The following is a 72,089-nucleotide window of genomic DNA, read 5'->3' as shown; positions in this document are numbered from 1 at the left end:
TACTTATTAATTATCTAAAATAATTAATTAATTGAATCAAATATTCGAATATTTAATCGGATTAAAATTCGGATGTCAGATTTTCTAATCATATTAGAATTCAGATATTGCCTAATCTGGTTCAAATTTGATCCGTTTACACCCCTAGCCACAAATGAACTATTGTGTAGCAGGCCCTTCTTAGCATACTTTCCAGCATAACATAATTAAGCTATTGGGTTCACACATTGAAAGAGTACAATACAAATAATAATAATAATAATAATAATAATAATAATAATAATAATAATAACATAACTACCCAAGAATATGCTTTGACAAGTGGATTAGCCATGAAGCATAGAGGCAATTGTGGCATTGTTATGTCCCTACCTCGTTGAGATGGAGCTCCACCCCTTCTAGATGTTGCTCTCCCACCCCCCAAAGTGGTGTTCCACCTATTTAGGAGGATTCTCATTGCTCCTTTTAGGTTGTGTTCTATGCCTAACCTGTCTAGATTGTGATGATTGACCACCCCTAATTGAGTCATCGGTCCGAGCTCGACCCCTACATCCCCTCTTGTTGTATCCTGTCTACCTACATAGTGTATAGCTCATGAACCGACCCCTTCTAGACATTTAGTGCCCATCTATCATCTCATCTAGGCCCCTCTTTCTTAATTTCTTCTGTCTTCTATGTTGTGGCTTTATGGGAGGTGGAACAATGGGGGTTTATTGCTCAACACATGTCCACTGAATGCATCTGGCAAAGGCACAATAATGAATTAATGTTTTTATACGCTTGTAAGCACCTCTCTTTTGTGTAGATTGGGTCAACATAGTAATATATAGACCCTTGTTGCATTTGTATACAAGAAATGACATGGCAACATGGAATGCCAATAAGACCCCATTGTCTGCAGCTACATGTCTTTGCCCTCAAATTCACCACTACCCTTTTTGTGAAAGAAATCAACTTCGAAGTTTGAATCTCCAGCATAAATAGCGAAACAATCCTGGGCAAGTTCTCATAATCACTATGTTCTCTTCCTTACATTTAGACAAATAGGACCTTTGTCCTTTGAGATCTTCTCATATGGCATCTGAATCATCTTCATTAATTGTCTTCTGATCATTTCCACCATGGTAATAATGGGCTTGTCCTTAGCATTCATTATCCACTTATTGAATGATTTTGAGAAATTATTACATATGTCATCACTTCGTGCCCTCGGTCCAAATGATCCTCGGTCCAAATGTTGATTTGGACCATAGGTTTGATAGAAGCTTCTTCACCCACTCATATGCATTATTATTCAATTCCTTTAATACCCCTATATGCCATTCAAATTCAACGTTGTATATGCTCGAGTTGCTCCTCGTAAAGAATCTCTTAAATCGTGTCTTTGAAACTAACCTTGAAATTCGAATACATGTGTTGAACACAGAATCTATGTTCGGCACGTAGAATTAGACGTTGAAATGTCACAATAAGACCCTAAAAAGCAATACACTTAATTAGTATAATTGGCTGAATAACAAACATATTTTGACATTATAATATTAAAGTAGTCAGGTGCATACCTTTTGTCTATCTGATATAAAGGTCCAACCATGCTCCATGGGGTCTCCAATTGCATAAAAAAGCAAAGATAAAAGCCATGTTCATGAGCATTTGTTCTAATTCAACCACCACAAATGCAATTGGGAATATGCAATTATTCCCATTTAGAGCAATTGTATGAAGTAAATGGCGAAAGATTGGGGGTTTCAGATGGCATCTATCAAGCCCTATAAAGGGGCGACAACCCTCCTTGAAGGCCATCTTCATTGCATTGAAACAAACAAACAACCTCTCAAACTTTCCAGGGGCACCCTCTTTGCACCCTATTTTCACAAGGCTCCTTGGGTTAGTCCTCAATATGGCATGATAATGATCAAGCAATATTTTACATTGTTCATATTGGACTCCCTCAATATCAATGAGTGCTTTTCCTTTGGCTCTATAAGCTCTTGATTCACTAACTTCAACTCTAAACTGCCTGAGAGTCTCATTCTGTAATGTAGTAGCCCTCCAATTTGGGCCATCCCTAGAATTGTCTTTATATTTCTTGGTCAACCATAAAAATGTTACTCTATCATTTTTGAATGTCCTCTCACATATGCACTTATCATTAAAACTTTTTATCTGAAATCCTTCAGGCCTTGCATCCATGCATCCACACTTCTTACAAACTGCAATTACTCTCTCCTTGTTGTTCTTCGCATAATCAAACCGAATGCCAATTAGGATGGCATAATTAACTAATACTTCCCTAAAGTGGATGGATTAGAAAATGTCAGCCCCACTCCCAACTTGGGCATCTCCATCTCTCTATTTGCAACAAATTCATAAAATCATATAAGTTGTTCATCATCATACCTATGTATGATATGCAACTCATCCAGGCTCTCATAATCTGATAATAATTCTAGTTTCGTGATTCCCTCATCTCTATTGCCACCTTCACATTCATTGGGTGGGGATATTGTAGGTGTATGCTCATCACCATCTGTTTCATTCTCAAGAAATGTGATCCCTTCTTTCTCGTTCACCCCACCACTCATTTCATATTCCATATTTTCAATGCCATCAAAGTCCAATCCCTCATCATTGCCAATGTCGTTAACTTGAACATTCTCTACCATATGCTAAGATGAACCCCATGCACATTGAGACCTGCCTTCTCCCCCCTAATATGTATATGTCAATACAATTTGTTCCTTCGTGAACTTTTCACATGTATAAGATGTTTGAATCTAACGAGGGGCATTTTGGTCACCCCACACAACTATTGACACATGGATGCTATTAGCGACACAGTGTCCAACTCAGCAAGACAGCTCGACAAACCAACATGTGGCAATCGACATCAGGTGTGCGGCTGAGCTGGGGCGAGATCGGCCCGCCGACAATACCAGCTTGTCCTGAAACCGTTCCACTCATCGCACCCGCACAAACACCGTTACTGTGACTATAGGAACAACTCGCCGAATCGTACGCCACAAGACCTATGGGCGACCTGTAACCGTTGCATGAATCTAGCAACTAATAGTCTAGCACACCCCAAACTGCGAAAGCAGCTCCGCAGAAGACTCAGAGACATTGCCTGATGGCACCTGAACCTCATATAGCTATAAAAAGAACCCATGATCACTCTGAAAGGTATGTGCATAGAAGCTCTTGAATTCTCTCACGTATTCTCACTAAAATCTCCTTACTAACTTAAGCATTAGAGTGTCTTCCTGGGTAAAACCTACCCAAGAACTCTAATTCTTCTTTCTTTACAACCCTTCTCAGCTCAGACTTACAGTTTACAGCTTGGCATTGCCAAATCAAAACTTTGTTCTGGCCTAGTCACTGACACGAGGGAGTGAGCAGATAGTGCATCATCAATCGGTGCCATCTATGGGAAAAACAACGAAAAGATAGTGTTCCCTTTCTTTCACTTCATCCTTTCTTTCATTTCTTCTTTGAAAAAACCACACTTGATGGCAACCTCAAGCAATCCTTCTGCCAACAATCACGTCAATGGCCAAGTCCCAACTATCATGATAAGTCAAATCGATGTTCCTTTGCCGCCAACGAACATGCCTCTACCACCTCCAACCATGGACCTTATGGCACCCCCGACGACAGTGGATGTGCAGTAGCAGTTCAACGACTTAGTGCAGTGTGTGAACACCATGATTGAGCAGATGCGGTCATGGGAGAATAGGTTCATCTTCGTTGTTGGACAGTGGCAACATCAATTCCAACCGCAGCAACAACAACAATTTTGGCAGCAGCAGTAGTAATTCCAACCACAACAGCAATAATATCAATAGCAACAACACCCTGTCGCATCGAATTAGCCAATGCCATGCAATGGTCGGCAAATACCACGTAACAGCCGACCTCACAACAGTCAACAACAACCCCTTAACAACCAACAAATCCCATTCAATGGTCAGTAGGTCCCAAACAATAACCAGAAGGTTCCGAGGAGCAGCCAATGGCTCCCTCCTCAAAACAATAACTTAAAACATGAAGACCCACCTCGCCCATGGGTGTGCAATCAGATACAAGTCCCGGACAGAGTAAACATAGTAGATCGGAATGAGCAGGCCCCCATAGAGAGCCGAGTTGAGGCTCCTACCTAGACTAACGTTGTCAGCTCCACTGAATGCACCAGGAAGAAGAGCAAGAAGCGTACACATCGTGTAGGGAGAAAAATCCAACTCACCTGTGCTAGCGGCGAAGCACAACACGGGGATAACAATGCGGGAACCAGTTTGGGGGTTTCCCTCTCAGAACTACCTAGCATGACACGTGAAACCCCGTTAGCACCTAAGATTCTTAAAGCACCACGTTCGAAGAACTTCTGAGCACCAACTTTGGAATCCTACAAAGGAAAAATAACCTATTGGAGCACGCGAATAACTTCCAAGCCCTAATGCTCCTCCAAGGAACAAACGATGCCAGCATGTGCATAGCATTTCTCACCACCTTGAAAGAGGAAGCCTGGCTCTGGTATTCCAGGCTGACTCCCGGATCAATAAAAAATTGGGATCAGTTAGCCAAACTCTTTATCAACCAATTTGTCACTAGTAGAAGACACTCCAAATCAGCGACCTGCTTGTTCAACATTATCCGGAAGTCGAATGATACCCTTAGGGAATATATTCAAAGATTCAACATGGAGCGTCTACAAGTCCCTAATTTGGATCCCTCTGTACAGCTTATAGCATCAAAGAAGGGTGTCAAATTGTTAGATAATGTATGCCCTTAGCTCCAATCAGATTGATGTACTTATTGTCATTTATTGTAAATGAATAAAATGCATAATTGATTCATGTTATTTTTGTATGTTTCTGTGTAATACCCTTAAATTAGACACTTATGAGACTCGTGTTAGTTTAGAATCTTCATAGCCGTTGGATAAATTTTGGGAGATTTATCCTACCAAGGTTGACACTGAATGTCGCCAAGTAGGTTGGGGTGGCTTATCTTAGTTACTAGGGTGAAACCTGAGGTACATGCATTGTGGGTTTTCTTGAAACCTTGAATCGGACCAAATTCTAGTATTGCCCTGGACCTTTGAGACAGATGGGCAAAACTGGAATGTTACACCTGACTCTTAGACTCGATTATGGTACTGCACTATGTGTCGGATTGGGTTGTCTTTGATATGCCAATCAATGAGATCCTTAGAGGGGGTCAAAACTTGAGTATGTTGGGACAGTCTGAGAATTCACCTGAGTGGATGATCATAGTGACAGGATCAGCCCCTTTGTCAGACAAAATGAATGATCGGGGAATGCACTCTCTCTAATGAAAACCTAAACTACTAGTAGTTGATTTCAAACTTGTTTAAATTTGTTTTGTAAAATATATTTATATAGAGATATACTTATATATTATAGTTTCACATAATATTTGCAAAAGGTTTTAATTCCTAGGATCCATGTGATTAGAGAGTGCAACACTGTACCTTGCAGCCAAGGGAGAGGTCCTCTCTTGTCAGGCATTGTTTGATCATTATGGGCTGAGAGGTCAAGTGTAAGACCATTGAGGGTAATACTTAATGGACTAATCTTGCATCTACCCATAGTCCTTGGGCCTTCATAAGGTGGTTGGACCCAAAGACCATTTAGTGTAAATGTTGGGCCCATTAAGAGCCCATACTGATGGACTCAAAGGTTCATTGTGTTCTGCAATGAATTCGGCCAAGCCTTGTAACAATTGTTGGGCTGAACCCGTGTGGCCGATGTGTAGATTAATGGTACGGTCCCACACCATACAAAGAGTGTCAAACTAGCCAACATATAAAAGGGAAAGTGAGTTACATGACTTAATGAGCCTAAAGCCCATTTCGAACTGGGCTTAAGTGTTCTAATTAAATGGGACAAATATGACTTATAACCTAATCAGGATTAGCTAAAAGATAAGATAAGACTTATCCATTTAAGAGTCCAGATCTAAATATTAGATTTGGATCAAGAAACTCTCTCTTAATTGGATAAGGAGACAGATTCAAAGAAGCCCATTTCGAACCTGGCTTAAGTGTTCTAATTAAATGGGGCAAATATGACTTATAACCTAGCAAGATTAGCTAAAGGATAAGATAAGACTTATCCATTTAAGAGACTGGATCTAAATATTAGATTTGGATCAAGAAACTCTATCTTAATTAGATAAGGAGGCTGATTCAAAGAAGGCTATAAATAGGGGGCGAATTTATCAGTTTTACACACTCAGAAATCTACAGAATTCTTCCCCAGTTCTTGCCGCCCCTACCCAGTTTGATCTCCATTATTGGATCTGATCAAGAATTGTTCTTGATATTGTTTCTTGCTATAAGAAACAATTTAAAGTCGTGTTCATCAGCCCTTTGCCTGATTCTTGCTGAAGAACCATCTTACTGATCTTGCTTGACCATAAGTTGTGTCATCTTCAGTGGAAGTGAATTTTGGTCAATCCTTTGGGCGTGAACACCTACGTTGTGAGTTACTATTATTCTGTATCATGTATTTCCCTACTTGCTTAATTTTGGTTTCAGATCTGGCCTGGTTTGTTTGAAAAACGAACATTGAAAATGCAACTTTGTAAATAGGGAATACAATTCCCAAATGGGAAAAAGAAATTTTTTTAAATTTCTCCCAACCACCTTGCATGGTTCAGCCATCCATATGATGGATCTCCCATCCCTTCAGTGGTATCAGAGCCGGGTTTAATTCTTGAACCAAATCAGACCTGATTTGAACCTGCGCAAATGGGCAGAATCGGTTCTACCCGATTTGCTCAAAAGAACTGCATTGTTAGCATTTATTTTCTATTATGGTTAAAATTTAGTAAATATCTAAAGAATAAAAATACACATCTAAAACACCAACACAAATATATATTACATGGCCCAACAAATGATGCTAATAGTAACTGATGGGGGGCATTTTGGTCAACCTAATTGATGGGGGACACGTGGATGTTATCAACAACTTAGCGTCCCACTCAGCAAGAAAGCTTGCCAGCTCAACACATGGCAACCAGCATCTAGTACACAGTCAAGCTAGGGTGAGCTCAATCCATAGCGTCCGACATAGCAAAGCGGCTCGCCAAAGTAACACATGGTAGTCAATATCTAGTACATGGCCAAGCTAGGACGAGCTCAATCCTTCGACAGCACCAGCTCACCCAAAACTGTCCCAAAGTAAACGTCCGCATAAGTGTTGTAACCGCAACACAATGAGCGGTCCACTGAGTTGACTACCTCAAGACTAGCAGGCGACCTGTAACCGCCACACGGATCTAGCAATCAACTGACCAGTACACCCAAAAATTTAGGAAACAAATCTATACAAGGCTCAGAGACATTACCCAACAACGCCTAAACTTCAAGTAACTATAAAAAGACCCCAGGACCACTCCAAGAGGTAGGCATACATAAGCTCTCACTCTCTCCCAATTTCTTTGATAGAACCACTCACTGACATAAGCATCAGAGTGTCCTCTTGGGTAAAATTTACCCAGGCACTCTAACCTTTCTTTCGTTTCTACAAATCTCAGCTTAGACCCTCAGCTTGGCTTCACAGCTCAGACAACAACTTGGCTCACCGCAGATTGAACCCGGTCCGAGCCACCTCATCAAACATAAGGGAGTGAACAGATTCTGTGCTTCATCTATTGGGGGGCATATTTTGTGCCTCATCAATTGGTGCTGTTTGTAGGAAGCATAGCAAAAAGCCTATGTTTCCTTTCATTCATCTCTTTATCCCTCCTCATTTTACTCAAAAAAAATCTTTCAATGGCATCCTCAAGAAATCCTTCCAGCAATAACATCAACAACCGGATCCCAACCATCACCATTGGCCAAATTGACATTCCTCTACCACAAGCGGAGAACGTGAATATGCCCCCCATCTATGGAACCAGCAGCACCTCCCATGACAATGGATGTGCGGCAGTTTAATGGCCTAGTACGGTGTGTCAATACTATGATTGAACAAATGTAGTCGTAGGATAACAAGTTTATGTTTATCGCTAGACAACAACAACAGTCGTCCCAACAATAGCCACACCAGGAACAACCACACCAACAGCAGTCTCAGCAGTAGCTTCATCAGCAGTCTCAACAACTTCACCAGCAATCTCAGCAGTAATGTTAACCACAGCAGCAATCTCAGCATCCAATGATATTTGGACAACCAGCACCAAAGGACAGTCAACCTCACAACAACCAACAACCCCCACATTCCAACAATTTGAATTAAGAAGGTTTACCACAATCGTGAGTGTGTAGCCAAATCCATGCACCAAATAGAGAAGATACTATGACCTTGGATGAGTAAGGACCAGAAGAGAGCCAGGTGGAGGCCCCTGCTGAATCTAATGCAGCTAGCTCCGCTGAAGGCACCAAAAAAAGAAAAGAACACTCCGCGCAGGAAGGAAGATACAACTCGCCCAAGTAGGGGGTGAGGTTCGTTTGGGAAAAGGTAGCATGGCAATAGGAAGAATAATTACTTTATCAGAACAACTCGACTTGACTAGGGAAACCCCTCTCGCATCGGAAATCCTCAGAGCTCTACGCCCTAGAAACTTATGGGCACCCACCTTGGAATCCTACCGAGGGAAATCAAACCCGATAGAACACACTAATAGTTTCCAAGCTCTAATGCTCCTTTGTGGAGCAAATGACACTAGTATGTGTATAGCATTCCCCACTACCTTAAAAGAAGAAGTCTGACTATGGTATTCGGGACTGGCCCTAGGATCCGTAAAAAACTGGGACCAGTTCGCTCGACTCTTCATTAACCAATTTATCACAAACACACCGCATTCGAAATCAGCTACATGCATGTTTAACATAGTCTAGAAGCCCAACGAACCACTTAGAGAATACATCCGACGCTTCAAGCATCGCAAGCTAAAATGGGAACTAGAACTCCACCCTCCAGCTACCATGGAAAGGTTCCTCACGGTTGCCCATGAATTCATTAGGGCGGAAGAAGCGGTAGGAGCAGAGACTGAAACAATAGGAAAAAGGAAGCAGACAGATGAAAAGGCAAGTACAAGTTGAACCAAAAAGAGCAAGTCACCTCGTAAAAGTAGATTCCCAAGGAGAAGGCATAGCAGCTCGCCACGCTGAAAAAGCAGGTCGCCAAACAGAAGAGCAAGGCGATGACCGGGAACACCTCCCGCATACAGTAGGGTATTTATGCCACTGAACACTCATAGAAAGGAGGTTTTCATGCATATTTAGTCTAATGATTATGTGAAATGGCCTCTCAATATGGGGGGGGACCCCAACACCAAAAACCCAAACAAATACTACAATTCCCACAGGAACTTCAAACATGATACTGAGAATTGTTGGAACTTGAAGAATGAAATCGTTGACCTCATTAAGCGAGGCTACTTGAAACATTTCATCAATGATGAATGAACTCAAGAAGTAGAAGCTAATAGGGAAGCACCGCAGAGCAGCAGGCAATAGGAACCACATGCTAAAAACCAACAAGCACAAGAGAGACAGGTTAAACTATCACTATGATCACAAGGGGCTCGATTATAGCAAGATGCACCTCATCTGCTGAGAGGAATGCAATATGCAAACTAGAACAAGAAGATAACCAGGCACACAAACACCCCCGAACAGAAGGTCATTTATTTCACTGAAGATGACATGCGAGGAATCCAATACTCTCATGATGACGCTTTGGTGGTAAAATTGCTCATCAATGATTTCAAGGTAAAAAGGATTTTGGTAGATTAAGGTAATTCGACTGACATCTTGTTCGTCGAAGCCTTCAAAAGAATGGAACTGAATAAGGCTGACCTGCAACCCACTGATATACCACTGGTAGGATTTAGCGAGGAAGTAGTTTGCCCGATTTCAAAGATTAGGCTACTAATTGAAACAGGCTCCCCCCCCCCCCCCCACACACACACACAATTTGCCTGGAACATGATTTTCTAGTAATACCAGCTTCATCACCTTACAATGCATTCTTGGGATGACCAATTCTACATGCATTGCGAGTTGTGACATCCACCTACCACCTAACATTGAAATTTCCAATGGACATAGGGGTGGGAGTGCTACGTGGTGATCAACTAGAGTCTTGGAAATGCTACGTGGCCTCACTGAAAGCCAAAGGTAAAATAATAGTCGACGTCAACCTGAATCCTCCACCAAAAAACACTGAAGAAAGAGCTCGCTCGATTGAGGATACAGTAGCAATGCAGCTCCAAAACTGACCTTGAGAAAATCCTACGAATAGGAGTCCACTATTAGACAGTGTATGCCCTAGTTCCAATCAGCTTGATGTACATTATGACATTTATTGTAAATGAATAAAAGTACATATTTGATTCATGTTATATGGTTGTTTCTGTGTAATTCCCTTAAACTAGACAATAATGAGACTTGTGTTAGTTTAAAATCTTCACAACCGTTGGATAGACCTGAGGAGGTTTATCCTGTTAAGGCTGACACTAATGTGCTGCCAAGTGGATTAGGCTGGCTTATTTTAGCTGCCAGGGTGAAACCTGAGGCACATGCAGTGTGGGTTTTCTTGAAACCCTGAACCAGACCAAATTCCAATGTTGCCCTGGACCTTGGAGATAGATCAGAAAAACTGGAATGTTACATCTGACTCCTATACTCGATTATGATACTGAACTAGGTGTTGGATATGACTATCTTTGATATGCCAATCAGTGAGATCCTTAGAGGGGGCCAAAACCTAGGTATGTTAGGACAGTCTGAGAAATCACCTGAGTGGGTGATCATAGTGACAGGATCAGCCCCTTTATCGGGCAAAGTGAATGATTGGGGAATGCACTCTCTCTGATGGAAACCTAAACTACCGACAGTTGATTTCAAACTTGTTGAAATTTGTTTTGCAAAATATATTTATATAGAGATATACTTAAATATTACGATTTCACAAATTGTTTGCAAAATGTTTTAATTCCTAGAATCTATGTGAGTATAGAGTGCAATACTGTACCTTGCAGCCGAGAGAGAAATCCTCTCTTGTCGAGTAGTGCTTGATCATTATGGGCTAAGAGGTTAAGTGTAAGACCATTTAGGGATAATAAACATGATGGGCTAATCTCACATCTGCCCACAGTCCTTTGGCCTTCATAAGATGGCTGGACCTAAGGACCATTTAGTATAAATGTTGGGTCCATTAAGAGCTCATACTGATGGACTCAGGGGTTCACTTTATTCAGTAGTGAATTCAGCTAAGTTTTGTAATAGAGGCTAGGCTGAACCCATGTGGCTTATATGGAAATCAATGATAGGGTCCCATGCCATACAAAGAGAGCCAAACTAGTCAGCATTAAAAGGAAGTGAGCCTAAAATCTTAATGGTTCTAAAGCCCATTTTGAATTGGGTCAATTGGATTAATTAAATAGGTGGCGAATCTGGATTAATTAAAAAGTCCAAATCCAAATAAAGATTTGAATTAAGAAACTTCTAATTGGATTAGGAGAAGTTGATTTTGATCTGTAGATAAGATAAGGGATAAGCCTTATCACTTAAAGAGTCCAGATCCAAATAAAGATTTGGATCAAGAAACTCCTAATCATATTAGGAAATTAACTCTTTAAGGTCTATATAAAGGAGGAGGGCGAACTGGAATGATACATACAGTTTGACTGACTTTTCTGCATTTAGTTCTCTCTCTCTCTGTTCTTGCCACCCTACCTTGTTTGATCTCCACCTCTTTGAGTGATCAAGATTGAATATTGATATTGTTTCTTAGTGGAATAAACAATCTTGAAACTGTGCTCACATCCCTACACAATTCTTGCTGAAGAATTGGGGTTCTTGCTGAAGAATCCACTTGTTGATCCTACTTCACCCTAAGCTGTGTCATCTTTAGTGTAGGAAGGATTTGGTACTCTCTTTGGGTGTGAACACCTATCAAGTATTCTTCTCCCTAATCTTGGTTTTAGATTTGGTCTGGTTTTGTTTCAAGAACGAACATTGAAAAATGCAATTTTTCTAAATCAGGGAATAGGATTCCCGAATGGGAGAAATAATTTTTTTGAAATTTCGCCCAACTACCCTTCATGGTTCGGCCATCCATATGATGGATCTCTCATCCCTTCACCCACTTAAAAGATCCTCTGTAATCTGAATTGGTAAGCTTTTTATTAAAAAGTCTAGATGTTTTCGCCTGGCCAGCTACTAAAATGCTTGGTATAGACCTCAATCTTATAACTCATAAACTTAATGTGGACCCTATAGTTAGACCAGTCCTGCAAAGGAAGAGAAACCTTGCCTTGGAAAGGTGGAACAAAGTAAATGAAAAAGTGGGGAAGCTTTTAGGTGTGAACTTCATAGACGAAGTCCAGTACCCGAGCTGGGTGGCGAACCCAGTTTTAGTGAAAAAAAGCAAATGACAAATGGTGGATGTGTATAGATTTCTTGAACTTAAACCGTGTTTGCCCAAAAGACAGCCTCCTCTTACCCAGCATAGATTGCTTGGTAGACGTGACCTCAGGATTTGAACTGCTCAACTTTGTGGACGACTATTCAGGTTACAACCAGATTTCGATGGACCCTGAAGATCGTGAGAAGGCTACACTTACCATCGAGACAGATCTGTATTGTTACAAGGTCATACAATTCGGTTTAAAAAATACTGGAGCGACCTACCAACGATTAGTGAATTTTGTTTTCTCGATGTTAATTTGCAATAAAGTTGATTGCTATGTTGATGACATGGTTGTAAAAACTATTTTCAAAAGAATTAATTTTTTATTTAAATCTTGTATTAGAAGTTTTGCGAAAACATAACCTAAAATTAAACCCAAACAAGTGTGCTTTCGGTGTGACCTCAGGAAAGTTCCTGGCTACATCGTCAGCCAGCGAGGTATAGAGGCTAACCTGGAAAAAATCCAAGCGATCTTAGACATTAGACCACCCAAGATGGTTAAGGAAACCCAAAGATTAACAGGACAAATAGCGGCCTTGAACCGGTTTATGTCCAAATCAGCTGGGAAGTGTCTTCCCTTCTTCAAGGCCATAAAAAAGAATGAAGCCTTTGAGTGGACCGAGGTATGCCAGCTCACCTTCGATGAACTAAAGTAATACCTCAACTCACCCTCTCTGGTAACTAGGTCGGAGGTGGGAGGTGAGCTCAAACTCTATTTCTCTGCAAGTGATGAAGTGGTAAGCTCAGTCCTTGTCAGAGAGGTAGACAAAACACAATTACCAGTATACTATGTTAGAAAAATACTTCATGCCGCTGAAATAAGGTATCCAAACATTGAGGAGCTTGCCTTCGCCTTGGCATTAGCCTCCTAGAAATTAAGACCCTACTTTTAGGCGCACTCCATAATGGTGATAATAGATCAGCCATTGAGGCAAATTCTCTTGAAACCAAAGATCTTGGGAAGACTCACCAAATGGGCAATCGAGCTCAGTGAATATGATATTCGGTTTGAGCCGTGCACAACAATTAAAGCGCAGGTCTTGGCAGATTTCATTGCCGAGTGTACCTTCAGTTTGTTGTCGCCCAGGCAGATGGTGCTAGCAATAGAAGTTTTATCCAGCACGACACCCCCAACTCACGAGATAGCAAGCTGGGACGAGCCCTGGATACTTCACGTAAACGGCTCGACTCACCGAGGTGGAAGCGGAGCTGGGTAATACTATACAGACCTTGCGAAACAAAGCTGGAATACGCGTTTCAATTTCTATTCTGAGCATCAAACAACGAAGCTGAATATGAGGCCCTATTAGCAGGATTGGCATTAGCAAAGGAAGTAGGAGCTGGACACTTTGTCATATGCAGCGATTCACAGCTCGTCGTAAACCAGGTAAATGGAAACTATGAGGCTCGGGACTCCTCCATGACGAGTCATGGTATTTCCAACAAATTCCGAGATCGGAAAACATGGAGGTTGATGCCCTCTCCAAATTAGAGAGCACGTTTGACTCGATAAAACAAACCATCTACATAGAAGAATTACCACGACCTTCGATAGAAAAAGCAAGAGAGGAGGTCGCCAACATCATTAGTTGAAACACATCACACTACCAAAAGAAAGAAATGCAGCTCGGAAAATAGAACGATAGGTATCCCACTACGTGATAGTGGGCGAGCTGCTCTATAGGAGATCCTTCACGATGCCCTACTTACGATGCCTAAGACAAGTTGAGGCAAACCAGGTTCTACGTGAGATCCATGAAAGCCTCTATGGAGGACACCTAGGGAGTAGAGCCCTCACCCAGAAAGCCTTGCGACAATGATACTACTAGCCCACCATGAAAGTAGATGTAGCCGAGCTAGTCCAGCGGTGCGATCAATGCCAATAACATGCAAACATCCTACATCAACCCGCTGCCGACCTAAGATACTTGACCAGCCCATGGCCATTTGCACAATGGGGCATAGATCTATTGGGGCTCTTCCCACCGGCCAAAGGACAAAAAAAGATTTTGGTGGTAGTTGTAGATTATTTCACTAAGTTGGTGGAAGCATAACCCTTAGTGATAATAACAACTCACAACGTTCAAAATTTTTTCTAGCGAAATGTAGTGTGCAGGTTTGGCCTACCAAGAGTATTAGTCTTTGACAACAAATAACAGTTCGAAGACATTAAGTTTCAAGATTGGTGCAATCAAATTGGAATAAGGTAGAGATTCACATCGATAGCATCCCCAAGCCAATGGGCAAGTCGGAATCACCAACAGAGTAATACTATGAGAACTCAAGGCTCAGTTATCTCGAGCCAAAGGATTATGGGTGAACGAGCTATCTAGTGTACTATGAGCCTATAGAACCATTACCAAATCAGCAACTGGTAAAAATTTATGAGCCTCATGTGGGTCAGGGCCCGGGCCGGGCCTGAACACAAAACGCAGGCACAAGCCCAAGCCTGAAATTTCTGGCCGGGCTGAAATGATTATCCCTATCTCAACTTATTGGTTGTTGCATTTAGGAAATCCAAAACCTTCCCCAATCCGACCCCAATGGCGTACCAATTAAACCTAATCCGTTGTAAGCATATATCTGGTTTGGCGTTGGAAGTTCGAACATTTACAAGCGAGTGGCCGCTAAGTCCAACCTCCAAAGTCCAAACGACTGTTTTTGGAGTACCTGCTTCCTACACTCCCTTCCGCTTTATTTCCGGTCTCCAATCCATCTTCTTCCTTCGCAGATGGATGCAAAGATCGAAACCGCGAATAAGAAGGTACTCCTTTCCTGCCTCCGTCTTGTTTCATCTCTCCCTTTTTCTTTCTGCTGATATATTTTTGTGTTGCTGAGTATTAATTGATTTTATTAATCAGCGTATATGGAGTGTGTCCAAAGAGAATTTATTGTTTCAGAGGTTGGAGGTTCAGAGTGCGTATTTCATGTGGATTTTCTGGAATCAGTCTGGCCAGAAATGACTTCCACCTGGGAGTTCACTTCAGTCTCATAAGTGTTAGGGCCAACAAAAATTAAAGTTTCCTTTTTTTTTCCCATTTTCCCTTTATCTTTGGATGCATAGAAACGGGGTTGAACATCAATATAGTTCCATGGGCATCAAACCATGTTTAAATGCTAGCCATTTGCTATGTTCTTACATGTAGATTTGAACTATGATTAGTCTGTTGCTAAATAACTGGCTCCCTAAGAAACATAAAACTGTTTGTTTCTTCTTATCAGCTGGATTTTTCTACTGGTGTGGCCTGGCGTTATTTTTCCAGATGTCTGTTTCCGTATCGTAAGCATATATTGTAAAATGGCACACTCTTTGGGTTTTCCATTATGTTCACACGTTAATTTGGTCAGGTACTTATTGGAATGGTGAACTTGACAAAAAGGCTAAAAATGAAGGGTGCTAAAGGAGACTGGTGCGAATTCTTGCGTTGTCATAATCATAATGATAAAAAACGTCGCTCTAGATGGAATCATCCTAAACATATGCCAGTTGATGTATTGGCAACCTTTCTAAAGACATTTACAGAAGAGGAAGATCTAAAGGTAAGCATCTTTTCTCCATTTAAGGTTTTATTCACTATCAAATATGTCACTATTGGCTTCCTTCTTTTTTTGCAGATTTTGGCCAGAACATATCGATGTCTTTCTAACCGTAAAATAATGGAAGATCTTCTTAGGATCTCTCCAAATCTTGAATCCCTTCAGCAGGTATGGATTAGATAGAACTTCATAATTAGTGGTTAATGGGGATCTATAACTGCAGCTTGCAGTATCTGGGTTAAAATCTTTTTCTTTTCTTTTTCCCAATATTTGGAGTTGGATACTTCAATTTTTAGTGCAAATTCTGTATCTGAAATATTGCCCAACTATGTCGTTGCCATATCTAGGTAACATAGCTCTCCATATGATAGATTGCATGATAGTCTTCCTATGCAACCTTCCCCAGGATTTAATCCAATAGATCTCCATTCAGTGTTGCATGGACTCTCCTAAATGGCTAAGTGTTTGTGTTGGGCATGCGTCAAACTATGACACTAGAGATTTTTGGAGGACACTTCTATGTGATTTTTTTTTTTAATTTTCTCTTTTCGTATTAAACATAATTGAACAGCTAATGTACACAATGAATGACATTTTTCCCATAAAACTTTATTGAGTAACAAATATCTTTTAGAACTTCATTAAGTAACAATGAAGGACACTTGCTTCTTATTTTAACTTTTTGAAGGATAACTACACCTTTATTAAAGAACGATGAAAAATAATCGGAATATATACAATGACACTGGGCATCACCTAAAAAGAGAAAGTTTCCCTACCCATATCCAGTCACATTCATTGTATTCGTTCTGTTAAAATAAGCTCCCCCAGCATACCCCAGTAAGAATGATTTCTACCAACCCCTTGTTTTGCCAGTATGTCAGCAAATCCATTTGTTGATCTGTAAATACATTGCACATCCAATGCCTTGTCCCTCATTAGTAGCTTAATTTCCTACGTTGTGTTTCTATATGGCCATGGAGTCAAATTTTGGTTCTTCAGCCATTGCATCACTACTTTAGAATCCCCTCCTAGAACTGTCAATGGGTTGGGTTTGGTTTGGGACAGGGTGTACCAGTCTCGGAACTGATTATTAATCAGTTCCATAAGTTGGACTCAGAACCAGAACCAATTGTTAATCGGGGATAATTGGATCAGGCCCAATTAAGCTTGACATCTATAATTAGTTATGATAATAACAACTTAAAACTTTATTTTTGATTATATAACATTAATAGTAATGACAATAAAATAGTACTGTTTATCAGTGTTTTAAAAGGCGTGGGAGGCTCGCCGAGAGGCGCCCCCAAAACGCCCTGAGGCGTATGCCTCACGCTTTTTTCATGAGGCATGCTAGAGGCATACACCTCATGCGCCTCATGCACACCTCATGTAAAAAAGACAGAAAAAAGAAAAAAGAAAGAAAAAGGAAAAAAGGAAAGGAAAGAAAAAGAAAGGGAAGGGAAAGACAAAGAAAGAAAGAGAATAAAAAAAAAAGAGAAAAAGAAAGAAAAGAAAAGGAAAGGGAAGGGAAGAAATGAGACTCTTCTGCCTCTTCTTCTTCCTCATCCCTCCCTCTTCTTAAGGAGGCTTATACCTCCTTGTGTTCGCGAGGCTAATGCCTCTTACGTTCTGAACTACGCATTGCATCACACCTCCGCGTTTTAAAACATTGCTGTTTATATATTGGTAAAACAATTGTTTTTAACTAAAATGTGTTATATACTCTATGAAATTTACCAGGAGACCTTTATATACTTCGTTCAGGTCTTAATCAGTTTGGAACAACAGGAACTGGACCCAACCCAATTATTTATTGAGACAAAACTACAGAACCAGAACCGACATAATTGGTTTAGTCAGTTTGGTTCTGTCAGGTAGACCCAAACCATTGACAGCCCTATCCCATTCCAATACCAGATTTTGATGGTTGCATGTTTTAACCACCCTAAGTCCTAGCACAATTGCTATAGTGTCTGCTTGTACGAAGTTTTCTTGATCAATAGGCCCTGAAAATAATGCCGAACTATTTCCACTGGAACCTCTAATTCTAAAAGGCATTTGTTTTTTATTTTTTCCTTTTGATGGAGGACAAAAAGGTCACATTAATGCTTCCTACATCTAGGAACCCAATTTGATAGCTCTTGACAATAAAGACGATTGAAAAATAAGAGAGAAGGAGAAGAGAAGGAGAAGAGAAGAAGAAAGAAGAGAAGAAGAAAGAAGAGAAGAGGTAAGATTGGCGACAATGGAACCGTGTTGGCAGTGCCAACATCTATTGGTATTTATAGGGTGTCTAAATTAAAAAGGGTGGAAGACCCTTATGCCCCTGCTATAAGTGAAGTACAATAACAAAAAATAAAAAATAATTTAAACCAACCAAACAGACCCTAACAAACAGAAAATAATAAATGAAACATAAAATAGACTATTTTAACACTCCCCCTCAACTTGGAGCATAGATGTCAATCATGCCCAACTTGTCACACAAAACATTATGCCTCACATGTTGAGACCCTTGGTGAAGATGTCTGCAAGTTGTTCCTCTGAGCTGACATATGAAGTGCATACTTCTCCACTCACAAGTTTTTCTCTAATAAAATGCTTATCCACTTCAATGTGTTTTGTCCTACCATGGAGGACAGTAGCAATATTGATGGCAGCTTTATTGTCACAATAGAGTGACATGGGGTTGTTGACTACAAAGCCAAGTTCACCTAATAGGTTTTTTATCCACATGATTTCAGTAACTCCATGAGACATAGCCTTGTATTCTGCTTCAGCATTGGATCTAGCCACTAGACTTTGCTTTTTACTCCTCCAAGTGACCAAGTTACCTCCTACAAAGGTACAATACCCATTGGTAAACTTTTAGTCATCAACTGCCCTACCCAATCAACATCAGTATATACTTCCACCTTTAAATGTCCATGTTTTTGGAACAACAAACCAGCTCTTGGGTATTTCTTGAGGTATCTAAGGATTCTCTCTGTGGCTTCAAAGCGAGTTGTCCTAGGGTTGTGCATGAACTGACTAAGGACACCCACTGCATAAGCAATATCAGGTCTGGTCATAGACAAATATAAGAGTCTCCCTACAAGTCTCTGAAACTTCTTCACATCTTTCAAGAACTCCCCCTAGCTGATGGTTAGGTTCAATTGGTGAGTCAATTGGTTTCACCCCTATCTTGCCTGTATCTTCTAGAAGATCTACTACATAATTCCGTTGGGAAATAAAGATGCCCTTTTGAGCGTGGGCAACTTCAATTCCAAGGAAATAATGTAAGGGGCCTAGATCTTTCACCTCAAATTGAGTGGCTAAGAATTTTTTCAGGTTTTGTATCTCAGTCTCCCAGTCTCATGTTATCACTATGTCATCCACATATTAAAGTTGGAATTTTCCCTTCACCTTTCTTCACAAACAAAGTGTGGTTTGACTGGCATTGTTGGAACCCCATCTGTTGAATTGCTAAGTGGAACTTACTAAACCATGCCCGAGGTGATTGTTTTAACCCATATAAAGATTTTTTTAACCTGCACACTTTCTGCTTATTGCCTTTGGCACAAAAACCTGGAGGTTGGGTCATGTACACTTCCTCTTCTAAGTCACCATTCAAGAAAGCATTCTTAATGTCCAATTGGTGAAATTCTTAGTCAAGATTTGTTGCTAATGAGAGAAGAATCCTGATAGAGTTCATCTTAGTTACTGGAGCAAATGTCTCTGCATAGTCCACTCCATATACCTGTGTAAAACCTTTCGCCACCAGTCTGGCCTTGTATCTTTCAACAGCTCCATTAGCCTTGTGTTTCACTGTGAATACCCACTTGCATCCCACTGGTTCCTTTCCTTCGGGAAGATCCGCCAACTCCCAAGTGCCATTTTTGTGTAGTGCATCAATTTCTTCCTTCATTGCATCTGTCTATTTAAGTTTTAGTAACACTTCTACTACATTCTTAGGAATAGGGATACTGTCAACAGATAAGAGAAATGCACAATATGAAGGTGAAATATGGTCATAGGACACAAAGTGAGAGATAGGGTGATTAGTGGTACATGATCTAACACCCTTTCTCTTAGCAATGGGGACATCAAGATCATAAATGATAGGGGAATCAACATTGAAAGGTTCAGGCATATCAATAAGAACAAGTGTACCTGGTGGATGAGAAGGATCTATCTCCGGAGAATCCGATGGTGTTAGTTGCATAGTGTCAGGTTCCACAGTTCTTGAATTTTGCTGGCTTTTGTGGCAACGAAGAAAGACAATGGAGGATCAGGAAGAGGAGGAAGTTGAGTTTGAGCCTGTGTGTGTTTCAACTCAACCCTACTCTCCCTCTGAGGAGAAACAGAGAAGAAAGGTTGATTCTCAAAGAAGGATACGTCTACGAAGACATAGTACTTGCAAGAGGTGGGATCATAGCAACGATGCCCCTTTTGAGATAAAGGGTAACCAAGGAAGATACAAGGAATAGAACGAGGATCAAGTTTACCCCGAGTAGGAGATAGGTTATGAACAAACAACAACACTCAAAAACATGCATTGGAATGGGGGACAATGGAGCTGGAGGAAACAAAAGCTAATGTGGGGTCTTATACTCTAGTAACCGAGATGGCATACGGTTGATGATGTATGCAAAACACAGAACATCCATCCAAAAATGTTTCGGAACATTCATATGAAGTTATAAACCACGAGCTACTTAGAGAAGGTGACAATTCTTCCTTTCAGCAACACCGTTTTTCTTAGGTGTCCTAGCACAAGAGCTTCGTTGAAGAGATCCACTTGAAGCAAAGAGTTCCGTGAGATCATTATGGAAGTATTCCATTGCATTGTCCGACTAGAAAATATGAATTTCAGTTTGGAGCTGGGTGAACACCATGCATTGAAAATCTTTCACAATTTTAGGCACTTCATCTCTAGATCACATAGGGTAAATCTAGGTATATATAGAGTAATCATCAATCAAAGTAATGAAGTATTTGTATCCGGCCTCAGTAGGTAGAGTAATAGGGCTCCAAACATCAGAATAGACAATATGAAATGGAAATTCAGATATTTTATTTCTTAAAGGAAAAGAGCTTCTACAATGTTTACTCAATTGACATGTCTGACACTACAACTGACTAATTGACAAAGACTTAAATAACTTTGGAAACATAACTTTTAATGACTCAAAAGAAAGATGACCAAGACGAGTGTGCCATAAATAGGCTTGACTCTCACTGGATGAACTCAAGGACTCTATAGCCACGAGACCAACTTTATTCTCCAAAACATGAAAGATGGAAAGAAAGTAACTGAACAGTTCAAGGAGTGAGTAATACTACTAATGGAAAGCAAATTTATAGGTAATTTAGGAACATGCAACACATTAGAGAGGGTAAGGCTGAGTGGGAGAGATATGGTTCCTTAGCCGGCTATGGTGGAGAATGAACCATCAGCTAGTCTCACCTTATCTCTCACAAGGAGAAGGTTATATTGCCTAAAATAAATTTGACTTACTGGTCATGTGGTTTGAGGCTCCGGAGTCAATTACCCTAGGGGAATTAGATGTATGAGATGACACATGGAAAGCAGTGGTAGTATCACCTAATGTAGACGCAAAGGAGGTAGGAGTAGGACCCGAATCCATCTAGTGAAGAGTCCTACCATATAACTCCAAATGGTCACGAAAGGAGTTGATAATATCTTCCTTAGGGTCAGAATTGGGATGCCTTTCCTAATTTACCATGGGGCTAGTCTCTTGAGATACCATATTAGTTGAGTTATACTTTTTCTGATGGACTCATATGAAGAATTCAGCCCCAAGAGAAAAGAAAATACCCGTTGCTGAGAGATGAGTGACTTGTATGCCTTAGCATCTTCATCACACTTCCAATTCACATTCTGATAGTGATCCAGTTCTTTCCAGATCGATGTCAGATCTGAATAATACAGCGAGAGACTCCTCTCCCCCTGTTTGCAAGTAGAGGATTCAGCTTGCAGTTGGTATATCTTGGCATAGTGTCTTTGCTCTAAATATGTGGACTTTGCTTGTTCCCATATTTCACACGTAGTTTCAGCCCACATGAATGTCTTTCTTACCTGTAGCAGCACGGATACCAAGAGCCATGACATCACCATACTATATTTTTGGTTCCACCTATCACATTCAGCATTTCCATTCTTCGGTTCCTTCACTTTCCCATTGATGTCTCTTATTTTTCCCCTAACAGTGATGTAGAGTTTTATTCCCCTAGACTATTTAAGGTAGTTTATACTGTCGAAGGGAATAACAGCCATGGGGAAGCTCATATCCATTCCCCCACTCACTCCATTTTGATTTCCTGAAACCCTTGAAGTAGCAGAATTCTCAGAGGACATGGTCAAAACAGAATTTCAGTCTCAACACTCAACTTAGGATCTCTCCTTATATCAGAAAAAAAAATGCTCCACACATGAGTGACTAGTCCGCACACACTTTGGTTTTGGACTTGATTTGAGCACAAGAACAACACCACTTTCCAGAAGAAAAAGGTACGATCAAACTTTTTTTCAGACCTGTACGGGTTAACAGTCCCAGCCTACTAAAGGTCTACGAGCATTTATCATTAAGAGAGATCCTTACACGTATGAAATCAATCCAAACAACAGAGAAAACAGGTCATCCGTGACCTACAGTCACCTTTTCACAGGTACAGGATCACACGATCCAAAACAGAAGAGGTATAAACCTCACAAGGGTCTGACGACATTCAGTAGATTAGATTCATTCATTTTTTACTCTTGGTACACGGCCAAGGAAAGAAAAGAAAGGAAAAAAATAGGGCTGTACCAGTCGCAGGTTAGTTTTGATAAACCCAGATTCAGTTCTCTGTTCTGCCCAGATTCAGCAAGTTGAAGAAGAGAGAAACTTGATCGATCTGCTCTCACAGTCAATAATCCCGCTCTGACACCATCTTGACAATAAAGCCGATTGAAAAATAAGAGATAAGAGAAGAGAAGGAAAAGAGAAGAAGAAAGAAGAGAAGAGGTAAGATTGGTGACAATGGAACTGTGCTGGCGGCGCCAGCATCTATTGATATTTATAGGGCGTCTAAATTAAAAAGGGAGAAAGACCCTTATGCCCCTGATGTAAGTGAAGTACAATAACAGAAAAATAAAAAAGAATTTAAACCAACCAAAGAGACTCTAACAAACAAAAAATAATAAATGAAACATAAATAAACTATTTTAACAATAGCCATTACACATCCAAATTTTGTCAGTTTTGATTTATGTGGATGGTCAAATAATCTTCCTATAAGATGGCATAGGGATCGGGTTAGAAACCTTTTTTTGATAGGAAACAGTAACTTTCATTGATGAATTAAATAAAGTTAGAAACTTATTGTGTTTGTTTCCACTTCATTTGTGGAATTTTGCCTACTGCTATACTTTCTTAACATTCGTTACAAACTGCTTAGGTATGTAAGTTTATCATTTTATTGATTATGTGCTTATTTTTGTTAACTAGAGGCTGGTTCGTTTCACTCTTCAACACCCACTGTATCCATTCAATTACTTTTTTCCATCATATAATGAGGTCTGTTCCTCCTTACTAATCACTATTCCTTTTTTTTTTTGGCGTTATTATTTGTTTAGTTTATTAAGAACATTTTTTTTATGTAAATTCTATTTCTGTATTTTATTTCCTTAAACTATTTCTTGTCATTATAAATACTTAAAAGAGCAGCCCAGTGCATGAGGCTCCAGCCAATGCTGTGTCTCAGGGTCTGGGGAGGGACAAATGTACACAGCCTTACCTCTGCAGATAGAGAGGTTGTTTCCAAGATTTGAACCTTGGTCACCCAGGTCACAATGAAGCAACCCAATCGCTGCACCAAGGTTCATCCTCTCTCATTATAAATACTTGCATGAAATAAATAATTGTTACTCAGACATGAAATGATATTTGGACTCTTCATTGTCTTAGTGTTTTCTTATTTCAAATAAAAGAGACCAGAGAGAAACATGGCTTTCAAGGAAACAAAAGAAATTGAACCTAAAAATTGGATCCGAGTCTGATGGTGATGAATATTTCTAATATGTTGTTTATGGTCATTGTCCTTCAAAACTTATCTGGTGTTCTTCTAACACTATTCAGAAAAGTTTTTTTGGCGAACAACACTATTCAGAATTAAGATGTTACTAGTCAGAACCCGTCTGATGCACATGCTTTGTAAAACAAAATTGAAGCTGGTGAACCCAATGACATTTCCAATGGAGATGATCCAACTCATGCATTATTTTTTAGGTTATGACTAGTCAGTCTAACTACAATTCAAGTTGCACCTCCATATTAAATTTTATTAACATTTATTAAATTCTATTAATTTTTTAGAGTTTAAACTAAAAATAATTGTATAACTAATAATTTTTTAGTGATTGTTAATTTGTTCATCATCATCATCACCATCCATGCCTTATCCCAACTATATGGGGTTGGCTACATGAATCCTATTTTGCCAATTTGTTCTATTTAAAGCCATATCTGTTGTTAAATTTAGTGCTTAAATCATTTCTTACTACTTCTATTCATGTCCTTTTTAGTCTACCTCTAGCTCTTTTACGGTCTGTTTGATTGCTGAGAAAGGATGAGATGGGATGGGAAAGGATGAGATGAGAAGTGAAAATTTATTTTTTCAATCTTGTCACATATGTTTGGTTGTTGAGATCATTTATCCTACAAAATCTGCTTCCTAGTGTTTGGTTGTTGAGAAAAATTTGTAGAATGGTTGGATTCATTCCATATTAATGAATGATCCGTGTAATCTCCATTTTGACAGTGCAAGACTTGTTTTTGGGATGATGGCAAAATAATATATGAACATTGCCACGTGTCATGCTGACATGACACAATTAAAAACTCCTATATATTAAAGATATAGCCTACTTGTAATAGTTAACATAGCAATTCCATCAAACACAAATGTCATAAGTTGGTTCCCTAGGTTCAAAAGTTAATCTAGAAGAAGAAATCAAAGGAAGGTGGGAGAATGGCAAGCTATCTCTACACTCTACTCAAGGAAGCTTTAACAGAAAAATGCAAAAGAAAAAAGAAAAAAAATACCTGAGGTTTATCTCCGCAGCTTTGAGTTCATGGATGACGACAAGAGCACTTCGATTTGGTTATCGAGAGCAAAATGTGGGAGGGGAGACAGATCACATATGATTCGGGGACATAATCTCCTTGCCGTCTGAGATCTGAAGTCGAAGTTTAGGGAGGAAGGGAATGAGATTTTTCGGTGGAATGAAATACCAAATAACCTTAACGGTGTGAAGCGGGATGGAAGTACTTACCGGAGGCCGTAAACTTCGCCAGAGATGAAGGATACAAGTGTCGGAGTTCAGGCCATTGCAGAGGTGGGAGATTACAACAGTCCACCCCTCGACAAAATTTTCTCATTGTCGTCGCGCAACTTTCGTTTCTCAGTGGGGTCGCACCTATTTGGTGAGACCCCGTATCCCATATTTTGAGAATGTTATTCTCATCGAATTGCAACATGTCTCTCAAAACAAACATGAGAAAATAGGAATATTCGGTGAATATTCCTGTTTTCTCATCCAGGTCGCGTGAACTAAATGGACTATTAGTCCCTTCCACTTGTAACAAATCACTTTTTCTAACTGGAGGTGTTGGTGGTCTTCTATGCATGTGTATGAATCATCTTAGTATACTCTTTCATTTTATAATCTATTGGAGCTACTCCTAATCCTATCCTTTCTATTTCTTTTCCACTCATCCATCTTACCATTTGCAGTTTTGTAACACTCCTCTTTTGGACATGTTGTTTCTTGACCGCCAAATACTCTACTCCATTCAACATAGCTTGTCTTACAGTTGTCTATAGAATTTTCCTTTTAATCTAAATGATATTTTCCTTCACACAAAAGTCCAAATGCACCCCTCCATTTTGCCCAACTTGTTCTAATTCTTTGGGTGGCATCCTCTCGATCCTTAATCTCTCCCTTGTTATGAATTACTGAACCAAGATACCATAATGTATTAATAAAATGAATTTTGTTTATTTTTATTATTGTTAAATAAATTCATATTGTTTTTGTTAATTTTGTTGATTTTAAATTTATAATTTTTTATTTTTATGAATAATTAAAGTTTATTAATGCTTACTATTTTTAATTTGTTTTTCAAAGAGTTTTAAATTAATATTTTATTTATTCATATTTTTACTAGCTTCATTAATGAAAAATTTCTTTATCTATGTACTTGTATTAATTTTGTTAATTAAGTTTATTTCATTTAAGATAGGTATGTTAAGTTAATAAAGTTGTTAAGTTGACTTAATTGGTGTCCATTTGGGAGGGATTTCATGAAGCAGTTTCTAATATTACATGAGTTGTTAAGTTAACTTAGTTAGGGTATGTTTGATCTGGTTAAAATAGTTTTTTTAATCATTGTTTATGTACTTTGACTACAGCAGGGGCGTAAGGGTCTTTTCCCTTGTAATTATGGTTACCCTATATATAATAATATAAGCTGATGCTGCCAGACTGATTTAGAACTCTCCAAACCTTTCTCTTCTCTCTTTCTCTCTCTCTCTCTCTCTCTCTTCCTCTCTTTTCTTCTTCCTGATTTCTCATCTTTTCTTCTGCTAATATGGTATCAGAGCAGTTATACTGGGTCTGAGAGCAGATTGAACAAGTTCTTTCTTCTTTATCTTGCTGTCTTCTTCAACTGAGATCAATGACCAGAAGCTGGTGATGACAGTCAAGGCATTTCTTCTCTGAATCAACTTTTTAATCAGTCCTTCAAGATGAAGGACCTTGGTCATCTCACTTATTTCTTGGGGCTAGAAGTTACTCACTCTTCTCGCAGGTATTTTGTTAATCAGCACAAATATGCAATGGGTCTTGTGAAATCTGCAAACCCGAGTGATGAGTGATGACAAATGGGTTGACACATCTCTTGAGATGAATCTGAAACTTTCGAAGGATGATGGGGACCCTCTAGCAGATGCTACTCTTTATCGATAGCTTGTTGGTAGCCTGATTTACCTTATCGTGACACGTTGAGATATCTCTTATGCTGTCCATGTGGTTAGTTAGTTCGTCTCTTCTCCTCGACAACCACACATGATAGCGGTTCTTCGTATTATCAGATACATCCGTGGAAGTCTTTCACATGACATTTTCTTTCCTGCATCTTCTTCTCTTGGCTTATCTGCCTATGCAGATGCTGATTGGATAGGACGCCCAGATACTAGACACTCCACTAATGGTTGGTGTGTTTTTCTTGGTGACTCTCTCATATCCTGGAAGTGTAAAAAGCAACCGACTGTTCCCAAGTCCTCTACAGAGGCTGAATATAGGGCTATGTCCTCTGTCTGCAGTGAGATTATATGGCTAAGAGCCCTCCTTGATGACGTTGGGATCTCGTTGTCATCTCTAGTTCCTATTTATGCTGATAATGTGAGTACTATCAAGATTGCATCCAACCCTGTTTTCCATGAGTGAACCAAGCATATAGAGGTTGACTGCCACTTCATTAGATATCGGTTTCCTGCTGGAAACATATCTTTGCCATTCATGTCTTCTGCCTTACAGCTTGCTGACTTATTCACAAAGGCTATGACTCATGCTCACCACCAGTTTCTAGTTGACAAACTGGTGCTCGTACCTCGGTATCAGTTTGAGGGGGGGGGGTGTGGAGACTGATTTATGTCTCTTACATCTTTCCTTTTTTTGACTCTTGGGACCACTCTTTTATGTTGTAACTTATGTACACTATTCTTTTGTTTTATTCTTTTTTGTAAGAGAAAGAAAGATCTGTCCTTTCCATGTACACTTTCATATATAAGTTAATCTTTTATGGGCGTGTGATTCAAGTGAATACACCCTTTCATTTTCTAGTGTTTCCTCTCTGCTTTGAACTGAGTTGATATCTTGTACATATGTTTCTCTTATTTAATAAAATTTTTCAGTTACTGATAAATATATACATATATATTGAGCACATCTATAACTGAAGTTTTTTTTTTTTTCCTTTTCTTTCAATGAAATCCGACATGGATGACTTCGACACGTATGATCTACTTTCCTGTTAACTTGTTGGAATCTCAAAGCAGGAGTGGGTGGTTACAAAGCTAGGTAATATTTCAAAGATAGTGGAATCAAATGCAATGTATGCTATTGATTGTGAGATGGTTCTTTGTGAGGATGGTGTAGATGCGGTAGTGCAAGTATGTGTTGTAGACCACAATTTTGAGGTACTTATTAGCCATGCTATCATTTCTTATACAACATATTCGCTTCCAAAAGTTTTGCTCATTTTACCTTTTGGTCTATGTTAAAGGACAATTATATTCTTTTCCATCTTCACCTGGTATAAATATGTGAAATTCCAGGTAAGAATTGATGAACTTGTGAAGACAAACAAAGCTATTACTGATTATAGAACCCATGTTACTGGAATCTCTGCAAAGGATTTGGATGGAGCTACTTGTACATTGGCTGATATACAGGTAATATGGCATCTATTTATATGGAGTTCATCTTTTTCTTGCACTTTCCTTTCCTGAAAAGAGTTGGTCTTATGCAGAAGTCACTGAAGAAGCTATTAAAGCATGGAGCTATTTTAATTGGCCATGGTTTGAATTATTATCTAGAAGGTAGTGATCACATTCATATATGAGTATACCTCATCAATTTGTTTTCACTACCATTTCTCTTTAAGATGCCTACATTTTCTTCTGCATTTACACTGCCTTAACTTTATATTATTCATGTTTGTAGCCTTATGTTTCTCTTTCTGTTTTACAGCACTAAAATTTGATCATGCGAGAGTAATTGATACGTCTTTAATTTTCGAATCTCAATCTTTGGATGCTCCTGCTACCAGAAACTCCTCTGAAGCAATACTTCCCCAAGTACAAGTTGGTTTTGATTTTTGAGTGTTCTACTATCAATTATCTCAGTTATCATATGTATTCTGTTGTTTCTGTTTCATGCTAAATATTTTTTTTTGAGAGAAATAATATTTAGCCTACCAGTTTTCAGATTGATGCTTGTTAACATATTAGTGGTTTTTTTTAAAGGTGAAAGGAAAATTTTATTATAGAAAAGAGAAAACTGAACTGCACCTGGAGAAACTACAACTGGAACATCTTGAGAAAAAAGCAACAAAAACATAGTAGGCATAATACCCTCCTTTCAAGCACTGGATACTACACCTAGAAACTCCACCAAAAGCACATTCAATCTTCCCCATCAAATAAATCATGTTGCCCTCCTTCATTCCAAATTTCCCCCTTCCCCTGCAGAAGATTTCATAAATTTCTCTTCCTTTTCCTCTCAAGTTCTTCAAAAACTCTTCTTGCAAAAGCCTCCCCTCCCAAAAAGAACAAACCCAAAGTTCTTCAAAAACTACCTTGCTCCATCCTCTCCCACTTTGGCACCACCTTGACCCCAATCTCCCCAACTTCCCACTTGCCCTTCACAACCACTTTGGCACCGCCTTGTCATAGGAGACGATGACAGATTCTTTTTCCCATCAAAACCTTGCAAATCCCGATTCTCCCCAACAGGGTCAACATGGTTGGGATTTCTGAACTTAACCCCTTTTCTTTTGTAAATCCTTTTGAATTTGTTGGTAGGTCCTGCCCTTGCCAAAGCATCTTTCAGTTGAGAAAAAACCTTAGTAACATGCACAATGTGAGTCTTACTTGAAACTCTAGCCTTCTTCGAAATGGTAGTTTGTTCATGTTGCATGGTGTGACTTCCTTTTTATTTTTCTTTTCTTTTGTAATTTTTATGAAATACAATTTGTTTTGCAATTTATGTTGATTTTGCCTACAAAGTGGAGTTTTTTCTTTTAACCCCTATAGAGAGGAGTTAAACCATGGAAAGAATTATATAGTCTTTCTTATAATTCGCATGCTCAATGGTTAACTATTGCCGATGACCCTATAAGCACTTTGGAGGAAGCACTTGATGCAAGCAGGGCGTAAACTCAAGCATGGTTGAAATCAACCATAAAACTCAGTCATATGACTTGGTTTCTACCAATGAGTGATTATTCAATGGAAGCAGTCTTATTGTGTAAATGGTTTGATCCTTGCAGTGTTCATCACTCATGGGCTACAAAAAACTTGAAGAACCAACTTACTTTTCAAGTCCCTCAATTTTTTGGGCTATTGATTGATGAACACAGCAAGGTTCGGTTTACTCAGTGCGACTCTTCCTGCATGATCATTACCTTCTACTAGTTTCAAAGCAACATAGAGTCGATGAGTTTGACATGGCTATTAGTTGCCTAGTCTGGGTGAGGTCAACCCCAATTTGCCAATTTCTGAATCCTTTAAGTAGTTTGATATGACTATTAGTTGCCTAGATTGGGTGGGGTCACCCCCCAATATACCTACAAATCATCCCTCCATCTATGTATGCACCTGATTTCCAGTTTCTAATTCACGGTTCTCTTAATTATCTATGAGCAGTCTGTCACTTGTCAATGGTTGCTTCTTACTGGTAAACTGGCCTCAAAATGGGGTCTGTTTGTGTTACAGAAGCATAAGTTACTGGAATAATATATGTTCATGTTGCGGAAGCATATATTGGTTGAATAATATATCTCAGCAGCATCGGCATATTCTATTTTGTTGCATTTTGCTACCTGTCTCCTGGTACATTTTTTCTCCCCAAAGCAATAGTGGTCTATCACTTGTCAATAAAGTATAAAATGATTAAGTATTTGATAATTTTTATTACCATTCAAATAAGGGAATAAAAATAGAAAGAAACATTGTATCAATTGCATCAGCAATATTTTTGCTAATATGGGGACTGATATAAGCATGTCTCACCAGATGTAAGTACATCTTTTGATATGTTGGGCATTATTACATTTATATTAACTTGTATATTCAACTAGTATAAATGAATATAAACCATAACATTGTATCAATTGCATCAGCAATATTTTTGCTAATATGGGGGCTGATATAAGCATGTCTCACCAGATGTAAGTACATCTTTTGATATGTTGGGCATTACATTTATATTAACTTGTATATTCAACTAGTATAAATGAATATAAACCATTTAAGTCTTGGTAATAATACTTTATCAATCAATTCACTTTCTAATAATGATTCATAGTCATGGCCTTATGTTTGCTATTGGTCATGTATTGTGCTATTTCATTCTTAGGTCAATCCTGAAACTGGATTTAGCTACCTGGTTGACCAGTCAATTTCAGCTTCATTGACACTTCAATCTGTTCTTTAATTGATTTCAACTTTGGAGACATCATTTGCTCAATACCAACGTTTAACATTGCCTATGATGACCAAGACAAGTGATTATGATTTCATGCTGTTTTTCTTCCCAAAATAGAAGGGCAAAAGATTTCATATTGTTTCAGATGTCTGAATGTTTTTGGATTTGCTTATTTGCAGTCAAGTTCATGCAATGATGTTAGAGAGAAGTGTGCTCAGCATAAATATTTAGATGGTGCACGAAATACAATGAAACTAGTTCTTGCCAAGATAGAACGGGGGTTTGGTGATGTCATTGACTTGTCATGTAGAGATGTAAGTCAGAAATTTGGTACATGTCCTCATTCCATATACCAATGCAGGAGGATTTACTAATGCATCATGTTCTTCAAAATCATAGGTACTGAAAGTTGAAATGGCGAAGCTGCTTCTTCACACGGTACCAGTTGAAGTGTCAATGGAAGAATTAAAGAAAATCTTTCCCAAAGACTTCGAAGTTGATATTAAGGTTTCATACTTCTTACACAATTAATTTTTCTTTAAAGACCTCAAGTAGGGGCAAGAGGGGATGAATAATGCTGGTGTTTGGAATTCACGATATGATGGTTTATTGAAATCTATGTCAAAATTGTCCAAAAGTTTCCAGCCCATTTTAGTAATTCTCGTAGATGTTGAAAACCATGCTAACAGAGGTATTGGCAGCTCACTTCAACAACTAAAGGACGAAAATATTTTGCATATGCCGTTTTCAAGGATCCGCAAGCGGCACATCAAGCATTTGAAAGAATTGAAGGTAATAAAGGAGAGGTATGCATCAATTCTAACCGACCTACTTAAAAAGAATATTACCAAAGATATCTGCCTTAGCATTGTTTACAATTATAGTAGTTAAAAAATTCTAATATCATCTAGGGACCTCAGGCTGACAAGCATGCGAGCACCCCAGAGCAGCCACGTTTTGGAAACAAAGTGCCAAAGGTTAGGTCCATATGAAGTTCACCTCTCCCAAGACCCCAGCCAATTTTTATTGGCTTCCCATATTTTTAGTACTTGTAAATTTAAAAACACGGAACCACATATGTAAGAAATGAGAGGTCCCATATGAACTCCATGGTTATTGAGAGGATCCCACGCCTCCCATCTTTCCTCTTTCTAATGTAGGTATAGATTACATTCCACTAGTCTCTACCATGGTGCTTTATGCTTCCTTTCAGACCACCAATGTATAGAATATCATCTCCAGTAATGACATGATGGTAGAAGGGGAAATTAAAGAGGAAATCACATCCCTATTTTTGGGAGTAGGAACTGATGGTAATTTTGCGATCACTTTTATTAGGACTCATCTGGGCGGCCTCAGAAACTCATCTTGCTTCAACTGAGCACTGGAGTAACTGCTAGTTTCTTTGTCTGTAACATGTTCAGTTACAATATCATTGATCAATCTGTTCAACCAAATAAGAGATCACTCCAAATGGAGGAGAGCATAACTGAGGCTAAGAAGCAGAAGGTGGATATGGGTGAGGAGGCAATCAACAAGTTGGAGAGCACAACTGAGGCTAAGAAGCAGGTGGATATCGGTAAGGAGGCAATCAACAAGTCGAAGAGAAGAAAGAGGAGTAGAAAGAAGCAGAAGGAGGTGGATATGTGTAAGGAAGCAGTCAACAAGTCGGAGAGCACAACTGAGGCTAAGAAGCAGGTGGATATGGGCAAGGAGGCAGTCAACAAGTCGAAGAGCAGAAAGAAGAGCAGAAAGAAGCAGGAGGTAGTTATGTGTAAGGAAGCAATCAACAAGTTGAAGACTAGAACTGGTTCAAATCAGCGCAACTACCATCAAGAAGAGATTGAAAGACTGAAACGGCAGCTGTGCCAAAAGGATGATGAAATCCATAGTTTGCAAAAGATAGTATCTGTTCTTATAGGGAACCAAGGGTTTCCACCTCAAGTTGGACAGTGAAAACCATCTGCGTAATGGTGTTCATCTTCACTATTATTATACAGAACGTGAGTATCTTTTATTGAAATTTACATGCATCAGCAAAACATATTGAGAATCACTTCTAGAAGAGAAACAAAGAGACTGTTACCCTGAAAACCCTGATGTTAAACACAGACAAAACAACTCCCAATCCATGATCATTCAATAATAATTACATGGGAAAATATTAGAACTATAATAATTACATGCTACTTAATCAGGTAGAAAATTGCTTCTCATAAGGCGATGGGGGATAAATTCCAGTATATGGGCCTGCAGGGTGTGAAAGACAAACAGAAACTGGAATATTTGATAAGGAATAGGAATTGGTAATTAAATTGTATGAATGAAATATGCCTGGTGGAGGGGGGTAAGGGTAGGCCGAAGGGGGGGGGGGGTATATGGATTGGGAGAGGATGCCGGTATTAATACAGGGTAAGTAGGTAGCGGATACACTACTGTATTAGGTGGATACGAAGGGTATGGAACTGCCGCAGGGTAGGCTGTTGCTGGCGGTTGTGGGTAAGAAGCCACTAGGGAAGCATATGGTGGGTTTTGGGATGCAGCTGGTTCTGCGTATGGCGGTGCAGTCTTGTCGCCGGCGTCTGCATTTGCCCAATGAATTTGAGTTAGAAGATCAGATCTCTGCCCATGTTATTTTTAGTTGCTAACCCATATATAACACATGCTTACTTTAGTCTTATTATACCAAACTTACATTAGCATTTGGGTATCGCAGTATGAGTCAAATATCCCCTATGTATCTTCAAAGGGATCCCAAGCAAAGTAATGTTACCTGGCGGTAATCTTTCAGAAGCTTTGCTCAGGATATTGCTTCATCTCCCACTTTGCTGTGTAGCGGCCATGCCGTGTCGTCGGAGCCCTAAGAACCTTCTGGAGTCGAACCCGACAGAGCAATACAACCAGAAAAAGAAAGAAGATATATTCTGAGAATATGGTCTGTCTATAAAGCATTGCCCTTTGCTTTCTTGTTTGTAATATCCGTGAGTGTGCGTGCATGAGAGAGACGTCTGCTGCCAGAAACGTGGACTTTGAGCTCTTGAAGCCCTATGATGAGGGTGATATTGAATTTCTTCTGGAATGTAGGGTTCTTGCCACCGTCTGTAATATGTATACAGCCAGGCAATACGAACATTGTAAAATGTAAGTTCTTTCCAAACAACTTCTGTGCCATCGCAACAAGTAAGGCCACCTCATTCGGGCGCCCCCGAGTCTCCAGTCTGCAATCCAAGCGGATATACAAGCTGGGCTCATCCCATTGTTCCTCTGTGCTACTGTCAGTACTACATCGTCGACCCAATTGCTCCCCTATGTGCAGTGGCCAAAGAGTATGGAGTTTGGGTTCACATCAATGCAACATACGCCGGAAGTGCATGCATATGTCCTAAGTTCAGACACTTTATCGATGGGGTAGAGGATGCAAACTCGTTCAGTTTCAATGCACACAAGTTGTTCTTCACCACTCTCGATTGCTGCTGCCTTTGGGTCAAGGACCCTAGCGCCCTTGTTAAGGCCCTCTCAACCAGTCCTGAGTATTTGAGGAACAAAGCTACTGATTCAAAGCAAGTGATAGACTACAAAGACTGGCAAATAACCCTCAATCGTTGATTCCGAGCCATGAAGCTTTGGATGGGGCTTCGGAGCTATGGTGTGGCCAACCTAAGAAATTTCCTTCGGACCCACGTGAAAATGGCTAAGCACTTCGAAGAGAAGGTAACCATGGACAAGAGGTTTGAGATTGTGGTGCTGAGGAATTTCACGACGGTATGCTTCCGATTGCTACCGCCGCCGGTGAAGGATCCTGAAGATGAGACGCTCAGGCAATCGTCGGAGTTGGAATGTGCAAACGAGAGACCAAAAGTTGCTGGAGTTGATCAACTCGGTTGGGCGCATATACATGACGCATGCGGTGGTTGGGGATTTTTACATAATCAGGTTCGCTGTTGGTGCAAGCCTTACGGAGGACCGCCATGTGAACTTGGCATGGAAGGTAGTGCAGGAACATGCAGAGGCCATTCTCAAAGCGTGCTGATTAAGGTGGCGACCTGCGACCACCACTCCGTATTTGTGGAGTTGAGGGCTTAATTCAAACTTAACGAAAATAAAGAGTAAGACCCAGGAAAAAAAATAAAAGAAATTAATTAATTGGGTTCATTAATTTTGTACGTATTCATCATCTGTAATTTTTTTTTTTTTGTATCTATTAAATCATCTACATTGAATTGTTTCTACTGTGAAATTATCAAATTATTATTGATTTTACAACAACAATTCTTAATACTCTCTCTCTCTCCGTTTGTAGGGCCGTCGACATCGGCCGCCGGAACTCGAAAGAGTTTATCTCCGGTGGGTGGGTTACGAAAGGGGGTGCCAAGGGTTTCAGTTCATAATAGAATAGGAGAAAGAATACCCTGGGAGAAGAAACCCTTTTGGGCGAGAAGGAATTAACGGACGTGATACAAACAACGTGAAATTGAGACCGCATGAATCATCCTAGTGCACGTTTGTCATGAAACGCGTCGTGCCTAGGTTTCGTGGGACGTTTTTTGGGGGCAAGTCTGCGGGGGGTAGATCCGTTCTGTCCTTTAACCTACTACAAGTACATAGTCTACATCCAGTGACTGGATATTTAGCTAAATCTATCTCGTAACTATGATATTTAGCTAATCAGTCTTGAGGAAGTCGTTGAAGCTCATGACGAGGAGATGATGTTTTCTAGAAAAAGATGATGAATAGTATTTTTTAGGATAGTTTTATCACAGTCAAAATATTTAATTTGCACGTGTCATCAGTACTGGATTGACAGTTTTCGAAAATTCCTATAATACATTTTAAAATTTTAGGACTAAAGTAATATTAGGTCCAAAGTACAGTATACTAATACTGTAATACACAATTTTTCCTTTGGTTTATTTGACAAGATAGTTAGTTAATATAGGTTTTCTAATATTATTAACAGAGTTTTTTTTTTTTTCTTAGTTGAAAATGGCAATAAGCCTGTTAGTCTAGTATTGCAGTTGTAGTTGAGGTAATTGCCATTGAATATCACAATTTGGTGCTTGTCGCAAGTATCTAGTATCGCAAGTCACTTGGTTGCATATATTAGGCTTGTATTGCAGATCACATTGAGGTGATATCGTAGATCACAATAACACGGTATTGTAGAATGATTTTGTTAGTCTAGGCTGTGTTTGGTTGCAATGCAAATAAATTTGCACTGATGCAAAATTATGGCAGTACAAAATGATTTGAATGTAAATTTTGACCTATTTTTGTTTTAAAAATTAATTTATTTTATTTGATTACAATACAAATGAAGTAAATTAAGACATGAAACAAAACAAAATTAAATTAAACGAGAATTTATATTTTTTTCATTTGCACTCCCATGCCCTTTTTACTAGTGCTAATAAAATTGCACCAAACACAGCTTCAGCGGTCTTACAATCAAAAACGTCTTGTACATTATTTTTTGGTATTTGCTGATACGCACCATATTAATAACCCCCCTCCTCTAAATTCGGTGGTTGTGGCTTTTTGGGAATTTAATATCACCATACTAACGTACCAGCTGATACATCACTCAATACGCGAAAAACACCTTTTACCTTGGGGAGCTAGAGCGTCAAGTGTATTGAAAGCTTGGGTCATCGTTTAGGTTAGGGTTCCACACAACAAAAAGAATACCATCAGTCTTCGGCTTTCTCCCTCCAAAGAATATTATGCTACAGTTATCGAGGAGGTTTAAACGTACATACTTGTATCCATCACAGTAGTAGAAACTCTTGCGGAATGAGTGATGAATCAATGGTAGATCGACTGTGGTTTTCCTCAGTTAAATCTTCCTTCTTTCTTAGGTTTTCTCAGCTCTTGACTCTAATGGGCTAGAGCAAGAGGGCGGCTAGATGATTTAACATATTGGAAACCATAACTTAGGAGCCTTTATATTTTGACCTAATAGGATCCCATTAAGCCTATATGGGCCAAAATGTGGTATCCACTCATTAAGCCTCATACCCTTTTGTTGAAGTCTACGGGCTTCGCCTAAATGAATCATTTGATTTAGCCCACTTACAAGATAGCCCATCAATGCAATTGTTTCACTGAATATGTAAGCCCACTTAATAGAGATTAAAACCTAACAATCTCCCACTTGGGCTACATATGAGAGCTGAAACAATTATATTGAAAAAATTCCTTATGTGTACACTTCTTATGCTAATTTCTTTAGACTTCTCCTTAGTTTCAATCTGATCCATCTCCTGTATTAATATGAGACCATGTCAGCTTTCGCCACATATATGCGTGATTAAACCTTTCATGCTCACCATATCAATGCATTCAATGACATAGATCAAGTATGGATGAGTGGCATGGAAATTACATGCAATGTGATCTCAGAACATGCTTATTTCCAACTGGTTCAACTCTATTCTTTAGAGAGATCAATAAAAAATCACAAACATATTCAGAAATGTAGATGATGGAAAGAGTCATAAACTTTATTATGTGTAAATGTAGACATGCAAACATGTCTTAATCCATAGTACATCCAAGAGCAAAAGAAAAGAAAACTCCCAATAAATCAAGGTATCATAAAGCATGCCTACACCCATATGAGTAGTGTGCTCATGAAAGACCTTAGGTGGCAATCCCTTGGTCAACGGATCCGCTATCGTGGAGTTTGTCCCTATATGCTATATGCAAATCTGACCACTCTGAACTCTTTCCTTAACAGATAGAAACTTGATATCAATATGTTTTGACTTCACAGAACTTCTGTTATTGTTGGAATACAGAACTGCAGATTTATTATCACATAATAACTTTAATGGCCTTTCAATGCCATTAACCACTCGCAGCCCCGTGACAAAGTTACACAGCCATATCCCATGATTGGATGCCTCAAAGCAAGCTATGAACTCTGTTGCCATAGTTGAAGGGGCTATAAGCGTCTGTTTGACACTTTTCCAAGATATAGCTCCTCCAGCTAACATGAAAACATAGCTCGAAGTGGATCGTTTGTTGTCTTGGCATCCCACAAAATCAGAATCAGAATACCCAATGATCTCCAAACTGTCCAATTTCCTGTAGATTAACATGAAGTCCTTTGTTCTCTGTAAATACCGCATGACCCGTTTGGCTGCTTTCCAATGATCCAGTCCTGGGTTACTCAAATATCTGCCCAACAGTTCCACTATAAATGCTATATCGGGACGGGTACAAACTTGAGCATACATCAGACTTCCTATAGTCGAGGCATAGGGAACCTTTTGCATCTCCTTTATTTCAATGTTTGTTTTGGGACACTGACTGAGACTGAACTTGTCTCCTTTAGCCACGGGCGTATCACCCGACGAACAACTTTTCATTCTGAATCTGCTTGGCACATTTTCGATATAGCCCTTTTGTGATAATCCAAGAACACCTCGAGAGCGATCTCATAGTATTTGTATGGCTAGTACAAAAGAGGCATCCCCAAGATCTTTCATATCAAAATTCTTAGTGAGAAATTTCTTGGTTTCGTGCAGCAAGCCTATATCGTTACTCGCCAGCAGTATGTCATCGACATATAGTACCGGGAAGATAAACCTGCTCCCATTGAACTTGTGGTATATACATTCATCAACCACATTTACCTCAAAACCATATGAGGTAATCACTTGATGAAATTTGTGATACCATCGACGAGAAGCTTGTTTGAGACCATAGATGGATTTCTTTAATTTGCATACCATAGACTTTGAATCTTTGGATTCAAAGTTTTCTAGTTGAACCATATAAATCATTTCATCAATGTCTCCGTTGAGAAATGCTGTCTTTACATCCATCTAATGTAGCTCTAAATCAAAATGAGCTACAAGTGCCATTATTGCCCTAAAGGAGTCATTCGAAGAATCCAAAGAAAATGTCTCTTTATAATCAATGCCTTCCCTTTGAGTGAAACCTTTGGCGACTAGATGAGCCTTATATATTTTGACATTTCCTTTTGAATCCCTTTTGGTTTTAAATATCCATTTGCAACCAATGGGTTTCGAGCCTTTAGGCAACTCGACAAGATCCCAAAGGTCATTGTCTTTCATGGATTTCATCTATTCTTGCATGTCATTGATCCAATGTTGAGAATTAGAACTTTGAAGGGCTTCGTGAAGGGTGATTGGATCATCTTCCACTAAGCCTACCAAATCTTCTTGTTCTACGAGGAACAAGATATAGTCATATGGAATCGCACTTCTCCTTTGTCAGTTGGATCTTTTCAATGGCACTTCTTGAGGTTGTTGAGTTTGCTCTATGGAAGGAACTTCATTGTTGTCTTGAACCGGAATCGCTTCATGAACAGTGTCAGGAATTGTTGTCTGATCACTGTCGATAATAATATTAGGAAAAGAAATGAATTTCTCTTCTTGCAAGACAATTGCTTCGTCAAAAGAGACGTTCCTTAATTCTTCTCCTCCAAACTCAACATCTTCAAGAAATCTCGCATTTCCCGTCTCAAAGAAGGGGCGGGTAGTGGGATCATAGAACTTGAACCCTCGAGAACGTTCCGCGTATCCAACAAAGTAACAACTAACTGTCTTAGAGTCCAATTTCCTTTCGTTGGGCCTATAAGGCCTTGCTTCATCTGGACATCCCCAAATGTGTAGGTGCCTTAAGCTGGGCTTTTTCCCAGTCCACAACTCATATGGGGTTTCAATTACTGATTTGCTAGGTACTCTGTTAAGGATATACACTGCAATTTTTAATGCTTCTCCCCAAAGTGATTCAGGTAAAGAAGAATGATTAATCATGCTCCTCACCATGCCTTTAAGTGTCCTATTTCATCTTTCAGCAACACCATTCATGCTGGGTGTACCTGGCATGGTGTACTGTGGGGCGATACCACATTCCTTTAGGAAGTTAGCAAAGGGCCCTAGACGTTGCTCTCCTGATCCATCATATCTGCCATAGTATTCCCCGCCACGGTCAGATTTGACGACTTCAATTTTCTTACCAAGTTGAAGTTCAACTTCAACTTCAACTTTATAAGACTTGAAAACGTCCAAGGATTGTGATTTCTCACTTATTAAGTATAGGTACCCATACCGTGAATAGTTGTCTATGAACGTGATGATGTATTGTTGGCCATTCCATGCAGGTGTAGGGAATGGCCCACAGATGTCCATATGTATCAGTTCTAAGACTTCTGTACATCTATTGGCACCTATTTTCTGTGTTTGTCAATTTTCCCTTAATACACTCAATACAGACTTCGAAGTCCGTTAAATCAAGAGAATCAAGAATTCCGTCCGACACAAGCCTCTAAATTCTCTGTTTAGAGATGTGGCCTAAGCGCTTATGCCATATGGAAGCAGAATTCTCGGTTAATTTACGCTTTGCACCTTTAGTACTTGCATGCAGGATTGCATTGTGGGAAGCAAAAGTTTCTAACATATAAAGATGATCAATTAAAATAACAGTACCAATAATATTTGAATTTAGAGAAATACTAACTTTATTATTTCCAAAACCACAAAAGTAACCAGATTTGTCTAAATAGGAAATAGAAATTAAGTTCTGTTTAAATGATGGAGCTACAAATGTCTCAACCAAATTCAAATAACAACCAATTTTTAAAATCAATCTAAAATGACCTACAACTTCCACAATAACTTTATTGCCATCGCCTACATAAATGAATCTTTCAGCATCAGTTGGCGGTCGGCTCCAGATGCAACCCTGCATAGACACACTTATGTGAGTAGTAGTGCCAGAATCTATCCACCAAGTGTCTATGGGTACATAAGCTAAATTAGCCTTAGAACAAACTAAAGTGAGAGACATACCATTCTTTATGCACCATGCGACGTATTTGGGACACTCTTCATGTGTCCTCTTTTCTTGTAGAAAAAACAGGTAAATCCATCACCTTGCTTTTTTGCCTTTTTTTGTGTGGGTATTCCATTTGCAGTATCCTTAGTCCTCTTCTTTTTATTATTTTGAGAGGTTGATGCTAAGTGAGCACTTTCCGTCTTTTCTCTCTGGATTCTTTTTTCTTCTTGTACACATTAAGAAATGAGCTCATTAAGAGTCCACTTCTCCTTTTGAGTATTATAACTCACATTAAATTGACTGAATTGTGTAGAAAGAGAAATGGGAACTAAATGCACGAGCAAATTATCATTTATCTCTAACTTTAGTGCCTTTAGCTTACCCGTAAGATTCGACATTTGCAGTATGTACTCCCTTATGTTTCCTTTTCCCTTGTACCTCATAGAAATTAGAGTAGCTAAAAAGTTGCTAGTCTCTGCTTTTTCATTCTTGGCGAAATACTGTTGTATCGCCACAAGGGATTCCTTAGCATTATTGCTCTTAGAAATAGAGCCCCGAAACAATTCCGGTATGGAACGTTTCATAATCATCAAACTCATGCGATTAGAGCGATCCCATTTCTCAACTTTGGCCTCATTGGAATTGTCCTCAGTCGGGATGGGTCGCTCCGTCTTTAACGCAAGGTCTAAATCCATGCAGCCGAGAACGATTTCCACATTCTGTTTCTAGATCTTGAAGTTTGTACCATTTAGCATGGGAATGGCACTGGTTTGAGCAAAAACATTATTTGTAGCTATTGAAACTGAACAGAGAACAAAAACAGCATATAATCAATAATAATATAAATTACAAAGGCAAGATACCCAGCACAACTTGACATTTAGTGTTTGCACAGAAACATCAATTGTAAATGGTACTCTCAACGCAACAATCAAACATTGATAATAAATCCTGTCAAACAATAGCCTTTCTTTGGACCGACTATTATTCACATGGATAATAACTTTATTATATCAATATTCATCATCGCATGTGTGTTCATTGCCCGGCCAAACATCAACCTTCCTTTGGGCCGACCAATGTCTGCATGGATAATGAACACACAAAATCTTCATATTTCAAATCATCGCATGTGTGTTCATTGCCCGGCCAAACATCAACCTTCCTTCGGGCCGATCAATGTCCACATGGACAATGAACACACAAAATCTTTATATTTCAAATCAAATTAATTTTACACTGCAGAGGCTACTTTGGTAACATGCTGCTTCAATCAATTTAATTTAAAAAGGAAAAAGTATTCATCCAAAACTGTATTCATCGCATGCATGACAAAGCCAAAAAAGGTTGAAGGTTACTTCCATGCAAAAGGAGAGAAGAACTGCCACATGCAAATTACTTACGTGCACGCTAATCATGATTCCAATTTTTTATTTTTTTTTATTTTGAGTCGGTTCTGTAGACGCATCGAATCACTAATGCGAATTCATTCTTGGGTTGAGGCGCATCGCAACACTAATGCGTCGTCGTTTTTTTTTTTTTGGGTTTCAAAGACGCAACTGCATTGAATCATCAATGCGTCTTTGTTTTCTTTTTTTGGTCGAGTGAAACTGAAACCGAATCATCAATGACCAAAACTGCATTGAATGATCATTTTTTTTTGGTCGATTGAAACCAAAGCTGCATTGAGAAACTGAAACCGAATCATCAATGACCAAAACCGCATTGAATCATCAATGCGTCTTTGTTTTTTTTGGTCGGCTGAAACCGAAGCCGTAGTCATCAATGCGTCGTTGTTTTTTATAGCCTTGCTTCATGGCTGTTCGACAAGCACACACAGCTAAACGATTGTATCTATCGATCGAGAGGCAACCACAAAGATATCGATTCAAACAAAGAAAAATGATAATCCTAATAACCGAACATGATATAAGGCTCTAATACCACTTGTAAGATTAAATAAAGGGGAGCAAATCAATCCTTAATCTTGCAGAATCATACCAAGAAGCCATGTTGCACCCCAAAGAATATTATGCTACAGTTATCAAGGAGGTTTAAATGTACATACCTATATCCATCACAGTAATAGAAATCCTTGCGGAATGAGTGATGAATCAATGGTAGGTCATTTGTGGTTTTCCTCAGTTAAACCTTCATTCTTCCATAGGTTTTCTCAGCTCTTGACTCTAATGGGGTAGAGCAAGAGGGTGACTAGATGATTTAACATATTGGAAATCATAACTTAGGAGCCTTTATATTTTGACCTAATAAGATTCCATTAAGCCTATATGGGCCAAAATGTGGTATCCACTCATTAAGCCCCATGCCCTTTGTTGAAGTCAACGGGCTTTGCCTAAATGAATCACTTGATTTAGCCCACTTACAAGATAGCCCATCAATGCAATTGTTTCACTGAATATGTAAGCCCACTTAGAAGAAATTAAAACCTAACAATGTAATGCGAATCTATCTCCTCTAGAACCTTTCTAGCAGCCTCCAATTCAGTGTTCTGCACATGGATATATATCATCTCTTCCACTCCCTCAAATGCCACGCAAAATGAAATAAGGCACCTGTTTCATCCATAGTTGTTCAAGATGCCATCTCTAAGAATGTAAGAACGTTGTTGTGTGACTCTGTTTTTGTCTTCACTTGAGGTTGATAGATCTTTTAAAAGTTTCAAACCCAGACTTCACCACTGTTTTTCCCTTTTACTGTGTTGAGTTGTGATGCTCAGAAATGTCAGCGGTGGATTTGATAAGTTATTAACTCTCTAAGTGAGACTTTCTTATTAATCAGTAATTACTACAAGAAAAAGTGAGGCTTTAATGGCTTTTTTCTTAGTGACATTTATTTTATCGCCACTATATATTATCTTTAATGGCGTTTATTGAGAATGCCATTATATTCATATCAGAAACGCCATTATATATATTTTAAGTGGCAGTTATTGAAATGCCATTAAAAATATATTTAAATCGCCGCTAAATATATAATTTTAAGTGGCATTTATTAAATTGCCATTAAATCACCTTTAAACGCCACTATATCAGCAATTTATTTTAACCATTTATTTCACTTCAACATCAATGGTTTAGATTTAACTTCACTAAAGAGAAATTATACAACAAAAACGGCGCGCGGATACCAATTTCATTTCGCGCCCATTCTTCTCTAACCCATGTCTCCTTCTCCTGCTAGTCTACCAAGAACTATTCAGCGGAAGCCATCACGATAGAACCCTAATTTCTTTGCTTAAAACTATTGTGTTCTCTCCTTCGTCAAATCTCGTCTTTTGTTGGAATATTTTTATTTGTTTTAATCTCTTGCAAGCTAGATGCTTGAGTTTGGCTGTGTCGTATCTTCTATAATGGATGAGCCATTGGTCCTTCTCTCATGCTTGGAGCTGGTTAGTTTAATTTCGATTCATGTATTTCTTCTTAGAGGACCCATTAATTGCCGATTATTTTTTTTTTCAAACCTATGCTTGCTCTCTATTTTTGCTTCCTTTTAAGCTCTATTGATTTATTTTTGCTTCTGCGTATGGTTGTTGTTCATTTTTGTAGAAAATTTGTTAGTTTGGATTTTTGGGGTTTGTTTAAGATATTACAAGCCTCTTTTCCTTTTGATTTATTTTAGCAATTATTGTGCTTAAGTTCTTCGATTTGGGATCTTTGGTTCTGGGGTTTCTTTAGGGTTATCGGAGTGCATGGTTGGAGTCGTTGGACTGATTATCGGAGTGCTTAGGTTCTTCAATTATTGTCCTTGCCTTGTCGACTTGTTTGCTTGTGTTGGGCTGATCTCTTGTGCCCTTCTTTTGTCCTTTTTATTGTTTTCTTTTAATAAATTTTTCCCTAAAAAATTGGATTAGAGTTTCCTATTTCTTTTTTGGGTTCTTTGTTACCTCATTTTGAGATCAGCTTTGTAATTGATTTTCTAATATAGTTCTTTTGAGAACCCTGTTGGAAACAGCATCCCGAACTCGAGGAAGGTCATCTCTGTCAGGTCAGCAAAGCCATGTCTCAGAAATGATACTACCGTGATGACTTTTGCACCAGTAAATGAATGGTAATCACCAACAGCCATTGTCAATGCTTGGTTACGCTTGATTGATCTTTCTTGGCTTTGGCCACTAGGTAACCGATTTATCCTCCTATTATTTCAAATCTCCTATATATATATTTTTTTCTCAAGTGTTTGTTGTAGCATTTCATTTTTCCTATTCTGTATGGGATTTTCTTTTCATGTTCTCCTTACCTCTTCGTTTTTGTTCTGTAGGATTTTCACCTGGCCTGCAAGGACTGTTGCATGCAATATGGTTTTGGTTTCTATTTTAAATGGCTCTAGGGTTTGGTTCTTCTGTTGTGTCTAAGGTTTTCATAGCCAATGGTAAAGAGGATTCACAGGTATGGCCATTTTTTATTTCCACAATGTAGGCATAGAAGCAATCATTATGGGATCCCATGTTTTTTTTGGATTTAATTAGATGAATCTTTGTCTATAATGACTTGATTTGTCAATCATGTTATGGATATACGATGGTTGGACATTTAGATACTTCTGAATGTATCTAAATCGATGGGCATTTAACTCATTTTTTATGTTAATCTCCTTAAATCTATGGCAACATTTTACTTCCAAAAAATAGGATTTGTTAATCCTATTCGTATTCTGGTTGGAGACATCCTTTGATCATCAAATTTCTAATGTTTATTCTTGTCATATTACAATGATCCCCAGTACAAATTTCTTACTTTTTGTACAAGTTGTGGACTGTGGGAGTTAATGCTATCTGGGCCATTTGAGAGATGGAATTAATCCAATTTTAGAGGGTCAAGAGATTTGGCAACTCTCAACTCTCAATTCTTGCTTTACTTATCCAATTATCAATTCTTCCTTTTTTCAATCTTTTTATCTTACACTTAATTGTGCTTGTGCAGTGCAAACGCCACAAGCCCATGGCTTCTGAGGTCCATTTCTATCATTCCTCTGTTTCTTTTGTCTCCCCCACTCCAATTCCCAATGACCCCACACACATGACATAACCATCATCACTTATACTGATTCTTTTCATTTAATTCTTTTGTGGGTTTTATTTTGTTTAATGTTGTTTGTTTGGTGTGGATGGGAAGTAAAATAAATGGTGAAGAAAAAAAAGTAAATTTTGAAGCACAAATAAATTAAAATTTGTAATTCTAATTTGCACTCATGCATTTATATTGATTTAAGTGAAATTGCACTACAAACATGTCCCTGCTTGCCTTCGTTTAACTGGTAATGCTTTTGGCTTTTTGTCCAAACAATCTAATAAATGTAAAAATAGGTTTGGAGTGGTTGGGATTTGGAGGAGGTGACTAGGGTGTTTCTGTTTTGTCTTTGGAAAGCCATTGATGTGAGAGTGGTTTTATTAATTCAAATAATGAAAGTACAATCAGCCTAGGAGGAGGCACGAGATGTTACCTCCCTCGAGGACTGAACCATATACATACACTAAACATACACAAGCCTGAAATACAATTACAAAGTAGCCCAAAACAGATCTCCCCTTGACACCCCTTGCTTGGCGAGAGAATCAGCCATTGCATTTGCTGATCTGTTGACCCACTGAAATTGGAGAGCCATTGATGTCATCAATATTGTTTCATCAAGCATATCAAGTGTAAAAAAAGGCCTAGAGAACACAGCCATAATTCTCCATGGCTATTCCTAGAAACACTACCAATCCTTTAGACTGCTTACATCAGAGTTCAATTTAATGTAGTTAGAGTCACTAATTGATCTAATTGAAATTAAAGTTCTTCATTCGATGAAGAGAATTTGCTTCTTTTTCTACTTATGATATGTCTAGGAGTTGGTCTGTGGTGGTATCAACGTAAATAAGAATATTAATATAACTGATATACCATGGAGCCTTCCACCACAAGGAAGAGAAAAGCTAGATATTAAAAGAATGCATTATGCTTTAATGTGATTCATGATTTAGCAACAACAAAGCTTCTCCCAAAAATTGGATTAGATTTTGGACTAGAGTGTCCAAGTTCACAAGAGAAATGACTAGATATTCAACAAGCCAGTCAACAATGGGATTTGGAGAAAGGCTTGATTGAGGTGAAATAACTAGATATAGAGCTTGTTAAACCTTTTACTAAGAAACAGACTTGAGGAATGGATGCATTTAGTGAATTTTAAAGGGGAGAGTGGGGAGTCATCATCAATGACAATCTCCTCATATCTCTTAATTAAGACAATATTGAAAGACTACTTGTTTCCCCCTAAAATCTACAACTAATGTGTTGTACTCTTAACTGGTTTAATCCAATACTGTCAATTTTTGATCCGACTAGATGGTCTGACCTCTAGAACCAAGACGCGCAAGTAAAATTGTTTTTTTGGCTTTCTCAGTTCTTATAAATGTCAACTTGTTCAAGCTTAATTACCCCATTTGCATTGGGATCACATGTATTATATACCGTTCAACATATATTGTTTTTAGTTTATTTTGATATAAATTGTTTTTTACATTTTATATTTTCACAATTTTATTTGGACAAGTTGAGTAGTTAACCAGATGGTTGGAATGTTCAACCCATGACCCATCTATCTAGTCTAATTCTAATAGAATTGGTTTAGTGTAGAAACAAGGATCTAGAGTGTGGTAGATCAAGCAATGTTGGTGAGCTAACCTAGGCCTGTACCACTGGTCCATTCACCTTTCATTTCTACTCCTAATCTTCTATTATCCAATTTTTACTTTAAAAGTATTGATTCAAAGGTGTAAGATTCTAATGTCTGGTGATTGATGATTCTTTGGCTAGAGTAGCTATCATGGTCTCATAGGTACTCTTACCATCAACAACTCAGGCTATACTCTTACTAGGCCTCATTTATATTGTTCGTTTGATTCAATTTCTTTTTCCCATTTATCCCCCACATGTCGACATATTATTTGCATATAATAACATTATATTTTCAACAATTTCAATGTATGATGGATTTGCCACCCATTCAGAAACAGTTATGTAAAGCAAAAACTCCTAGACAGCTTGGTGGCTTTATTATCAATTATTAAATGGAGGTTGGGTTCTATTTTAATGCATTCAGTTCACCCAGATTTTACCAATTGAGCTAGTTGGCACTTGAGTACTAAAGTTTTTGGATCAATGTATAGCTGTAAACCATATTATAGTATACAATAATCAAAGTGTGTATTATATCCAAACTTATCTTTAGAACTCAAGGCATCAAAATTCAAAAATTACACATTGAAACATAAAATCTAAAAATTTTGAAACATGTTATTAGAAAATTGAAAAAATTAGGAAATTTATTGGATTCTTAAATTTTCCTAATAATAATGAGGTCTCAGTCTTGAATGGTCCTTTCCTTTGCCATTATATGCTGCAGACCATGTTTTATCGACATGGTTATTTGTTTTGCTCATGAATTTCAAGTTTCAGAACTATAATTTCAAGAAAGGGTGTTATGTCAGGCCATCAACCAGCTTTCTACTTTATTGACAACAAAGTAATGGTTAGTCTAACATTCAAACAGTGGAACAACTAGGATAGATGCTCATGAACTCATGAGTCATGACCATGCATGCAAGGGTTCCCTCTAGTTCAACTGCAACTTCAGTACACCATACATCTGATGTCTTATTTAAGGTAATTGACAAATAGTATTTCTTGAATGCAAAAGGAAATTGACAACAAAAACAGGAATTTAAAATGCTTTCAATGTCTTGAACTTAAGACAAAAAATGATTTAGCCTCCAAGGCCCACAGTTCCGCAAGATCAACCAATTGATAACATTGTTCAAGTCACCTAACACCAACAAGCTAGGAGAATAATCCTAATCTCTTTATTATTCAGAGACTGTCAAGAACTGCTAGGACCTCAACTTTCAGTGTCCAAAAGGCTAGTTTGGCTGTTTGTGTGGTATGAGTAATGGAATATGTAGGGCTGCAAATGGCATCTGTTTATTTGAATTTGAATTCAAATACAATCCGATTAAGGAGACCTGAATTTCATATGCTTATAATTCAAATGGATATGGATCCAATCCAATCTGATCTGTTATGATACATACATATGCATGTATGTATGTACACATGCACATACATACATGAAAAATTAATATGAATTTATTATGCAAGGTACAATGAAACTTCAATGATGAATACTAAAATGGCATGCTTATTTGTTTAGTTTTTTAGGGAAAAAAAACATAAATGGCCTAACAAAAGCTTTCATGTGGCAAGAGGGTTTGCTGCTCACAAGATTGCCACTTGTTTGTCTCCCTGTATCCTATCCAGGAATAATTCTAGCCTTAAACCCACTAAATGATCAAAACAGGCTCATTTTTATTAGCAATTTCTAAAGTAAAACTTTGGGCAGCTTATGTCCCTGGGAAAATACCAATAAAAGATGTGGTACAGTTATGATGTGAACGTAGATATTAAACATATGGTAAGTCTAGAGGCTGACCTATTTAATGGATGGCTTGAATCAGTCTATGCGCATTCCATGTTGCAAAATAAGGTTGGTCATGTTGGATCAGACCCAACCTTGGTTTTTTCTTTCTTTTTTCACAAAGTGACTGTTCTCAGACTTGAACCTGTGTTCTCATGTTTGTCAGCCTGAGTTTTTACCATTACACCAGGAAATTACCGGTATGAACTTGATAAGTACTTTGTCTTGTAGAAGAATCCATGCAATCTAGTTGATTTTTTTGCAGTATAGCTGTTAAAACTGTGTATGCATGGGACTTGATCTCGGGTCAACATGTGTACTTTATTTGGTCATTAAGTTTCTTTTCTTGGGTTTTATATAGACAGACTCTAAGATGTGTTCGGGTCAACATGCACCAATTTTTATTGTGTTTATTTATTGTTACATGTTGTATGCTTAAGTATGAAAGTATGTTAATTACATTAATTGTAAACTGAGGTCATTTCATAAGTCTAATCATATTTGCCAAATTAGTATACCTTCTTATCATAAAAGAAGGCTTTACATATCCCAAACTTATTGGCTTTGTATACCTTCATTGTTATTCTTGATGAGAGAGAGAGAGAGAGAGAGAGAGAGAGAGAGAGAGAGAGAGAGAGAGAGAGAGAGAGATGAGCACACATCTCAAACCTATTGGCTTTGTACTATGAACAATGAGGTTTCATTAAGAGCTTTTCAAAAACAAACCAACTTTTAGATACTCCCAACAGAACAAGGAACCCTTACATTGGCCGCAAGAAAGGAAGAAAATATAATTTAGAAATATAAAAGGAAAGGAAAAGCAACGGAATGAAAGAACTCTAGGGATGTGCAAGAAAGCCTACCACCTGCCAGATCTTCAAGTTTGTAGATGGAGTTCTAGTAATAACCAACTCTTAATGTTGTACCTTATTAGATAATGATACTAAGGCCAAATACTACATTAAAGTAGTTGACAATGACCCTAAGATTTCTGACTTTGGGAAGTAGATAGACCAAGGAAAACTCAAGTGTTATAAGATTTCTTACTTTGCTATTGTTAACTTAAAGAACTTATACATGACAAAGTGGTAGGGATTGCTATGAAGATGGAAACTTTAGGTTATTTTTTATGCCAATTTTCTTCTTATTTTAAGATATTTCATTTTATTTCTTTTCTATAAATATATAATGATTAATAATTTGTATATGAAATTTTATGTTAATTGATTAAATTTTTAACATAATGTAATTGTTTTGTAGGAAATTGTTGACACATGGAGCAATGGTGCTTTTGGCTTTGATGGAGACATTTAAAAAGAATAGAGCGAGATGACTTCTGTTTGTGTATTGAGTTTTTAAGTACACATTTTGTTTTTTGTTTTGTTTTTTTTTTTGTCTCCACTATTGGCCAATGCCTTGAAAGTGACATTTGTATATATATAAACATTTTATGATAAATTTGTTTTATATGAAAATAGTTTATTTGGTTAAATGTCATAATTATTTGATTTTTTAATTAAATATATAGTATGGATTTGATTTAAAGGGCATGATGAAATTAGTGTTTATTGATACAGGTCCATTTACCATTATATAATAAGCAACATCTTTTTTGTTGCTTCATTTTATTATTTTTTAGCATGCATGTATGAATATGTTTAGACATTTAGTGGCTCTTGTAAATGCCACTAAACCCTAAATGAATAGAATGATTAAGACTTTTTAGTGACATTTATAAATGCCACTATACAGATAAATATTTAAAGACATTTAAAAATACCACTATATAAAAAAGATAAATGCTATTATATTGTTATTGTTAGCTTTTATGGTAACCATCTAGTGGCACTTATAATTGCCACTATAGCGGTTGTTATTTAGTGGCAATTCTTATTGCCACTAAATGTGCCAATAAATGCCATTGTTAAATTTAAAAATAGCATTTAAAACTGCCACCAAATGATGAATAAAACACCACTAAAAATAGTTTTTATTGGTATTTATATAAGTGCCACTAAAATTTGGATAAACACCATTAAAAGTAAGTTTTATTGACATTTATTTAAGTGTCACTAAAAATCATATAAATGCTACTATAAAACTTTTACTGATTTAGATATGGGTGGCCTAATTTGAAAATGCCGCTATAGCCTTTAGTGGTATTTTTACCTATCTTTAGTGGCATTTTGAAATGCCGCTAAAAATCATTTTTCTTGTCAGATAAAGCATGACTACACGAACTCGCCAAATTAAGTGACATTGAAGTCTTTAGCTTACAAATTAAAATATATATAGCTTTGTAATAAAAAGGGTTGTGCATCTATGTTCATGGACTTGAGCTAATTTTTTATTACGTGTTAATCATTATATTAAGCTCTTTAAGTTCAACGAAGTGTTGGTTGGGTTCCCTTCCCACATGGAGGGCCCACCAAAAATTAAAAAAAAAGGAGTCAAAGAGGCTTATAAAAGGAGCGTCACGTGTCTTCTCATTAACAAATAAATTTGCTTAGTAAGTTGTGAGAATTTGAAGAGTCCAGAGAAGCTTTCCACCAAAAATAAGAGAGAGAAAGAGAGAGAAAAGAGAAAAGAGAGGTTTTGTGGGTTTTAATATGTTGATGGCACATATCGAGTTACATATCTACCGATTTGATTTGCTATTCCTCCTCTATTATCATTTTTGGTGAGATTTAATTTTGTTTCTGAGTTATTTGGTGACATGTTGAAATCCACCTTTGGGTGAGTAGTTGATGTTGATAGCATTTAGATTTATTGCTAGAGAATCACTTTGTTGTACTCCATTAATTTATTAGTGGAAGATTTTTAAGTGGCTAGGAGTCCGTGGTTTTTCCTTTTACTTTGAATGGTTTTCCACGTTAAAATCTTGTATATTTTATTTGTGGATTGTGTTCTTGTTATTGCATATATTTTCTATTTGATTGATATTGTTTGGTTTGCATGCCCATTTGATTGCACAAAGAGGAAAAGGGAATTATCTTACTTCCATTCAGATATATTTTGTTATTTGGCTATTGTGAAATAACAGGCTTGTTCTCAACACGAAGGAATACATGCATAGCAGAGGAAGACAAGTATCAGGTTTATTCATCAGGTAAAGAAAGGCAATTTTCATCATCTCTGCCTTGATGTAAGGACTAAAACGAGATAATTACCAAGACTTGATCGTACAATTAATGTTTGTACAGAGAATAGTTTGTTTCTATTTTCAGTTTTCAATGGGTTGTTACAAAAGATAAAAGATAGAGACCAACACCGAGCGAAACCCATCCAGCTCCAAATATCTTTGGCTTTGATTGGGTTCCTTGTACTGCATATACAATATAATGATATAAATGCAAAGCAAAACTACTTGCTGAGAAGAATATTAGTAAGAAATTATTTAATTTCATCATCACTCTCTATGGACCTTGTTATGGAATGATATATATCTCAGACTCTCAGTAGGGTGGTGGGGAGGGATAGGATCCAGGATATGGAGCTGCAAATAATAAATAAGATGTTAGTAAGGTATCAGTTGGGAGATTTAAATAGCATTATTGCTGGTTAATGGTGAGATGGATGGGAAAAGAACTAGAATGCAGGATGAAGAATATTACCTGGTGGATAAAAGTAGGGTGTGGCTTGCGTAGGCGGAGGGTAGGGTTGTGGCTGTGGAGGGTAGAGGTATGCCATGGGAGGAAATGAAGCAGCTGTTTGCGAACTGGGTGGGTAGTTGGATGGCGGCGGATATTGTACTAGAGAATAAACAGCTGGTTGGGGATTGGGCAGGTATAGCGGATACACCGTAGGAGGAGCTGTATAGACAGATGATGGAGGATAACTGGGTGTCAGAATTGTTGGAACACAGGGAGCTGCTGGCGCAGGCGGAGCACAACTTGTGGCTGCAGGCTTCTGCATTTCCCATGAACATGGTAAATTTTGATCATCAGTACTCCTGCCGATATATGGACTATAGAAGTTCTACTACCTATGCTTCACTGGTTGTACTTTGTAAAAGCAGAAGCAGCAGAGAGAGAGAGAGAGAGAGAGAGATGAAACTTACATTAACATTACCGTAATGCAATATGAGTTTAACTTCTCCAGCGTATCTGCAAAATGGGAGGTATATATTGTCAATTAAGTGCTGAGGATCGAAAGGAAGAGGTTATATGTTCGTTTAATTATTTATTAATTTCTTTACCTCCCACTGTTACTCTGTATTGACCAGGTCGAGTCGTCGTAGCCCTGGGAAAGAACCTTGTTGAATTGAACACTAAACAACAGCCCAATAACAGAAGTGGGTAAGTGGATGTTGAAATGCAAGAAAGGATGTTTGTGTGCATGAGAGAGAGAGAGAGATTTACGTTCCGCTGCCGATGAAGTCATGGGAAGTAAGGGTGTTGCTGTTCCAGACGAGGACCTTGAGATCTCGACGGCCTTCGGAGAGGACGATATTGAACTTCTCCCGGAACGTAGGGTTCTTACCACCATCTGTTCTAGAGCAGGTCGGATATATGGGCATTATATTTAGTCAAGAAGGTGAATCAGAAGGAGCTAGATGTCGTTTGTGAGATCTGATTAAGAGAATAAAGGGTCCTCCCAGAGATTATTGGATAGATGATGAGATGGTATACATTACCTGTACAGGTCCTAGTCCGGAATTTGGCATCTCCGTATTCAAGGCACACATATGGGTCTTGCCTTGAAAACCATTCTTTATCATTCAACTTCGTACACTCAACCACTACACAAAGCCAAGGATAAGATTCAAGAAGCATGATAGTAAACGACGTCGACGTTGCAGAGAATGATGATAGAGAATTGATAATTTGGTTAGATCACATGGTTGGTGGGAAGACGTACCTGTGACCTCGAGCTGCTGACCTTGAATGCTGCCGGCCGTCGACATGGATGATACGTCTATTGGTATTGATTTCGAATATATTGCTGATTAATTGTTGCAATGATCAATATTTCTGTGTGAAGCTGAAGCAATATAGCATTACAGGAAGACCCTTTAAAAGAGACGATGCAAGCTGCAGAGAAGTTGAACTCGGTTTTGTGTGAAGACTGATTCTTACTCGGTTTTGTGATTTTGATGGTTTAGCAAGTGGGACGTCGCATTTAATTCGAAACGAAGTTGAACTCGGTCAGACTGAACCCAATCGCATTTAATTCTTCTTCTTCATCACCACTTACAAACGCCACATTAAATGAAAAAACCCAATGCTTTTTTTTTTAATAATTTTTTGGCTAACCAATCAGCAGCTCCAGTTAATGTCATTTATGAATGAATAGATACCTTCAGTACACTCACGCGGTTCGTTATTCTACAGGTAGAGAGGTCAATGAATGAATCTTCTTATCATGATCGGGTCCTCTCTTTACTTGCCACGCATGTTCGTAGCAGGTTCCACGACCTAGCCCGGCTATACCATTAGCAGGTTCCCTAGAAAACCTGACATAATATCTGGGTCAATTGGGTCAGATTGAAGGTAATTCTAACGGTCTAACCCCAACCTTGAAGGTACCTCGAGCTCAAGTCTGACCCAACCTGAATTAACCCAACACAATTCAAGCCAGGAGGGCTTGGATTGAGTAGAACCAGGTTTGGTCGGATTGATCATGACATATTGCTGCACTCTGGTCAATTTGGAAGCGCAATTTGTTCGTTCCTGATTTTTTCTTTTAGTTTAGTTTTTCAAAAAATAAGATCCCTTATATTGATTCTGCTGCTATGCTCATGTTTTTTATGAATTTTTAATTTTTCATATAAAATATGTAATTATTCCATCGGCCGACATTTTGTTTTGTGTTCCGATATGTAATTACACTAAGTCACTAATTACCATTGTGGAGTTTTGATGTTTTACATGATACTTAGGGGCGTTCTTTTTTTGGATTTTGAGAGGGGGAAAGTTGGTCAATAGAATTTTGGTTTTTATTGACCAAGAATCCTATATTTTTTTTTCAGATTTATGTGGGGACCACAGAAAGTTTATTTTCATGTGTAAGTGATACCCATCTCCTATGTGGGTAAATAACTTTCCCACTTAGGGGGAAAATTGCCAACACTTGAATGAGAAAAAAATGCCCCTTTTAATAATGGATTTTTATGGATAAAATGGTCATTGCCTTATTTATATGAGAAATAAAAGAACATGGGTAAATGCACTTACCCCGGTAAGTGTTTCCCAGGAAAAACTTACCCAGGTAATGCATTTACCAAGGGTAAGTAATTTATCGAAAAGTGACCAAGGCCTTAATGTCCGTTAATGGTTTTGGACCAATTTGACACTTTTTGAAAGTTTGAATACTAAGCCATAGGTTTGAAAATTTGGATACTAATTTGACACTACCCCAAAGTTCAAGCTAGTAAAGTGAAAATTTCCCTAATGTTTATTCTTCAACTTTTTTTAGGAATTAGGGCCCACATGCACAATTGAGTGTTTGAAAAAAGAAAAAGAAAAGTATCAGGTCTTCTTACACCCTCCATTAACCATGGGTTGTTTGGCATTGTAATATATGCTTCAATGTTATTAAAAACTGACTAATAATTAGAATCACTATGACCATCGGTTCAATCGTCCGATCCGAATAACATCAATTTGTGCTGTTTTAAAAAATTAAAATTAAAATAAAAATGTGGCCTACTAACCATTGTCTGGTTCAAATAGGTTGATAGTATGGCAGTTTGGACTAGTGGATCTTTTGCCAATTCAATGATTGTTGGCCTTTTGGGAAAATAGAATTTAGGCTCAATTTAGAAGAAGTATAAATACAAATATGTACAAAATAATACAAAATATAAGATTTTACATTCTACATATTTATATTTGTCCTCCTTCCAAATGAAGCTTAAGGGTGAAACAAAACCGATACCCTAACCAGTATCTGAGCCAATTGTCCACGTCAACGATGATTAGAAAATAATCTATTTTATTCATAAATTAATTCATATGGAGATGGTATTTGTGCTTTGTATTTCAGTTTGCCAATTTGGCATTTCAACCAATTCATATTTTGACATACTGTTGGTCCATTATTCGGTGTATATTTGGGTAAAGTTGGTTCTATGACCCAAGTTTTTCAAGAATAAAAAGAACCATCCAAGTCATTTAAAACATGATAGAAATAGAGAAAAAGCTGCGAAACCAATTTAGACCTATTGATGATGTTCTGGCATGATTCAATGATTATGAGAGCCATTGTATGCCATTTGGTACCGGATTAGTTTAATTTAGACCTATTTAGGAATTAACTTGAAATAATAATAATAATAATAATAATAATAATAATAATAATAATAATAATAATAATAATAATAAGGGATGGGATATCCATCATATGGATACTCAAATCTTGCGGAATGGATTGGGCGAATTTTAAAAATTTTTCCTATCTTTGCAAGGAATCGAATTCCCTATTTTAGAAAAAAATATTTTTCAAGGATCAATCTTGAACCATTACCAAACCAGATCTGAACCAAAAGAAGTAAGAGGGAGGATGCACCTGATACAGAGAAATAGTATCTTCCAATGGAGGTGTTCACGCTCAAAGAAGGATCCAAAATCTGCTCCCACTGAAGATAGCGCAATGCATGATGGAGTAGAATCAACAGTGTTCTTCCAAAAGAACTTGACCATTCGCAAGAATCAACAGGATGGCTTGTGAATACAACTCCAATCAATTTTTCCCCAAAAGATTGGTATCAAGAATAAATCTTGATTACTCCTATAGAGAGTAGGAGATCGAACTGCTGGAGGTGGCGGCTGTAGGAAAGAGGCGACAAGAGAGTATTCGCAGGGTGCATAATTCTCTCTTCTTGTGATTTCAGCTTTGAAGACAAGAGTTTTGGATTGTATGTCTAAAGGTTGCTGCCCCCTCCTCCTTTTATAATCTTAAAGGGACCAGCTCCTAATCCCATTGGGAGTTGCTAATCTAAATCGTATTTGGATTAGAAGTCCCTTTAAGTGATAAGGGATAACCCTTATCTTATCTGCAGATCAGATCAGCCATCTCCTAATCCTACTTCCAAATCTAAATCTTGGACTCTCTAAGTGGATAGGGTCTGGGCCCAATCCTATCAGCTGATCCATCTTAGAATTCCCCCATTTTAATTGACTAATCAAATCAGCCCAGTTCAAAATGAGCTTAAGGCCCATTTAAGGTTATGTACTCACTTAGCCTTCCAAACTGCTGCCTAGTTGGGCTTCCTTGTATGGCGTGAGACCCAAACATTGATCTACACATCAGCCACATGGGTTCGGCCCAACCTTTATTACAAGGCCTGGCCGAATACACTGTTATGGACAATGCACCCTCTGAAACCCATCTTATGAGCTCTATGGGCCCAACACTTATCCTAAGTGGTCCCTAGGCCAAGCCACCTTGTAACACCTAGGGACTGTGGGCAGATGCAAGATTAGCCCATTAGGTATTATCCTCAATGGTTTTACACTTAACCTCTCAGTCCATAATGATCACACACTGCCTCACAAGAGAGGACCTCTCCCTCGGCTGCAAAGAACAGTTCTGCACTCTCTGCTTATATGGATCCCAGGAATTAAAACTTTTTTGCAAATCATTTCAAAACCATAATATATATACTTTTATATCTCATATAAAATATATTTTGCAAAACAAATCTCAACGATTGAAATCAGCTGCCGGTAGTCTTGGTTTCCATCAGTGAGAGTGCATCCCCGATCATTACTTTTGTTCGACAAAGGGGCTAATCCTGTCACTATGATCACCCACTCAGATGAATTCTCAAACCGTCCCAACATACCTAGGTTTTGACCCTCGCTAAGGATCTCATTGATAGGTATATCAAAGATAGTCCAATCTGACACCTAGTGTAGTATCATAATTGAGTCTAGGGGTCGGGTGTAACTTTTTTGTTTTGCCCATCAATCTCTAAGGTCTAGGGCAATACTGAAAATCTGGTCCAGTTTATAGATTCAATTAATCATACACTGTATGTGCCTAGGGTCTCACCCTGGCAGCTGAGACAGGCCACCCCAACCGACTTGGTGGCACCATAGTGTCAGCCTTGTCAAGATAGGTCTCCTCAGATTGACCCACTGGCTGTGAACATTCTAAACTAATACGAGTCTCATTAAGTGTCCAGTTTAAGGGTATTACACAGAAACATACCAATGGAACATGAATCAAATATGCACTTTTATTCATTTACAATAAACTCATAAAGTACATCATCTTGATTGAAGCTAAGGGCATACAAAACTGTCTAACAATAATAATAATAATAATAATAATAATAATAATAAAATAATTTGATATAGATTTAGTTAAAATATTTAATTAATGTTAATAATAAAATAGGTTATTACCTAATTAATTCAAAACTTTAGAAAATTAAAAGTATAATTAATTAATATAAATAGATTCTATTAATATAACTACATATAAGTTAGTTAACATTTCATCTATAACTTAGGAAAATTAAAATTACAATTAATTATTATAAATATAATACTATAATTAAATACTAACATATGATCACATTAAGTTAAGTGTTAATATTCATACTAATATTAGTAATTATATAAAATTCAATTAAATGTTAAAATTTAGCAATTTAAAATTAATTATTATTTTTGTAGGAACAAAATTAACAATTCTTGTTCTAAAATCCATTTAAATGTCATTTATAATAATTACATACAACTTAAGTTTTAAAGTTGAAAATATTTTAAATTAATCATAGACAAATAAGTTACCTGAAAATAGCATTTGGATGGATAGGGATCAGCTCTACCCAAATGAGAATGCCATAAGACTTCTACTTCAATTCCGCTTAAACAAACCTGTGCATTGCACAGATTCCAAATTAATTAAAGCGTAGCAATTTTTTTGAGTCTTAGAAGGTATATTTTGGGTTAAGCAGATTCAAATATACCAAGTTTCAAACGTTTTCAAGTTCTAAACTGCGAATGAAAACTTTTAGATTATCTTACAAAGCTGTAACATTTTAGACTTTCAACGGTTCAAATTTTCATCCAATGTTGCAAACGCTTTCAAACATTAGGCTGGAGATCAAAATGCACTTTTTTTCTATTGTTAATTGATGCATATGTTTTGAAAAACAGAAATAAAAAAAAAAACAAAAAATCAAGTAGTGAAAAAAAGTCTTATATGACCTGAGTTGACACATTAACCATTTTAATGTCTGGGTGAAGAAGGCTATCAAAACGAGTCTAATATGACCCATTTACGATAGGATCCATTTCATAGAAATGGATTCACAATGACCCATTAAAATGGGTCTATTACAACTTATCATGGTTATAATAATAATAATAATAATAATAATAATAATAATAATAATAATAATAATAATACTTGGGATTTTTTATTCTCTTAAATCGGAATATAAGTTTTTATTGTTTAACTCATACTTAACGAAACATGTGCATCGCATGGGTCCCCACTAGTTTGCTTTAATTGTATAGGCATATTGGCTTAGTTTGTAGTCAGATTGATTTGTGTCACAGATGATCCTCATATATATGACTTAGCTTTATGCTGAGTTATTCACTAAGTTCAATACAAATGCTCATAGTATAATATTTTGCATATTTCTTACATTTTTTCTTATGTTGGCTATATTTGAGAGGAATCATCCATTTTTTTTTCTTTTTCCTTGCCCTAAATTTTTTATCTAAACTTCTATAGTTGCGCCTACGAGCTACGGTTGTTCTTAGGAGAAGCATTGGATATGGTTGTGGACTATTTCAACTCCACTCTAACATGAATGGTTCTACCATTTTATATATAAGATTTTCTACAATGGTACAAAAATAATGTATTATCCAAAGCCATATTTGTTGGGATGAGTTTAACCTTTGTTTTGTATTGTCTAATTATTGATGATTATGCATTGATCACTCATTAGATTTCCTATTTCTACTCATAGTTATTGATACGCATCCATGGACACTAACATCAATGCAAAAAAAAAAAAAACCTTGATGATAGACACCTTTTTGTTTGTATTTTAATTAATTTATCTTGGTTCCTCATAATTTAAGTTTCCTCTTTGTGTGTGTTTTCTTAATTTGAATTTGTAATTTTTTTCCAAGTTTTGAGATAGTTACAAATATGCAACAGGTATTAATTATTATGACTTGATAAGTTCCATGTTTTTACTTTTATTACATTAAGGAAAATAATGTTGGCTTATGTTATCAATGCCAAAATGCAATTCTCACTATCCACAAGAACATGGCTGATAGAAGTATATCTTATACTATAATGAAATGCTTTCCATATGGATGAGCAAATTTATTGATCCAATCCCACTAAGTGACTTTGCCCCCTCAAGATTCTTACTTACGTTGTGCCTTTCTCTTTAAATTTTGCATTTCCTTCATTATTTACTTATTTACACATTTTTTTCCTTTGCCTGATATTTTGTATTTATAGCCTCTAAGGCTTAGTTTTGCTTCATGTATTGTGAAGTTAGTAAGTAAGATTCTTTATTCTACAATTAGTTAGAAGGTAAGATTCTTTATTCTATAATTACAATAGGTTTATTAGGTGATAAATCCTCTGAGTTGATTTGATGAATACCCAAGTAGTTGATAAAAGAAAAGGCATTTTATCCAATATTAGTAATAATATTGATATGAATAAAAAGCTAATCACAATTCCTAGATGCAAGACTTATATACCAAGGTAGGAAGTTCTATTTTATAGTATGGTATTAGTGGCTTGTTTAAGCAATAATTCATGAAGGTCTATGAGAAGGTGTTAGCTAGGATGCTAATAAAAAAGGGGGTCAGCTAGGCATTATGTATGTCTTTTCATTTTATTTGTGTTTTTATTTATATCAATTATATCAATGTTTGTGTTTAGTGCTTAATCAAATCTCTTATTTTTAAAGCTAGAAAGTTTTTTTTTTTTTTGTATATGTATTATTATCTTTTCTTTGCCTTTTCACATAAAAATCCATGGGGCAATGATAAAAAAGGTGTCAACTATTAAGGATATTTCATTCTAAACTTGTAGGTTCCTGGGCAATACATGAAAAGATAGAACCTATTAAAACCAGATGATATGGCTAAAAGGTTTTCCTTATGGATTTAAACCATGTAGGTAAATTAAATAAAGAAGATTGTTGCATGTTATGAGCGCAAAATCTCAGACCAAGAAGAAGACTTGATATTTAGACTACATGTATTACCAGAAAGTGTTTTATGAGCCATGAATTCACAAACTACAATTGTAATTTCATGAATCTGCAATTTCTTTTTTTTTAATAGAAAGTTTTACTTCTGTTTTACCTTCTTCAAATATATGAGCATTCATTAACCAAATTACCAAGATAATCTATTAATCATATGAACGTCTCATGCTTATTGCATCTTAATTTATAAGGTTAATTACAAAAAACTTGTACAAACTAGCTTTGTTCTTATTTATAGATCTTTAGAGACACATGCATCTGATAGGCTTCCTTTCACTCTCCCCAAATATGAAATACCCATTAAGTCTATGCAGATCTTTGACTACAAAAACTACATCAGCCATCACGACACGAACACATTTTCATATTATTTCTTTTTTTTTTTTGCTTTATAAGAAAGTTACCATTTCATCTTTCTTTTTTTTTTTTCATGAGAACCACAAAAAAGCTTGACCACTTTTATCATTTTACTAAAACTATTAATTTTCTCCCTCCCTTATCTACACAATTCTTTTTAGGAAATATTTTACCTTCCACTTGCCCTTGCAACATAGAGGCCCCTCTACTAGTAACACCATATTAGAAAATGTCTGCAACATCTTAGTCAATATCTAAAGAAAGAAGAGAACTAAATATAGTCTGCAATGTGTATTGAATAGACCTCAAGTAGTATCCCATCCAAAAGTTTCTTAGTTTGTTTTAGAACTATCACTCCCATGGCATAACTTAGTCATTACAACCTTTTTTTTGTATGTAATACTTCATTAGCGAAGAAAAACAATAAAACACAAGAGTAGAAGCCTTACAATTGAAAATAAAAGATTTTACTTTGATGCCTAAATAGCTTGTATGGGCTTTTGAGTTTGTGGTCTAAGGAATATATGATATGTTTACAAATTTAGAAAAAAAAAGTTGTTAAAAATGATATTTCAAATGCTAAAAACTCCACTTAACTTCATGAGACTTGATGAGGGACGATTTGGCTCTCCAGTGATGTGATGACATGTGGCACCTCAAAATAGTCAGAAGACATCTCAGCACCACATAAGTAAACTTCGAGAGTGTCTTGGAAACCTCGCACCCGCCCTGACGACCTTGACACCACCCCAACAAGATGGACTGTGAACAGCCTGACAAAACATTAAATCGGGGTAAGAGGCGACCTGTTTCCACCAACCTAACCCGAGCTCGGCTAATGACCTACCTGACATGTCAATAACCTCCCCCATAAGCGGGTTATCATCTCTGACTTCCCCGGGATTACGACACCATGATAGCTATAAATATATTACTCTAGCAAGTGTACTAGTTATCAAGTAGTATAAAATATCGTTCCCATGGGGATTTATAAAAATAAGTATTAGAACCACAATCTTTCATAATTATTTGGACAACCGAAATTCAGATTTGAGCAAGCCTATTGAAAATAAGAATTAGCATAAGAAAATAAAAGCGAAGGTGATCACTAATCGAATCTGCAATGGATGGAATCGCTAGGGCTTTTGGTCCACCTAACCAATGTAATGAATATTGATGGGTTCGATTAACCAAGATTATTTGTCATTCCCATAAGCTGAGGTCTTTCCAATGTTATTTAATATTCTCTCTCGAGATATACTAAACCTACGCCCATCAGGTAGCACTTCGATCTCTCGAGTAGAGCTCTCAAGATGGGAGTGCATTAAGTCCAAGAAAACCATTAAATTCAGATGAATCACGTATATATATCTCTATATACCATTCAATTCACACTATGGATTATTTAGTCGATTATGTGAATTCCTCTCTCGATTCATTCACATAACTCAAATCAATTAAGAGGTGGCCAAGCTCTTAATTGCATTAAGCACAATGTTTCATAGACTATATGAGAATCACAATCTTGGATAAATTATAAAAATATATTCATTCACATGATTAGGCTTTCCTCAGCCCTAGCAAGAAACAAATCAATTCATGATAGAATAATTAAAGCAAGCAAAGGGAAAGAAAGAACTCTTGGAATCACCCATGATGCTGAGATCTCCTCCTCTTGCCGCCACCTTCTTCTTGCAATTTCTTGAATTCTTGCTCCTTTCTTGATTGATTTCTCCTTGCTTCTTGATTCAATCCCCAAGATTGAGTGATTGTGTGATGCCTAAAGCTGGTCCGCCCCTTCCTTTATATAGATTAAAGGGGAGGGGGTGGTCTCCTACTTCCTCTTGAAGTTGATCTCTACAAGAATAGAAAGTCCTATCCTAATTCTAATCTTATCTTTTTATCTAATGAATTCAATACTCTTATCTCTCTAAGATTACATAAAAAATTTAGATCTGGAAGGACTCCTCTCAGTTTCTTGTTCTTGGATTCGTATTAGACCCCCTTTGCGAATTGGGCTTCAACCAGGTTTTTCTCCAAGTTGGGCTTCAGCTGCGGATTGGGCCTTCTTATGAATTTGCCACGACTTAGGGCCCGGATTTGACTTTGATGCAAGTCGAATCTGTGAAATCCCAAAACATGAAAGTTGTGGTTTTTTCACTTATCTTTCTAGTAGATCTTGAATCAGCCCATTTGGAGTTCGGATACGCGAGTTAGGCCCAGATTACTGAATGATGTCGAAACTATGAAAAATCATCTGATTTGTCTTTCTTTGCTCCTGATGCCTTCTTTCATGCCCTGAACAGAAATATGAGTCCAATTAGATGCTAATTTGGTATAAAATACATAATAATTGGGGATAAAAATATGATAAATTCTACTCTCATCACACCACATCGGAAGAGCCAATTCTCACCTCACCTCTGAACTAGACGGGTTAGAGATCTCAGGCACACTTTGTGATCCTCACGACAGCTTGCCTATATAAAGGTATCTCCATTCACTAAAAAGGTACATGCTATTTAGCTCTCAAATACAATAGCTTTCACATTCTTGCAATCATATTATCAACTCACTGACTTAAGCATCAGAGTGTCCACTCCGAGTAAAGCAACCCAAACACTTTGACCAATTCTTTCTTGTAGCTCAACTAGGTGACCTACTTAGTTCAACGTCCGAGCTGTCTGCCAGTAGGGAGCGTCAGATCAAGTTGCATATTTTTAGGACCCCCTTCTGACTCACTTGAAGACATGACTAAAAAGAGGAAAAAAGACTCATCAGTTTTTTAGGAAATAGAAACCGACTTAATTTGACCAGATTTAGCCTGTTGAACTGAGTAAGTCGCCTCCCAACGCAATTCACCTCCAATCTCTCACCTCACTCTCTAGCCAAAAATTTCAAAATAGTACGAATAGGACCCATGCAAGGACCCTCAATCTATAGCCATAGACGTGGAAAATCAACGGATGAGGTGATGTGACGATAGATCGATGGTCGAGAAGGACACATTACTCGTAGGAAAACTTGAATTTTGAAAATTTGCAAGCCCAACTTGCGCGCCCAATTTAAAGTTTGAATTTTTCGCAAACTAGTCTGCCGTCGAGCCAAGTTGGGTGGACAAGCTAGGTAATTTGAGAACCAATTGGACAAGTCACCACGGGCCAAAGATTGGTAGCAAGCTACTCCCTTCTCCGAACCCGCATCGACTCGAGAGTGGGGGGCAATTGATGAGAGGCGATTTGGCCCTCTAGTGACGTAATGATGCATGACACATCAAAATAGTTAGACGACATCTTAGCATTTGGTAAGTAAACCTCGGGAGTGCCTCAGATACCTTGCATCTGCCCTGACGACCTCAACACCACCTCGATAGGATGGACTACAAACGGCCTGACAAAACATCAGGTTGGTGTAAGAGGCGACCTACTTCTGCCAACTTGACCCGAGCTTAGGTAACGACCTACCTGAAATGTCGAGCGACTTCCCCCATGAGCGGGTTATCATCTTCGACTTCCCTGGGATCACAGTGCCACGTTGGAAGAGCTGGTTATCACCTCGCCCGCTTCGGACGCGATTGGATAAACACCACCCGTCTACATGGAGTCCATCTCTAGGCACGAAACTGCCTCCAAACCAGACGGGCCAGAGATCTTGAACGCGCTTTGTGAGCCTTACAACAGATTGCCTATATAAAGGTATCTCCATTCATAGAAAAGGTATGTACGATTTAGCTATCAAATACTCTAGCTTTTGTATTCTTGCAATCATATTATCATCTTGCTGACTTAAGCATCGGAGTGCCCACCTCGGGTAAGGCAACCCAAACACTAACCAATTCTTTCCTGCAACTCAACTAGGTGACCTACTTAGTTTGATGTCCGAGCTATTTTCCAACACGGAGCATCAGATTATGCTACATCAAGTCTTATTTGGAATCTTGTTGACTATGTTCCTTGCACAAAAAAAAAAAAAATTACCTAATCATGTGTAAGATATGTAGATGGTGAGAAAACATTAAAACCTTGACCTATAGAATATAAGCACTGACATCGATTTGTAATGGTGCAATATAACACCCACACACACACACACACATTTTTCATGGTCCATTGTAAACGTCTTGTCCTATTTTTAGTAGATTTAGGGTGTATTATGTAGTGTGGATAAGAAATTGGTGGTATAGACCAGTCCATACTATACCTTGTGGCAAGGACCAATCCACACCACATTAGAGGTGTGAAATAGCTCACAAGCTATGTCTCCCTCCCTTGGGCTAGGCCGGTTCAAAATTGTGCTGGCCACATCCACGAGATATATGTGTGGCCAAGATTTTGGGCTGTGGTCACAACCAATTGAACGCCGTGGCCATCCCATGTCATGGACCTAAATGGGTCATCCACGATATGACCACTGTTCCAAACACCACCTTAAGAATCAAGAAATTAAGTTGATTTATGCCTCTTAGCTCTCACCCATGGCCATGTTTTTATGTCCATCTATGCAACTACTGAAACACCCTATATCAATTCCATACAAAAAAACAAATTCCTTCACATGGAGACATCAAAGACAAGGGTGAGAGCATGGTAATTAGAAAACTATGTTGTTTTAATCCACTTTTCCCCTTAAAAAGTTGATTTACCCAATTTAAAATAACCATCTAACCTGATTAGTATAATATATGTTATAAGTATGGCAAACCAATGTAAACAAATGATGGAAAAAAAATTAGGAAAACCATTAAAGTTTAGGAGGAAATTAAATATGACCCAACTAATTATCTTTTGCAATATTTCAAGTTTTCATTGTCTTAGAACTTAGTTTGTTAACAAGAATAATATGACAGAGACTCGACCAACTTGGTATTTTAGATTCTCCAAGTTGACAGAAAAAAAATGGCTATCTAAACATAGCAGCTTGGGCTATCAAGAGAGCTCAACTCATGTGACACATTGACACATTTAAGGGGGTGTTGGATAACATGGTTGGTTTTGTTTTGTAAATGAAAACAATTCATTACCAAAACTATATTAACTTTTGGACTCTTAAACATGTTAATTAAGTATTTTTCTAAAATTGATTCCAATACAAGTTGAGGAGATTAAGAGACTAAGTGGTAAATCTATAGGGTCCGCATCTCATAAGTCATGATAAGATGGTACAAAGGTCAGAAGATGCCTGTGTGCTGATGTTTTATCTAAACTGTTATTGCGGGACCTTGAAGATGGACATTTGCACGGCGTTAAACTTGGGACAGGTGGAGTTGTGCTGAACCACATAATGTATGTTGATGATATTCTAATTTTTGGAAGGAGTACTATGCAGGAAGTCAGCCGAATTAAGGAAATTTTGGACATGTTTTGTTCTTGGTCAGGTCAACAAATCAGTTATGATAAATCATCAATCTATTTTAGCTCTAATGTCCATAGACGTTGTCGCCGAATGTTAACTTCCTTTCTAGGGGTTAAAACATTGAGAGGTGACGAATTATATTTGGGTTGTAGTCTCCATGACATTAAGAGTTGTAAGGAAGATGGTTCGAGGGTGATTGAAAAGGCCAAATCAAGATTGGAAGGATGGAAAGGCCGTTGTTTGTCTCATGTGGGTAAGGAAGTATTGCTACGTAGTACAGTGTCTGCTCTCCCTACATACATCATGAGCACTAAACTGCTCACATCTTCCCATTGTTAGCAACTTACATCTTTGTCCCGTGATTTTTGGTGGACTGATATTACTACATCTAAATTGTTAGGAGGTTTGGGCTTTAAAGATTTCCATCGTTTCAATATTTCCCTTGTCTCAAAATTATGCTAGAGATTTTTGATTGAGCATTCCAATAAAAAATGGGTAAAGGTTTCAGAGTCCAAATACCTTCAACAAAAAAATTTTTGGATGGTTTCTTCCAAAAACACAGGGACTTATATTTGGACGAGTGTGCTTAAATGCAGAACTTATCTTAAGAGTGTTGCCAATGGTGTATTGGGTATGGTTGGTCTATAGATGCCTTGGCTGATCCTTGGTTGCCTAAACCTTGGACTACTCCCAGCACCAATTTCTCTCTCCCTCATGATAGACTTGTACTACATGTGGCATATTTTATTGACCCTCACAGGGTGCATGAACAACTTTATCAGTTTTTTGATCCCTGTGTGGTGCAACTCATAAAGACCTTACCTCTACCAACAAATGTGGAGGAGATTGATGACAAGCTGGTCTGGACACTTACTCCTCATGGGAGGTTTACAACGTCTTCCATGTACAATCACTTGTCAACTGATGATGCACACCACTCTAATGCATGTTATGCTTTTGGCACAGTAACGTGGAAGAGCTTTTCGAGTACTAAACATTTGACACCACGGCTACAATTCTTTCTTTGGAGATGCTTAACAAATGCTATTCCTACTACTGGAAGATTGGCTAACTATATTACTAGTATTGACCCTACTTGTCGCTTATGTGGTACTGCTGTTGAAACCATTCACCATCTATTTTTTGGTTGTTCGGTGACCAGATCAGTTTGGTTTGCATCATGTTTAAACCTAAAAGTTGATGATCATATAGACTGGAGTCTACAGGGTTGGCTATTTGATTGGTTTAAATTTGACTCTTCTTTTAATGAAAGCTAATTATCATATTTTACTATTGCAAGCATTTTCATGTGGCAGATAAGGAAATCTAGATGTAATTTAATCATGAAAAATCGGGCATTTGGACCTATGACAGGTATCTTCAAGGCCCAGTCCCAAGTGGAGGAGATTCGATGCTCTTTGTTGATTAATGGGGATATTTCTAATACTACCATCTCAAGGCTGGATGACTCCTCCCATTTTTGGTAGAAACCTATCCCTCCTATATACAAAATCAACTTTGATGGTGCTTTATCGCCTTAAGATGGGGGTTTAGTTGCTTTTATTTATGGTAGATCCATTAAAGTTCCGAAAGCTTCTCCAGAAGAATTAGAAGCAAAAGCTGCTCATGTGGCCCTTTTGTTTGCTTTAGATTTGGGGCTCTCTTCCATCATTCTTGAGGGAGATTCTAGAATTGTGACTACAAGTCTGTTGGAGTTTGGCTCTCACGCTCCTTGGCGGATTCACATATTGGTAATGTGGCAGCTCATATATTGGCCAAACATGCCCTAACAATTAATCACGTGCATATATGGTCTTTGTATCCATCTTTTTTACACTATGTTATCATTCAAGATTGTAATCATGAACAGTTGAATTAATGAATTTGGTTATGAGGCACTCCGCCTTATAACCTTTTGGCCTTCAAAAAGAAAACAAATACATTTTTGAAGAAGGGTGTTCATTTTCCGGTAAATGAGGGCATGTTAAAATTGGCGAGTCTCACAGAAAAAGAAAGAAATCGATGCTTATATTTTTGGTATTAGTGGGTCTTGCGGGAAAAATGATTCTCGAATGACACCATTACATAAAATTTAGATAAATAATAACTTCTTTAAACTTGAATAAACAACTAATGCGTTTACCTACATAAACGATTTACTGAAAAATAAGGAAGCTTCCTATACGACCTAGCATCTGTTTGAAACCGTTGATGTTGCTCTAGAAAACTGCGTTACATCAGTGTTATGTAAGAAAAAACGGTGCTCCAGGAAACAACCATCTGTTTGAAACTGTTTTTTCATAGAAAACGGTGCTCCAAGCCATGCCTTAGAAATCGGGAAGGCATTGCTTGGAGCAATGTCAAATTTGGCATTTCTTAGAGTTGCAGCTCATTGCTGCCAATAGGGCAATGATGTGGCAGTGGATAATGGGTAGAAGTATAGCAAATATTTCCTGGAGCATTAATACCAAACAGAAAAAATTGTTATTGCTCGAAAAAAGTCCTACCTAGTAGCAACAATTCCAAACAAAAAAGGTACATGCTCCAAACCACACATCAGCTGCACCGTTTTCTCAAAAAATGGTGTTGCAACTACAACATCGTTGCCAAACATATACCCAACCTTTCACCAGGTGGCTGACCCTTTGGTAAACAATTAATCCAATCTATCTAATTTATGTTGGTGGTGATTAGCTACTGTTCATTCAAAGTTCTATAAAATTTGCCCGTAGGAAGCTTCCTTTAAACACACATAAATGGGTCCAGATTTACTGACAATAAGACACCTAGACACTAGCCAATCTTGAGTTAATGCCTCATCAACGTTTGTCCAGATCTGTTGAAACAGACGCTGGCCACTGGACCTTGCGACTCAGTTTCCCAATTTTAACAGACTGAGCTTTTTTAAGGGTTGGGACTCGCTCTAATTTGTCAAATTATTTTCTCAATGTGATTATTTGTTTGAGGTGTATAAATTTCTCAACAAAAATCCGTACTGTTTTCAAGTAACGAGTTTTGTTTTACTCCAAGTAATAAAAAATCTGTACTGTTTTTTAAGCCGAATGGTTGGACCATTCGGCTTGAGAACCATCTAAGTAACGAGTTTTATTTTACTCCAAACTTGGTTTCTGGCCAGAAACAGTTAAATTGATCAATGACTTGTTGATTTGGGTGATCAAATCATCTACCCATTTGACCTATTTAATGTTTTTTTTATTATTTTGTTTTTAATTTTTTGTTAGGATGATTCATCCATTCAAACCAGACGGTTAAACTATTGACCCATAAACTGATGGCAGAACGGTTCCGGTTCTGGGTCTATTATTAAAACATGGGTTGGGTTTTACTCTTACATTTATTTTTGATAGGTGGGTTTTACTCTTACATAATTGATTTGTTTTAACTTTTAATAGTGTAAAAGGCTGTGAAAACAGGAAAACGATTACAATGGCTAAAACATGACATGACGGCATGACTCCCCAAGGATCAACCAACGGATCAAGGGGTTTCACCATTATTCAATGGTTTGAGTTCCAGAGGTGTTCTTTTTGATGGTAGGACCCATTTTTGGTGGGTTATGATTGATAGATCTTTTTCTCTGCATCTACAACAAATGGCAAGTTATAAATTAGGACCAAAGAAATTATATATCATCATCATCATCATAGGTTAACCACAATATCTTATTTCTTATATCTCTTGTTGATTTCATCCCCTCTCCATTGATAGTTGATAATTGATATAGAAGTGAAGTCTCAGATCAGTTGAGGTACAAAGAAGGAAAAAAAGGTAGTGATACATCATAAAAACTGCGATTTCAAAACTAAAACAGAAGTTTGTTGGTGAGAAACACATTGCATATGCCTCTTTGCAGTTCTTCTGTTGGGACCTAATAAGAGAAAGGGAGAAATGCGAGAGGACGTGCTGTCCAGAACTTACGATAAGAAAGAATGGATTCTGAAGCGGGTGGTGGTCTCAGAGGAGACGATCTGTTGTCGAACTTTTCACCCAAGGTCTTATTAGAATGGAGCAACGCCGTCTCTCGGTGGTAATAGTATCTTCTCAACAAGTCCACCCCACATGTTCTCAGGCGATGGATCGCATTCTCTGCCATCGCCACCATCTATGCCATTTGTGTCTACCTCATTCAAGGTTTTTACATCATCTCGTATGGGTTGGGTATCTACATCCTCAATCTCTTCATCGCCTTCCTCTCCCCACAAGTTGACCTGGAGATTCAAGAGCTCGTAGAGGGGCCCACCCTTCCCACCAAGGGTTCTGATGAGTTTCGTCTGTTCGTTTGTCGACTCCCCGAGTTCAAATTCTGGTTGGTTGCCTTGTTGCCTTATTCTATCACTTACATTTCTCTGTACTTTTGTGAATTTGGTACTTTGGCCTACTAAACTGATCCCCGAATTGCTCCAATAATTGTCCAGTAACCGGTAGACGGAATTGCATGAACATGTCGGTTTCTTTTGATAAATACACATTTGGGTACATTGTTAGTTCTATAACATGCTTTGTGGAATAGTTAGGTGCAGATTGTTCTCTCTTTATTGGAAATGGTGGTTGATTTTAGATGCCTTTCGATCTTTGATTGATCCACCACACCAGAAAAGGAATTTTAGCTTCGTTTGATTCATCC

At 37.8% G+C, this 72,089-nt stretch overlaps 2 protein-coding genes, 1 long non-coding RNA gene, 1 other non-coding gene and 2 pseudogenes across 23 annotated transcripts; 4 read left to right on the top strand and 2 right to left on the bottom strand.

The window, feature by feature from the left end:
• Positions 1-14,907: 14,907 nt before the first annotated feature.
• Positions 14,908-35,514, top strand: LOC148877250 (small RNA degrading nuclease 1-like). Of its 18 annotated transcripts, none has more exons than XM_088983762.1 (15): positions 15,040-15,213; positions 15,798-15,989; positions 16,065-16,154; positions 23,483-23,551; positions 23,702-23,853; positions 28,095-28,235; positions 28,374-28,490; positions 28,568-28,637; positions 28,789-28,895; positions 31,425-31,559; positions 31,645-31,752; positions 31,935-32,051; positions 32,157-32,222; positions 32,584-33,248; positions 33,962-35,514. In XM_088983762.1, exons 5-14 carry the CDS (start codon positions 23,827-23,829, stop codon positions 33,199-33,201), a joined length of 1,506 nt encoding a protein of 501 aa, XP_088839888.1. In that variant the 5' UTR covers positions 15,040-15,213; positions 15,798-15,989; positions 16,065-16,154; positions 23,483-23,551; positions 23,702-23,826; the 3' UTR covers positions 33,202-33,248; positions 33,962-35,514. The 18 variants fall into 18 exon arrangements, with proteins under 18 accessions (XP_088839805.1, XP_088839863.1, XP_088839785.1 ...); XM_088983753.1 differs by having other exon boundaries at positions 15,092-15,213; positions 28,789-28,901; XM_088983659.1 differs by lacking the exon at positions 23,702-23,853 and having other exon boundaries at positions 14,986-15,213; positions 28,571-28,637.
• On the top strand, positions 30,482-30,658 carry LOC148877252 (small nucleolar RNA snoR137). The gene has a single exon (XR_016105989.1). It is a non-coding gene; the product is annotated as a small nucleolar RNA snoR137 (small nucleolar RNA).
• Positions 34,293-35,514, top strand: LOC148877251 (tyrosine/DOPA decarboxylase 1-like; annotated as a pseudogene). Its single transcript, XR_016112778.1, has one exon. The product of XR_016112778.1 is annotated as a tyrosine/DOPA decarboxylase 1-like (transcript).
• Positions 35,515-37,940: 2,426 nt separating this feature from the next.
• Positions 37,941-38,615, bottom strand: LOC148877249 (secreted RxLR effector protein 161 pseudogene; annotated as a pseudogene).
• A 5,514-nt stretch (positions 38,616-44,129) lies between these two features.
• On the top strand, positions 44,130-51,016 carry LOC148877248 (uncharacterized). Of its 2 annotated transcripts, XR_016112742.1 has the most exons (5): positions 44,130-44,461; positions 45,025-45,188; positions 45,331-45,458; positions 45,993-46,022; positions 50,785-51,016. It is a non-coding gene; the product is annotated as an uncharacterized LOC148877248 (long non-coding RNA). The 2 variants fall into 2 exon arrangements; XR_016112740.1 differs by lacking the exon at positions 45,993-46,022 and having other exon boundaries at positions 44,179-44,461.
• A 1,583-nt stretch (positions 51,017-52,599) lies between these two features.
• On the bottom strand, positions 52,600-54,522 carry LOC148877247 (uncharacterized). The gene is made up of 8 exons (XM_088966015.1): positions 54,385-54,522; positions 54,161-54,265; positions 53,886-54,012; positions 53,723-53,794; positions 53,585-53,630; positions 53,139-53,433; positions 52,949-53,020; positions 52,600-52,849 (listed from the first exon to the last, which is right to left on the bottom strand). Exons 1-7 carry the CDS (start codon positions 54,428-54,430, stop codon positions 52,980-52,982), a joined length of 732 nt encoding a protein of 243 aa, XP_088822141.1. The 5' UTR covers positions 54,431-54,522; the 3' UTR covers positions 52,600-52,849; positions 52,949-52,979.
• Positions 54,523-72,089: the final 17,567 nt, after the last annotated feature.

The sequence above is a fragment of the Nelumbo lutea genome, chromosome 1, assembly GCF_056320005.1.
Source record: "Nelumbo lutea isolate HS-2025 chromosome 1, American lotus-T2T, whole genome shotgun sequence".
In the NCBI taxonomy this organism is placed as follows: Eukaryota; Viridiplantae; Streptophyta; class Magnoliopsida; order Proteales; family Nelumbonaceae; genus Nelumbo; species Nelumbo lutea.
This window is presented reverse-complemented; position numbering and strand designations above follow the sequence as displayed.

Coding starts and splice junctions, on each gene's coding strand:
- LOC148877250 (XM_088983623.1), top strand. CDS start 15,181: ATGGATGCAAAGATCGAAACCGCGAATAAGAAG. Junction 28,638..28,788: donor TTTGAATTATTATCTAGAAG/GTAGTGATCACA, acceptor TCTGTTTTACAG/CACTAAAATTTGATCATGCG. Junction 31,753..31,934: donor ACTTCGAAGTTGATATTAAG/GTTTCATACTTC, acceptor CCATGCTAACAG/AGGTATTGGCAGCTCACTTC.
- LOC148877247 (XM_088966015.1), bottom strand. CDS start 54,430: ATGTCGACGGCCGGCAGCATTCAAGGTCAGCAGCTCGAGGTCACAG. Junction 54,013..54,160: donor CCGGACTAGGACCTGTACAG/GTAATGTATACC, acceptor GCTCTAGAACAG/ATGGTGGTAAGAACCCTACG. Junction 53,631..53,722: donor ATACAGAGTAACAGTGGGAG/GTAAAGAAATTA, acceptor CCCATTTTGCAG/ATACGCTGGAGAAGTTAAAC.